We start from the raw sequence: 62,788 nt of genomic DNA, 5'->3' as shown, positions 1-62,788 counted from the left end.
TAGGTAACTGATTGGATCCTATAAATTATGTCGTCTGTTCATCTATCTAGTTCTGTTTATCTATGTTGCTGATCTTACTAGAAAGCCAGATATAAAGGAACAATATTATCTGGGGTCAAGTCTTTTTTCATTGACAAACCCCAAAACCAGTGAAGTTGACACGTTGTGTAAATCGTAAATAAAAACAGAATACAATGATTTGCAAATCCTTTTCAACTTATATTCAATTGAATAGACTGCAAAGACAAGATACTTAACGTTCAAACTGGAAAACTTTGTTATTTTTTGCAAATATTAGCTCATTTGGAATTTGATGCCTTCAACATGTTTGAAAAAGCTGGCACAAGTAGCAAAAAAGACTGAGAAAGTTGAGGAATGCTCATCAAACACTTATTTGGAACAACCCACAGGTGAACAGGCTAATTGTGAACAAGTGGGTGCCATGATTGGGTATAAAAGCAGCTTCCATGAAATGCTCAGTCATTCACAAACACGGATGGGGCGAGGGTCACCACTTTGTGAACAAATGTGTGAGCAAATTGTCGAACAGTTTAAGAACAACATTTCTCAACCAGCTATTGCAAGGAATTTAGGGATTTCACCATCTAATATCGTAATATCATCAAAAGGTTCAGAGAATCTGGAGAAATCACTGCACGTAAGCGATGATATTATAGACCTTCGATCCCTCAGGTGGTACTGCATCAAAAAGTGACATCAATGTGTAAAGGACATCACCACATGGGCTCAGGAACACTTCAGAAAACCACCGTCAGTAACTCCAGTTGGTCGCTACATCTGCAAGTGCAAGTTAAAACTCTACTATGCAAAGCGAAAGCCATTTTTTTAACAAAACGCAGAAACGCTGCCGGCTTCGCTGGGCCCGAGCACATCTAAGATGGACTGATGCAAAATGGAAAAGTGTTCTGTGGTCTGACGAGTCCACATTTCAAATTGTTTTTGGAAATTGTGGACGTCGTGTCCTCCGGTCCAAAGAGGAAAATAACCATCTGGATTGTTTCTCAGTTCGAACATTAAATATCTTGTCTTTGCAGTCTATTCAATTGAATATAAGTTGACAAGGATTTGCAAATCATTGTTTTCTGTTTTTATTTACGAATTACACAACGTGCCAACATCACTGGTTTTGGGTTTTGTAAAAAAAATGCCACAAATCAGACCTAAAAAGGAAGTGTGCTTTGTTGTTTGCTTACCAATGATGATGTGCAGTGCTGAAGTGATAGGGTCGATCACTCCCACAGTGGCGTAACACACACAGTCTGTGGAGCCTATGGGAACGATACACTGCTGTCAACAACACAATTGCTACTTTGGAAAATACTGCCAGGGTGAGTTACCACCTGCAGGGATGATACCAATGTGAAGCGGACATGGCTGCAATGTAACACCGGGATTGTTCTCGCTGAGGCCAGCCTCTTGCTGCGTTCGTCCAATCAAACCGTGGAGCACCTCGCTGAACATGCCGTCCCCGCCGACACACACCACACTTAAAAACACACGCACAGGGGCAGGGAGGAAATTTGGATTTCAGAAGTCACGGGAGCACAATTAGTATACGTATATAGGGCGAGGCTTTAAGTGTTTTTATTTTTTTTATTTTGCCTTGTTTTATTTGTGTGAAACAATTTAAATACTATTTGACTCAAACCTAAATATATTTGGATGCATGTTTTGGATTATTAAGAATACATAACAAACTAATTATTTATTTTGTAGCAATACAACAAAATTAACATGGGAAGTGAACGTTATCTACCTGCAACTTAAAAAACTATTTCCAACAGAGACAGAGATTTAGCCTACGTTTTTTATATTCACATCATAGTCACGCACTCTAACCAATTGGCCAACATAGTCAATCAATCAATGATTATTTATATAGCCCTAAATCACAAGTGTCTCAAAGGGCTGCACAAGCTACAACGACATCCTCGGTACAGAGCCCACATAAGGGCAAGGAAAAACTGAAAAAAATACTGAAAACTGAAAAAAATAGTCTGATGAGATCTAAAATGCCCTAAAATATATCTGGGGTAGGTATGTCTGGGAAAGCAATTAGTTTGTTATTAAATTTCATATAAAGCACCCTGTAATTTATTAAGCTTTTCTTGCTTCTCTATGGTGTCTGACTGGAAAAAAAAACAACAACAAAAATAACACCCTTGTAACCTGCTCTCTTCCTGGTCCAATATAATGTACTGTACACTACACCTGTAATATTACAAAAGCAATGTTTGAAAAAGTTTATGACCCCATTTACCAGTTTAACAGCAATACAACAAACACTTTTAAATAATTTCTATCACAAATATATCTCCATCTATTGTGAATGATCCCAACTTGCTCTTATCTCGTATCTGACTGCTGATTAGTCAGCTGCTGCATGCTGTCAATCATTGTCATGTTTGTAAGAAGGCAGCTAGAAAGCCAATCAATAAGCTTGTGGGCGGTCAAAAGGGACAAGCTTCAGTTTGAGCGGCGTTTTTTCACCTGGTACAAGTGGCTTGTCTCTATTCAATAGTGTTGCATTATTTTTGGAAATTAAAAACTGCAGGGGAAATGTCCCTCTATTCCCCCCTACCAAATTATGTCCATGCATAGAGGTTCTCTTAGGCGATAGAGCTCTTTTCTGGCGAATAAATGAGGTCTCTTACCCGTCAAAGCCTGTCAGGTCCTTCTTCAGCAAGTGGTCTCTAGCCTGGTTTGCCTGCTCAGTAACTAAATAACACATGAAAGGAAGCATGACACAAAACGGTAGCTACACAATCAACTGTGTATTTCCAACCTATAGCATGACAGCTGATGCCAGCCAGCTCAAAAAGAGGAGCGACCAGAGACTGATAGATGTCTCTTCCTTGCTTCTTCCCTCCGAACGGGTTAATAAACACCAATAATCTGCTAGGACGCAAAGGACCTACAAAGGAGACAGATTTAAATATATACTGTAGTGACCTATTGTTATATCCGCTAAGTAACTTTGCATCCTTACTGTGAGTTCTGAGAGCAGCTTTCAGATGTTTGGTCCACTGGTCTCTGAGGACACGACTAGGACAGGTAAACTGGGTCCGCCCCAGTCTCCATAGCAACCCATGAGAGCTCCCACTTCTGATACGATTCACATAGAAAACTGGAGAAAAATCAAAGATGGTTATTGAAATTATGGACATGGACATTATAAATGTAATGCTATTTATAAATTATGTATTGCGCATAAAATAAAGACAAGCGCAATATCTAATTAAAAACAAAAATACGTTTCCCAGGAAGTGGGTCAAGTAAACATGTTGTTTGTTTTGTCCCATTTACACATCACATGAGTTCCTCTAATGTTATTTCATCAAAAAGAGAGACTATTTTTGGAGGGCAATATCCATCGTATATACATTCGTATTTGTGTTAATAGAACCCAGTTGTAGCTGTGACGCGTTGTCTTTAATCTCCTTTCTAATGAGTTCAATTTGCTTATTAAAGAAATTCATAAAGTCATATGCCGAGTGGGTGGAGCTACTGGGAGGAGTCCCTGGTTGGGTTAGCAATGCTACTGTACTAAACAAATATTTAGGATCGTTTTTATTTAGGCGGATGAGATTGGAGTAGTAATTAGCTTTAACTAAGGTAAGCATGCATTTATAGGTTATTAAACTATCACTCCATGCTTGATGGAAAACTTAAAAGTTTAGCCATTTGCGTTCCAGCTTTCTACATGATAGTTTAAGAGCTCTCGTTTCTTCCGTAAACCATGGGGTATGCCTTCTAGGGGCACTTTTTTAGCTTTAGCCGTGCTATACTATCAATGGTGTCGCGCAGGGCATCGTTAAAGTTGTTAGCAAGGTTATTGATAGAGCCCACATAATTTGGGAATGGCGCCATTACCGAAGGCAGTCAAGAGTCATAGTTGTGACAGCATTAAGGTTGCGGCGGCTAAAGCAGTGGTTATTAGTAGCTTGTTGACAATGAGTCAGAACTTCGAATTTTATAAGGTAATGATCGGACATTACTTAAGTCTACGGGAGTATCATAACTTTGGAGGTGGTGACACCCCGAACATGGACTAGATCTATAACATTACCGTTGCAATGAGTGGGTTCATTTATTATTTGTGTAAGATTATTGTAGTCTGGAGCGCCACGCACGGAGGGTCTGATGGGGTATTCATATGGATTTTAAAATCCCTCATTATAATTATATCATCTGCGTGTGTCACTCAATCAGCAACAAACTCTGAAAATTCACTGATAAAGTCCAAATAGAGCCCAGGGGGGTGGTAGATAACAGCCAGGTAGAGAGGTAGCGGTGTGACAGACCTCATAGTAAGCACCTCAAATGATTTATATTTATTACTTAGGTTATGGGTAAGGTTAAGGTTTTCATTGTATATTAGTGCAACCCCTCCACCCCTTTTAAGGGGACGGGCAATATGTGCATTTGTATAGTTAGGAGGAGATGTCTCATCTGGTTTGAGCCAGGTTTCGCTGAGACCAATGATGTTAACATTGTTGTCTCTAATGACCTCATTAACTAATAACGTTTTGGGACACAATTATCTGATGTTTAAAAAGTCAATTTTATAGGTTGTTTTGAGGAATTTTTGTTAATGGTATCCGTATTACGTTTATTTTGTGTAGTGCGCCTTAAATAATTTTGCTCATATCTAGGATTTGATATAATGGGGATCTTCAGATTGTTTGCTTGGTGCTGCAATAGATTGAACGGGTCATAATTTGCCAACTCAGTAGGATGCATGTTCACCTCTGGCACAGTCACTACAGAAAAAACATTATATGAGTTGTGCATTATTCTATGTGTGCAGGAATTTTCCAGCCTGGCGCTGGTTAGTTCTAGCTTAACCGACTCCTCACCCAGACTAACAGACACTGTAATTTCAATTTATTTATGGTGAGTGCTATTGACAGTATAACAATATCAACACAATATTTAAACAAGTTCCCTATTCTCTTGTTTTACATACAATTGTTTTAGCAAAACAAAGTCAATAGTAAACAATAAATAAACAGGTTTTTTTCAAGGTAGCTTAGCGGTTAGCAGAGAGGAAGGAGCATCTCCATAAGGAAACAAATAAAGGTAAAGTATCAATCAATATCAATATCCTTTATTAAACCAGGTAAAAACTAATTGAGATTCAAATCTATTTTCCAAGAGTGGCCTGGCCAAAAGGGCAGCAAAAACAAAATTACAGAAATACATATTAAACAACAGAAAACAGCAGAAGTTACACACCACAATTACAAATACATTACTTCCATATATTGAAATAAAAACAATGTATACTATGTTTCAGTAAAAATAACTTAAAAACAAGTACAATGTCCAATAGAAACAGTTTCTTGATCCTTTAAAATGGCCTGAAATTTCCCCAAAGTGAACAGCTCAGGTAAACCTCAGATCCTTCTGTAAGTTATTCCATGACCATGGAGCAGCATATCTGAAAGCTTTTTTTCCAAGATTTGTGTTGGCTCTAGAAACAAACATTTTAAGTATGTCCTGCAACCTTAAGCTGTAGCAACTGGAATCTCTAGACATAAAATAACTCAAATAAGGGGGAACCAGACCAAGAAGTGATTTATATATAAAACACAACCATCGAGAAAATCTGCATACTGATAAAGATAGAAAGTGTGCTTTGGCATATAAAATGCAATGGTGGACAAGATTGCCACAGCCAGTAACAAAAAAAAGTCACAGTGATATACTGTATTCAGTTCCAAATAAGAATCGGGTGCATTCAAAAAAGCAAGTCTCTATAATATAGCAAAGACATAAAAGTGGTCAGAATCAAGCGTTTCCTAACTTGCAGGGAAAAACAGGATTTGTTCCTAAAGAAAAATCCCAATTTAATTTTAAGTTTAGCCACAAGTTTTTCAATGGGATATTTAAAAGACAAGTTATCATCAATGACAATTCCCAAGTACTTAAATGTTGTGACCATTTCAAGTTCAATCTTATGAGCAGTTAACATTTTTGGGGTGCTCAATCATAGTTGTTTACCATTTGAAAATAACACCACTTTAGACGTTTGTGCATTTAGCACTAGTCTCAGTTGAATATGCTGGGATTGAACAACATCAAAAGCTGACTGCAGGAGCTTAAAGGTTCGCACAACAGCAGGGGATGAACAATATATGACCGCGTGATATGCATAAAACGGAATGCCGCATCTGACACATTATCACAGAGATTATTTACATAAATGGAAAACAACAACCGACCCATTATGGAACCCTGCTTTACACCAAATACGAAGAAGATCCAGCAAACTGAACGCACTGGATTCTATTGGACAGGTAATTACAAAACCACTTTGCAGCATGCTGAGATAGTCCAATCCAGTGCAGTCTGCCAGAATGATGGTTGACTAAATAATAGCGGCACAATCTTTTTTGCAATCCATATGCTTCGATAATATCATTCACAACTTTGATAGCAGCGGGTATGGTGCTATGTCTCTTTCTAAAACCTGATTGATGGTCAGAAAGCAGATCACTGGTGTCTAAGAATTATTTAAGTTGTTTACTAACAAACTTTTCAAGAACTTTAGCTAGGACGCACAACTTAGAGATGGGTCTATAGGTAACAGCTGGGGAATCTCCTCCTTTCAATACCACTAAAACAGGCTGATTTCCAAATGTTAGGAATCTCATTACTGGACAAAAAAATTTAAAAATATAGGTAAGAGGTTCTGCAATAAAATCAACAGCTGACTTTAAAAAGAAGGGCTCACATTTTACAGGACCTGCATATTTACCAGAAACCACTTGTTTTAAAGCTCTCTTGACCTCCAACACATCCAGAGGAGTAAAACTAAATATATTATTTTTGGAAGTGTGAAGGAATGGTGACATGCAAACCTTCTGAACATTCAGCTGATTTGGATGTGGAGATAAGGAGTCAAATAAAGAACCAGAAAAAAAAAAAGTTCATTAAAACAATTAAGTATGGCTGATTTGTCAGTTAGACTACATGAGTCTTTCACAATGTAAGTTGGCAGATGTTTTTGTGACTTTACAGAATTTCTAGGGATCATTTAAGCTACTGGAGGTTTGCAAAAGAAAAAACTCAGACTTTAACTTCCTGACAAGAGAAGTAACGCGATTTCTGAGCTGCCTAAAAAGCATTCAGTCAGCCTGGGATTTCGTATTTCTAGCCTTGGCCCAGGCAGCATCCCTTTCTTTTAGTAAACTGGACAGTTCAGAGAGAACCAATGATTATTTGTACTTTTCACTCTAAATTTACATAGAGGAGCATATTTGTTTATAATATTGATAAATGCATATTTCCAAGCCAACTCAACATTACTAAAAAGAGTGATCTGGACCAATCAAAGTGCCATAAATCATGAAAAAAAATCTTGCTCACAAAAATGCTTAAAATCACATAGTATTATTTTCATCTACCATATTTTTCATACTATAAAGGCACACTTAAAATCTTTTCATTTTCTCAAAAATCGACAGTGTGTCTTATTGCGCCTAATGTAAGTATTAATCCTGGCTGTGCTTACTGTCCTCGAGGCGACTTTATTTGGTACATGGTGTAATGATAAGTGTGACCAGTAGATGGCAGTCACACATAAGAGATATCTGTGGACTGCAGGTGGACGGACACCTGTTCAATAAATGACCCTAGCAAGTACCCGTAAGCAAGCAACACCAAAACTTAGATGTTTCATTCAGAACATAGAACATTACACACACTGCTCAAAAACCTGTCAAAATGTTTCAGTACGACTTTGGTAAGCTACGAAGTCGCACCACCGCTTGATAGAACGCGTAGCATTACGGCTACCGTAGTCAAACGTACTGTGCTTCAACATACGGGTATTATTATGGTGTGTGTATAAGGACCCCAAAATGGCACCTATTAGGAGACATTATCTGGCGTTTTGTTACCCAATATTATGCAAAACCCACTTTTCTTTCGAAAATTTGCGTGCGTCCGCCAATGTAGTTCGTGCCGTAGTCAATCAGAAATCAGAAATACTTTATTAATCGCCAAGGGGAAATTTAGATTTTCAGCACAGTCCCATTCAAGAACAGACAAACATTACAGGGAGTCAGAACAGTTCTCTTCTTTTTCTCGATCCCCTTGTTGTGAGGAATTCATCCTACTCTGTTGCCATTTCTAATATAAAGTGATGACAGTTCTAACTTATTTATATCTGTCAGTAGACTTGCTATGCAAGCACTAAAAACTACCGGCACAACAACGGGGAGATGACGTTGTTGAAGAGGAGCTACATAGATGGCCCACAAAACGGCGCATTCTGAAGAGACAGTTAGAAAGAGGCTTTAAGATGGTCTTTACAACATAATCCATGCAACATTTTGACCAAAGAACCACCATTACATGTTATGTAGACCACAAGGAAGTGCTTTAAATGTAGAAAAAAATCATAATATGACCCCTTTAACACGCTTTATAATCCAGTGTGCCTTTTGTAGGAAAATAGACCTGAATAAACCCGCTCATCGGCACTGGGCTTTATAATCCGGTGTGCCCTATGGTCCGAAAAAAAAACCGGTAATTTTGGCAAACTCAAAAAACGGGTTATAAAAAGAGACTGTGAAGCAAATTTGACAAAAAAATTACACCAAACAATGCCCAATACAAATTATGTAGACCACAGGGTAGTGTTTTAAATGTATATTAAAATCATTATAAGTCCCCGTTAAAAAAAAAAAGAAAACCATGGTAACAGTGATAGCGTTAAAATAGGTCCACAGGAAGTGAAGTGATTTTTGTGCATGCGTGGACCAATTATGTCTTCTGGTCACAATCATGTAGCGGCAGCAGATGTCACTGCTTTTTTTATTGAGTACGGCTGCAAAATAAGCCACAAAGTGGCAATAAAAAGTTGCAATTGCCAGCACTTTATTAAAAAAGGTGAGAAACAATACGGAAGTCAAGAAATAACTTGTTGCAAAGTAAGAAGGTGCGTCCGTGTGCAAGCTGTGATACAAAATCTAATAAACAGTGTTGAGAACTCACCAGTGAAGTCTTTATCTGTGTCCTCTGCAGACTTGTGGGGCAGGATAGTAACTCGTCCATCCTCCACACCAATGATGTCTGCCACGGACACTGAAACTGAAACCATTAAGAATGCAAACTTGATCCCAAGAGAAAACTCCTCTGATAGTCTCTTTTTCTGTTGTATTAAACATGTTTCACAAGGACATTGATCTACTTTCTTACAGGTGCCCAGAAGAAACATTTAAAAGATTTATTGCAATGACTGGATGGAAACATGAAGTTTACCCAGCAGGCACAAGACATGAAAACACTGTTGACAACTTGTTGAATTAGGTCCGGACATTGAGCAACTCAAACTAAACGTTGAAACAACGTTTAGTCAATGTTGGGTTCTGACGTTGATATGACCATTAAATTTTGGTCATTTCCCAACCAATATCCTACAACACAAATACAACGTTGAAACGACATGCTTTTTGATTACGTTTATTCAATGTCAGGTTGTGACAGTGATTTGACCATTGAAATTTGGTCATTTTACCAACCAACAACGTGGATCCAACGTTTGAAAACCTCCAGGCAACTTCAACCCTTGACTAACACCCTTCCCCTCTTCACATCCCACCTCCCCGGATTGTAAATAATCAAATGTAAATAATAAAATGTATATACTTGTTCGTATGCTTTCTGAACTCACTATGTTAACTGCTCGCTGTACATATCCTACGAAGTCAGACCTACACTGTTTCAATGTCCATTTCTCAGATGATGCAATTGTTGATGACTGAAGTGCTGATATCAACCAAACCTAACCCCCCATCCACATCTCACCCCCCGCATTGTAAATAATGTAAATAATTAAATGTATATACTCTGATGATTAACTTGTGTGATGACTGTATTATGATGATAGTATATATTTGTACCATGAATTGATTTACGTGGCCCCCGACTTAAACAAGTTGAAAAACTTATTCAGATGTTACCATTTAGTGGTCAATTGTACGGAATATGTACTGTACTGTGCAATCTACTAATAAAAGTATCAATCAATCAATCAATCAATCAATCAATCAAAACGTTGTCTCAATTTACATATACAACTATTTTGCAACATTCCGAAAGGGACAAGCGGTAGAAAATGGATGGATGTTTCAAAGTCAGTTTTAAAGGATATGCATGTATAATAAATCATCAACCTGCTTAGTGGCCTTATGGTTAGAGTGTCCGCCCTGAGATAGGTAGGTCATGACTTCAAACCCCAGCTGAGTCATACCAAAGACTATAAAAATGGGACCCATTATCTCCCTGCTTGGCACTCAGCATCAAGGGTTGGAATTGGGGATTAAATCACCAAAATTATTCCAGAGCGCGGCCACTGCTGCTGCTCACTACTCCCCTCACCTCCCAGGGGGTGAATAAGGGGATGGGTCAAATGCAGAGGACACATTTCACCACACCTAGTGTGTGTGTGACAATCATTGGTACTTTAACTTTATTAATGTTATTGTGCCTGCTGGGTAATGTTGCGATCACTTCATAAAACAAAGCTTCTTCCCGCAGGCGTGTGTGACAGCAACACAAACACACACACCACCTGTGTTTTCACTAAAGCTGTGTTTCACGTTCATGCTGTTCAACTTGTTCTGCATGTTTTCTGTCATCAGGTCTTAAGATGAATTACTGCAACATTGCATGTACGTGATACGTGATAAGTCAGGTGTTGCTCATTTTTGCTGAACGTTCTTTACTTTTAGCTGCTCTTGATGAGGAAATGTGGTTTATAGGCAGGTTATTTAGGTTGGTTTAGTGTGTTTTTTAGTATTTTTTTAGCTAGTTGAATTTGACTGCACGTATTTTGGAGTATAATAAATCACCTGCATAAAGTGCTGTTACAGGTAGTGAAAGGGTGACGTACCGGTACTTGTTTTCTTATCGCGATTCTTCTTATCTATCTCGGTCCAGTTGAATTTCCAGCCAGTCAGCACGGCACGGTGTCGTTTATTGCCGACCCACAAGCTTGACTCCAGCTTCAACGCTGGATCCATCTGGACAACAAAAAATGTACACTTTTCATGAAGCGTTTTTTTTCTGACGGTCCTCAAACACAACGCGGACTCACACTTCTTTATCAACTTACATCTTTTTGGGAATTCCTCTCATCCAGCCATCATCCAGCACTTATCTCAGACGTATCATCTTCCTCTGGCTGAAAATGGAGACAAGATGCATGAAATGTTGAAGACACCGCCCCGAACACAGGTGTTTCTAAAAAAAAAAAAAAAAAAAGGCTCCTCCCCCTCAAAAAGTGCTCCAAAAATGTACGCCGAACTGACCGGAAATGTTTAGATGATCTGATTTATTACCCCACAACCAATAACCAAATACCTTTTAGATAGGGTAAGATTGAGTTATTTTCAGTTGGATAAGTAATTGTAATAATAGTATTTTCAGGTGTGGTCGTGGTTATTACAATAATTATTATTGTAATGAGTTAGGCTGGGCAATAAGCATATTTTACGAGATGTAAATTATTCCTGATGTGGCTTTTCAAAATACACCCACGACTTCGCTGCAACTGTGTTTTGTGTGTACCGTCACAACTTTTATTCTGAAGGCTGACCGGAAAATAGCTACATTATTGCGGAACTCAGCCTCCTCTCCTCCTCTGCTAGCAAAGCGACGACGCCTGTTAGCAGACCGGCTCTTTTCGGCCAAAGTGTAATTATTATGAATTGTTTGACTACTGTACTCTAATTAACTGCCATTTGTACAATCTACACACGACAAAAAAAATTACAAAATGAATATACGAAACGCTAGGGTAAGTACTTTGAGATCCTACCGGCAGCCATGCTGTCTGTGTAAAACGTTAGCTCGGCTAGCTGTGTAAAATGTAGCTGCTAACTGCATTGTCGTGGTTCTTCTTTCATAATAAACATTTATTTCCTCCATTGCAGCCGGAAGATCTTATGAATATGCAGCACTGTAACCTTCTGTGTCTGCCGGAAAACTACCAAATGAAATACTACTTCTATCATGGATTGTCCTGGCCCCAGGTTAGCCACATTATTACAGCAAATTGGTCCTGGTTGCATTTAAAAATGACGTTGTACCTCGACACTCTTGTTCTTCATTCCAGCTCTCCTACATCGCAGAGGATGAAAATGGCAAAATAGTGGGTTACGTTCTGGCAAAAATGTAAGAAGCTTTGGCTGTGTTACTTCACCCCCTAGCCAAATAACCATGAAGTCTTTGTGGACACCTTTTAGGGAGGAGGACCCAGATGATGTCCCTCATGGACACATTACATCCTTGGTAAGTCTTCGAAAAGCCAGATGCAAAAGCTTTTGTTTTAAGTAGATTGTGTTGGCCAGGTGAATAATGCATATTACAGACAATAACCATTTATGTTGGGTGTCTTGCAGGCAGTCAAGCGCTCCCATAGACGTCTGGGTCTGGCTCAAAAGCTGATGGACCAGGCCAGTCGTGCCATGATAGAAAATTTCAATGCCAAATATGTCTCCCTTCATGTCCGCAAAAGGTACACTTCTCAATTACGATGACTTTGACTTAATCTGGAGTGTTTTCCTCACCACACCCTTCTTCTCACTGCAGCAATCGGGCAGCCCTGCATCTGTATTCGAACACACTCAAGTTCCAGTAAGTCCCTTTTATCAACATCATTGTTCTGCACACTCAAAGCCAACAAAGACAAATACCCTCAAATCATTCAAGTTTTTCTTATCCTTTGTGATGTTTAGATTCTGTAAGCATTTTTTTAAATTGTGAGTTTTTAATTGGATTTTGACTTTCAGATCTGGATATTTCCTCAATAAGTGGACCCAGGTCCAATACTGGATTATTCAAAGAAGCGCCTGTAGTTGAAACACCAGGGTTTACCCTACATTTAATTGATTGTGGCACAGAACCATGGGAAGAAATAAAAAAAAATATATATATACCGTATTTTTCGGACTATAAGTCGCTCCGGAGTATACGTCGCACCGGCCGAAAATGCACAATAAAGAAGGAAAAAAACACATATACGTCGCACTGTAGTATAAATCGCATTTTTGGGGGAAATTTATTTGATAAAATCCAACACCAATATTTGATAAAATCCAACACCAAGAATAGACATTTGAAAGGCAATTTAAAATAAATAAAGAATAGTGAACAACGCCATATGACGCACAAATAACCAACTGAGAACGTGCCCGGTATGTTAATGCAACACATCATGGCAAGAGTCATTCAAATAACTATAACATATAGAACATGCTATACGTTTACCAAACAATCTGTCACTCCCGATCGCTAAATCCGATGAAATCTTCCTCCCCGGTGTCGCCTCTGGTATGCGCCGTTTCCTTTCTTTCTGCTGCTCGATCGCTGTTCTCTGCTGCATATTTCACTATGTCCGGCTTGTAATCTGCAATATATGATTTCCTTTTCGGTGCCATTTTAGTTCAGCCCCTCTCAGTTTTTATAAGTTACCGCCAATGTTGAAATAACCAATTTTAATAGCTACGGATGTAGCAGCAGTTAGCATCCCATGACCCACAATGCACTTCTGCCATGACCCGCCCCCGCCGAATTCTTATTGGTTGACGTGTGTGACGATTGCTGATGTGTGTGTGACGATTGCGGACATTTGCTTCGTCTCTTGCGCGAATGAGATGAATATTATTTGATATTTTACGGTAATGTATTAATAATTTCACACACAAATCGCTCCGGAGTATATGTCGCACCCCTGGCCAAACTATGAAAAAAACTGCGATTTATAATCCGAAAAATACGGTATATATAATTTACAGTTGATACATGAGATGGTATTAGCTGAGCTCACTTTCTTTTGTATCTCCAAACCAAACATGCATTTAATATTTCTACATGCAAGAAAATTCTTGGTGTATGTTTGGTTAATTGAAAATGTTGCACCACTACACTAAGGAACAGTTTGTTAGAAAAAAAAAAAAAAATGTACAGATTAAATAATCGAAAAATTGATTGATTCAAGAAATGATCGTCCTACTTGCTTACGGTTGGTCAAAGTCTTTCGGTGCATCACTAGTCAATTTGAACGTATACTAAGTACCCCATCTTGACAGAAAAAAAAGAAATGTAGAATTTTTTTTTAAGAAAAACTGAAATATGACATTGTCCTAAGTAGTATAGTCACAAGTCGTCGTGGGAATGATGGGACAAGTTTTTCCACGCCTGGATTTGGGGATTCTCTGCCATTCTTTCTTGCAGATCCTCTCCAGTTTTGTCAGGTTGGATGATGAACGCTGATGTACAGGTCCTTCCAGAGATGTTCAGTTGGGTTTAAGTCAGGAATGTTCAGAGTTGTTCCAAAGCCACTCCTGTTTTTTCAGCTGTGTGCTTAGGGTCATTGTTTTGTTGGAAGGTGAACCTTCGGCCCAATCTGAGGTCCCAATCACTCTGGAAGAGGTTTTCTTCCAGTATATTGTTTTACTTGGCCACAATCATCTTTCCTTCAATTGCAACCAGTCCTGTCCCTGCAGCTGAGAAACACCCCCATAGCAAATTTTGTCCAATAACTTTAGAATTTTAACTTTAGAATTAGACTTTAAATGTCATTTTTTTAGGATATACATTGCAAATGCTTCTCAAAAATGAATGCATTAGGTCAACATGTTATTTTTAAAAAAAATTATGCGCATTTTTCTTTCTATTTTAAAAAACTTTAGGAGGCCATGTTCCAATTGCTGTTTTAATTCAATTGTATTTTTGAAAAGACAAATTAATTCAAAGAAAAATTGTAGGAATAGTATTATCAAATTATTTTTAAATTTTATTTGCATTTTGTTAATGCGGACAGAAGCGGTTAAGACTGCCTACTAGGGCACAATATTGGAGTGACTTAATAAATAACACTGTTGTGTTCTTTGGCTTGAAAACATTTTCCTCTTACGATTCTGAGTTCCGTGGCTGCTATATGCAGTACAAAACGGTACAATAAAAAGATATTGGTTACATTTGAGATGTTATTTCTTTGATGTACAGGATCAGTGAAGTAGAACCAAAATACTATGCAGATGGTGAGGACGCCTATGCCATGAAGAGAGACTTGGCCCACATGGCAGATGAGGTACATGATTGTCTTCAACACACAGTGGCCATCACTTGGTAAGATCTCCACGTGATGCCTGACTGGTTAGCTAACACAACTGCATTTTGATTGTCTCAATTGGGTTTGTCCCGCAGTTGAGAAAGCCAGGTGTGCGAGTGCCGGGTCAGGAAGCACCGTCTGGTTCCGGCAACCAAGAAAGGGGAAGCGAGAGAGACAGTGGAGGAGAAAGCAAAGAGCTGAGTGAAGTGAGCGAGGCTACAGAGAGCACAGACGTCAAAGATTCTTCCTCTGACTCACAGTGACCGTCAATGATTTTTATTTAAATACAGAAGAAAGAAAACAAAAACAATTCAACCTGGACCGCCGCTTTTTTATTAAGATTTTACAGTGACATCACAACTGTCAGCATTCACTGCTGTGGTAATCAATAACACAATATGATACAAACATGAAATTTAAAGGAAGATTTCTTTGATTGCTGTAGCATTTTGGTCTCCTGATGTAAAAGATTAATGCAATTAAATCGTACTGATACTTCGTGTCACTTAATTAGGGAGTTACTTAGTGTAGGCAAAGTACCTGATAGAGTACACATGTATACTCGTGCAACCACAATAATACACATACAGTACCTCACAAAAATAGGTATTTCCGCAAACATTTTATTACAGGACAATACTACAATAATTAAACATGTATATGTTCTTTAGAATTGGCAATGTACATCAACAATTGTCATACAAGTCAAGCATGTTGGTGGCAGCATCATGGCCTGCGGCTGCACGAGTGCTGCCAGCAGTGGGGAGCTGCAGCCCATTAAGGGAAACGTGTATTTAACATCAATCAATCAATGTTTATTTATATAGCCCTAAATCACAAGTGTCTCAAAGGGCTGCACAAGCCACGACATCCTCGGTACAGAGCCCACATGTACAATACTAGGACATTGGGAAGAAAAGCCTGATCCTTTCATTAGGGAAACTGTTTTTCCAACATGACAATGAGCACTAAGACACCTCCACGATGAGTGTTCTCATTAAAAAAAAGAGAAAAAAAAAGGTAAGGTTGCTGTAAGGTCAAACCACAGTGTATCTATGTGTATTCATAAGGTCAAACCACAGTATACCTATGTGTATTCATAAGGTCAAACCACAGTATACGTATGTGTATTCACTTGCCAAGAACTGCATTTAGACAATGACTGGGGATGTAACGGTATTCTAGATACTGCGGTATTGCAGTTTCAAAGTCTTCACAATAATGACGTGTTACAGTAACGAAAACTTGGGGAGAGTGTAGTTATTTTCTGGCGCTGTAATTGGCCCGAGCGTGTCAATGTGAGTGTGAATTCTCGTTTGTCTATATTGGCCCAGCGATGAGGTGGCGACTTGTCCAGGGTGTACCCTGCCTTCTGCCAGTGTGCAGCTGGCAGAAAAAGGATGGATGGATTTAGGCTGCGTCTGAAATAAACTACATCGCCCAGAATTCTCTATGCCGCGCAGGACTGGCAAGGTTCCGTAAGCAGGAAGTAAAGTGTTCATAGTAGATAAAAGGAATTGCTTTTGTTGGACACAGGGACACAGCCAGCTGGACGACACAAGGCACGGAGGGAAATCACCCAAATAAACTACACCGAGTAAACTGAAAAGATACGGTACTTGATACATTCTCAATCCACATATACCATAATATCGTAACGGGGTTTTAAGACCGTGATATTTTGATACTGTTACATCCCTAACAATGACTGTGTGTTGAGTCATTTTCAGAGGACTTTAATGCTACACAAGCTGTACACGAACTACTCAAAGGTGTGTATGTTTACATTGTAATTTCTATTGGGAAGTTATTCTGTATTAAGAATGGTTGATGAAATGTGATAAGCAGGAGCATAGCACCCAATTTTTTTGTCCCCCAAACCAGACTCCTGACGGGGCCCCCTCATTTCACCCTCGACCAAATGTCACCGCCTCAGCCACACACACTTAATGTTTACATGCAGTAAAACAAAAAAAAATTACGCCACAGATTTGGTTGATACTAGCTTTTTTAGGTTTAGATTTTTTACTTTTGAAAAATGGGATTAACATGAAACAACTCGATAACTCCCTCCCCCAAATAATTGTTTTAAAAAAAAAAAAAATTGTTAACATATTTAATATAAAGTCATATAATCATAAGAGCAGCAGAAACAGACAGTACTTCATTGACTGTCTAGTTCCCAATGCTTATTATAGTTTTGTGCTCTCAACACTTCCAAAACACCACACTCCCCTGAATGCCAGGCAAAGGCCTCTTTTTATACTAAAGGCCCCTCCCCAGCACGAAAACACAAAATATTTTAACCAAAATGTATAACACTCATAATCCATGCCAATCAGAATTTACGTAAAGGGGGAAAAAAATTTGCAAAACTAATTCTGAAATGTACAATGACAAAACGTCATCCTGTAAACTAATATATATATATTTATTTAGATTTTTTGATTTTTATAAACCTTTATTTATAATATGCAAACATTTACATACAAGCAAAGAAATAATAATAATCAAAACAAGTACAGAAACAGTACAAAACAGCGACAGGGGGTTGTAAACTCAATAAAACAACTAAAATAAAATGCTAAATTTATATATGTAACAGAGTGTAAAGCCATAGGCTCACACAAGATCCGTAAATCTAAATTTGGAGAACAGCATATTTTCACAGCTTTTTGGTTGTTAGAGGTACAAAGCGTTTTAAAGTAAAGTTAAAATTATTTTTTAAAGGCACAAAAACAGGTTGAGTATTTAGAACCTTACATTTATGAATATAAAACTTAGCCAATAGTATAATGAGGTTGCAAAGGTGTGAATCCAAATAGCACATCTTTAAAACGAAACACAAATTTGTCATGAATATTGTCCAAAATGAAATGACAGATGCCTTGCCATAGTGATCGAGTGCTTTCACAAGTCCAAAACAGGTGGTAAACAGTCTCTGGATGCATGTTACATAAGGTGCAGGTAACATCAATGTCCATCTTGTATTTAACCATCACAGTCTTTACAGGGTAATAACGATGAATGATTTTGAAATAAATCTCCTTGACTTTGTTCGTAAGTAAATACCTGTAAGGAAGAGACCACGTTTTGACCCAGCAGAGTCATTCACCACATTATTCCAGAGCGCAATTACATAGGAGACAGACACACAATCATTTTGGAATAAGCTGTGTATCTTTCTGATTAAAACAAAGTTTCCTTACAGTCGTGTCAAGTGGATCATTCACAATTGTTACAGCAGAAAGAGGAAATGAATAACCTATAGCACCTGTTGGAATGGCATCAAATACAATGGCAAATTGTTTTGGTTGAGACATTATTGGTAATTAAAAAGTTTACCTTCCTTATTGAAAAGCTGACTCACTAAAATAACACCATTATTGAACCAATTGTTGAGGAAAAGAGATTTATTTTTGTAACCTGTGTCTTTATTGTTCCAAATGAAATATTTCGTAGGTGAGAAAGTGTGCTTATAGAGAAGAGACCATGCCAAAAGGGCTTGTTTGTGGAAGTTTGAAAGAGAAACAGGAATCCTATCAATATTGTAGTAACACAATAGCAAACATTTTAGGCCTCCGAGATTAGAAAATACTTGATGAGAAATGAAGTTCCAAATTGAGGTAGGATCTTTCAAATATTGTCTTATCCAATTAATCTTGAAGGTGTTGTTGTTTAGTGTAGTGAAATCCAGAAAGTTTAGACCATCCTGACTATAACTGTTCAATGAACAGTGTTCATTTTAACATCCATCCATTTACTACCACTTGTCCCTTTTGGGATAGCGGGGATGCTGGAGTCTATCTGAGCTGCATTCGGGCGGAAGGTGGGGTAAAACAAGTCCCCACCTCATCGCAGGGCCAACACAGGTAGACAGACAACATTCACACTCACATTCACACCATCCATCCATCCATTTTCTACCGCTTATTCCCTTTGGGGTCGCGGGGGGTGCTGGAGCCTATCTCAGCTACAATCGGGCGGAAGGCGGGGTACACCCTGAACAAGTCGCCACCTCATCGCAGGGCCAACACAGATAGACAGACAACATTCACACTCACATTCACACACTATACTTATACTTTTTGTTTCGTTTTTTTTACATTGCCTCATAGAGTGGTCTTAGGCCATATTGTATATTGCATATTGTGTATATTGTGTTGTTTCTGTATATTGTGTGGTTTCTTCTTATTTTTTAAATGCAAAGCACCTCAGGGAAGCAACCTAAATTTCGTTGGACCTGTACCTGTACATGCACAATGACAAATAAAGATCATTCATTCATTCACTAAGGCCAATTTAGTGTTGCCAATCAACCTATCCCCAGGTCATACTTGCCAACCTTGAGACCTCCGATTTCGGGAGGTGGGGGTTGGGGGGGTGGGGCGGGCCGTGGTTGGGGGCGTGGTTAAGAGGGGAGGAGTATATTGACAGCTAGAATTCACCAAGTCAAGTATTTCATACATATATATATATATATATATATATTTATATATATATATTTATAGATATCTACATCCTGAAAATATGCAAACAAAACTGTGTTTAGATAATTGATACTTCAAACTTGCATAAATAAATATTAAGGAATATAACATAACTTGGCTTCTGAGAGTTTCAAAATGTAATGAATAAAATGCTAAAGTTGTTGATAAACAAGCAATTATTTTAATAATTAAATATGGTCATTTTAAATGAATTATTATGATAATTTAAAATCAATTATTTCAAATATGTTTCTTTTAATGTATAATTCTATGGCTGGATGTAATAAGGAGTCACAAAAAAATACAAATAAAAATACAATTAATTTTGATGTTTTTAGCAAAATATAGTAAAAATGTATTTAGTTTTTTGTTTTTTTTAATTAATAAATATATTTATTTTTAGGTAAAATTAACATAATAATACAATTTATCTCTAGTCTGGATGATTTAGTTCTTGTCACCCTGTTGTCCTCCTGTCATGAAAAAAGGCTGTCCTCACTCAGGTCCGCATGGAGCTGGAGGGGGCGTGGCTTCCAGCTCCGGCTGAAAATCGGGAGATTTTCGGGAGAATATTTGTCCCAGGAGGTTTTGGGGAGAGGCGCTGAATTTCGGGAGTCTCCCGGAAAATTCGGGAGGGTTGGCAAGTATGCCCCAGGTGCATGTCTTTGGAGGTGGGAGGAAGCCGGAGTACCCGGAGGGAACCCACGCAGTCACGGGGAGAACATGCAAACTCCACACAGAAAGATCCCGGGCCTGGGATTGAACTCAGGACCTTCGTATTGTGAGGCACACGCACTAACCCCTGTACCACCGTCCTGCCGTTCATTATAACCCATCCATCCATCCATTTTGTACCGCTTATTCCCTTCGGGGTGGCGGGGGGCGCTGGAGCCTATCTCAGCTACAATCAGGCGGAAGGCGGTGTACACCCTGGACAAGTCGCCACCTCATCGCAGGGCCAACACAGATAGACAGACAACATTCACACACTAGGGCCAATTTAGTGTTGCCAATCAGCCTTTCCCCAGGTGCATGTCTTTGGAGCCGATTTCTTAAAATAATTAATTTCATTTTTCCAAATAAAGTCAACAAGTATTTTGTCAATAGTCTTACATATTTTTTGATTTACATCTAAAGAAATAGCTGCATTTGTAAGCACGTAGATACCTTCTGCTTTGGAGAGTAATGTTCTGCTTTTTAAGGTTAACCTCTGCAGCCATTGGTTAAATATTTTCTTGTTTTTTTTTCTACAATTGGAGTAAAGTTCAAGACCGATCTAGAACTCTGATTTTTAGTAATAAGTTTTCCTAGGTAATTAATACTCTCCTTAAAAACTAATGTTTCCTGAACAGTAGTTGCCAATCACGTTGACGTCACTGATATGCGCCCGACAATGACGCCTAAAATGTGCGCGATGACGTCAGATCAGTTTGACTCTGGCAACCGCGAAAGTTACCAGGTAAGTTAAGAATACGTTTATGTTTAACCAGAAATGTGAATTATGGAAGATGGGCCCAGGCAGCGGCATCGAGTGTGTACCCTCGATACTGCACCACGTTAAAGGAAAGCTGCGCGGTCATCGAAGGTGACTATAATGCAGTGTCACCCGCAGTTCGTGACGGAGGCACTTCCGTCACATTCTCTTGAATATCATTAGAAATATGTCAAGTAGAGGTTAGCTGTACTTGAAACAGTACACAACTTACATGTTTTCTATCACCTCATCCTTGTTACTAAATGCTGGGGCTGTTTGTGGAATGTTCGAAGTTTGCAATTATCCCAAGTAGAACGAACCATTTTGTATTTTTGATAGGGGTGTTGTGGGTAGTTTTAGACCTTTCTTAATTTGATTCAATCAACATTATTAGTGTACTTTTATGACTAATATTTTATCAACACGTATATACATTATTTAAAAATAATTCTAAATGCTAAGAATTTAGTTTGCTGCTATCCAAGTTGAATGAACCATTTTGTATTTTTGATAGGGGTGTTGTGGGTAGTTTTAGACCTTAATTTGGTTCAATCAACATTATTAGCGCACTTTCATGACTATAATATTTTATCAACACGTATATACATTATTTAAAAATAATTCTAAATGCTAAGAATTTAGTTTGCTGCTATCCAAGTTGAATGAACCATTTAGTATTTTTGATAGGGGTGTTGTGGGTAGTTTTAGACCATTCTTAATTTGATTCAATCAACATTATTAGTGTACTTTCATGACTATAATATTTTATCAACACGTATATACATTATTTAAAAATAATTCTAAATGCTAAGAATGTAGTTTGCTTCTATCCAAGATGAATGAACCATTTTGTATTTTTGATAGGGGTGTTGTGGGTAGTTTTACACCTTTCTTAATTTGATTCAATCAACATTATTAGTGTACTTTCATGACTATAATATTTTATCAACATGTACATACATTATTTAAAAATAATTCTAAATGCTAAGAATGTAGTTTGCTTCTATCCAAGATGAATGAACCATTTTGTATTTTTGATAGGAATGTTATGGGTAGTTTTAGACCTTCTTAATTTGATTCAATCAACATTATTAGTGTACTTTTATGACTATAATATTTTATCAACACGTATATACATTATTTAAAAATACTTTTGAATTCTAAATGCTAAGAATTTCACCTCCTCAACGCCCCTGATTATGAGTCAACTCACACTGAGATACTATAGCTGAGAACAACGCTTGTCATGTCTAACTCTGGCGCCCTCTAGTGGCAAAATGTAAAAGACATGCAGAGGCACTTTCTCGTGACATTTGCAAGTCTTCACCAAATAGACATATACACTAAAAAAACGATAATTGAAGAATTTGACAGCAATTGAAATCCGATGTCTCTCCCTGTGATATGTTTATTCTTTCCGATTTTGCAAGAAAATCAAGTTTCTCATTTAGAGGAAGGAAGTGTGTCAGTGAGAAGAAAAAAAGAAAGAGCAAACTCATGACACTGCTGACATTTCCAAAGATTGGCTGTCAGAAATGAAACAACTACTGCATGCCGTAAAAAAGAAAGACTTTGTGTACAGTATGCGTGAGAGGCCAAACACAGCTCTCTTTTGAAAGCATGACTTTAGGGTTGTTGTTGTTTTGTTTTTTTAAGCTGCATCATGAGATGCCATGGAAGTCAGGGGGGTTGCAGTCACAATAAACACATCATAAAGCATGATCTCACAATGCAAAGTGGCTTTGTGCATAGCAGTTAGCATGATAAGGTACCTGCAGCAGCTGCTTTCACTTGCAAGCTGCAGAGATGGCCACTAATCAGTGCAAGCAGCTGTGCGTGTGTGTAATTGGACTGTAATGGTTGTGTGCAAGTTCATTCAGTTGGGCTTATGAAAGGCAGAGAAAATACTTGCTTCCCCCCCACCCCCAAAAAGGTTCTATGTTGGCACACGGGCGGCCACCCCTTGAGTGCATGCAATTGTAAATAGGAAAGAGGAGGAGGGGGAGTGAGTGAATGAGAGTGAGAAAGTCAGAGATGAGTTCCACTCCACCCACATCCACCGTGTCCAATGTGAGGGGGAGGTGAGACACTTCTAGATCTTACTGGGCTGTGCGGTGTGCTCACTGGCATTATTGACTTGTTGCACTCACAGAACAGAGTAGTCAAGCCGGCTCCTCATCAGGTAGGACGCTCACACCCCTTTTTTTTTTTTCTCTTTTTTTTTTTTTTTTTTAAACCTTCGGCCTCCTCGTTAACTGTTTTGTAAAAGTTCCTTCTTCTTGCTAACTATGGCTCTCATGTTCTTATTGGTGTCATGTCCAGCCCGCAGGGCCACATTTGTTCATTTTACTTAAGAAGGTGTAGTCACACTAGTGTAGTCAAAACGGCACAAGGTGGTGATTCACTGCTGATCACACCAACAAAGAATGGAGCGACTTCTACTGGAAATGGTGACATAAGATGGAAAACTGAGAAATGCTTTTGTTGTTTGTCCACATTTAAGCAGTAGAGGATGTTAAGGAGATACTTTTGAGAATGGAGAAGTGCTGTGTGGTCCAGCAAGCAAACCCCACTCTTCCCCTTTTACGACAATGGCTACAAAACTATCTTCCTTCATGTGACTGTTCTCATCTTTCTCTAGGGACTTAGTTGGTGTTCCGTCACATGCTTGAAATTTGCATTTGCTGCTACACTCATGGTTGCCATTTCACACTGTACAAAGGGCAACGACCTATATTGTACAGTAGTACCTTAACTAATTGGTTCTGTGACAAAGCTCTAACCTTAACACTTGTATCTCAAATCAACATCGCCCATTGAAATACATTGAAATCAATTTAGGCCCCTTCTACACTAAGGCCATGTCTACACTAAGTCGTTTAACCCTTTAAACAAATAATTATTTAGCCCAAGCCCCCTTTCAGCCTGTCCTCCTCGGACAAATTTTTACACGGGTAAGTCAGCCGTGTAATTCTTGAATCTCCTGCACTTAGCTTTGTATGGACTCATTGATCGTTTACAAAGTGAGTTCGGAGTGGAAGTGACGCCAGAAAGACCACGCTCACACAGGAAGTGCCGTCAGAAAGAAAACGCCACAGCCAGCTTCATAATAAAGCGGTTTCGTAGCTTGGCGCTAACAACTGGAAATATGGAGGCGAGTCATTCAGACATACCTGTGTTTCTCCTTCTTCTACATGTACAGACACTTGTGGAAATCACACATGAATACATTAAGAGAAACAATTGCAGCTATTTGGGATACAACACTTTTCAGACGGCAAAAGAACTTTCCAATGTCCAGGTCAGCTGTGATACTACTTAGCAAAAAACTTTGTCCATTTGTCGAAGGAGAGACAATGAGAATGCGAGCTCCCGTGGATGTGATTAAAAAAAAAGGTAGCGTGTGCTTTGTATTACCTGGCCGTCGAGGAAAACAGCGACTGCATTTGGACTGGCAAAGCAGACTGTATCAGTTATTGTCCGCCATGTATGTCGCGGACTCAACGTCTCGGTCCAGAGTATATACAGTCACCAAAAAGGAATGGACAATGAAGGTAAAGGCAAAAGAGTGAGGAGTGTCCTGACCAGATATCTGCATCCCTAGATTGATTAATGTTAAATGTTCTTTATCACATTGTTTACGTGTCCAATAAAGATTTGATTAATTTATGATGGCTCAGGTGTGATTCACTACAATAGGGCCCCACAGCACACTGGATTCCAGTTAATTGAAATACCACAACACTGGATATTGTTCAGATAAGTTAAAGTTAAGAACCTGCACACAAAGCAACACTGGAGGTGACTATGACGTGCACATTTTCCGCACTAGATCGCGATGCTAGAGGGGGTCTTAAACGGTGGCATTGTTGTGTGTGGACACAGATAAGGTTAGGTGTGATTTACCCTGGATAACCTTATCCGGCTTAGTGTAAACGGGGCCTAAGGTTATCCAGGGTAAATCCCACCTAACCTTATCCTTGTCCACACACACAATGGTCGCTTAAGACCCCCTCCCCACCTCCGTCAGCCGGCGCAACGCGACCTAATACGCATGCGCGGAAAATACGCATGTCATAGTCACCTCCAGTGTTGCTTTGTGTGCAAGTTATTAAATTTAACTTATCTGAACAATATCCAGTGTTGTGGTATTTCAATTAACTGGAATCCAGTGTGCTGTTGGGCCCTATTGTAGTGAATCACACCTGAGCAATCTTAAATTAATCAAATCTTTATTGGACACGTGATAAGTACACAATGTGACAAAGAACATTTTACAACAATCAATCTCGGGATCTAGATATCACTATTTTGCCTTCACCTTCATTGTCCATTCGTTTTTGGGGACTTTATATACTCTGAACCTAGACGTTGAGTCCGCGACATACATGGCGGACAATAACTAATACAGTCTGCTTTGCCAGTCCAAATGCATTCGCTGTTTTCCGTAGTCTTCCCTCGACAGCCAGGTAATACAACGCACACGCTACCTTTTTTATCACATCCACGGAAGCCCGCATTCTCGTTGACTCTCCTTCGACAAATGGACAAAGTTTTTTGCTAAATAGAATCACAGCTGACTTCGATATTTGAAAGTACTCTTGCCGTCTGAGAAGTGTTGTATCCGAAATAGCTGCAATCGCTTTCTCTTAAGGTATTCATGAGTGATTTCCACAAATGTCTGTATAGGCGGAAAGAGAAATGGATGACTCACCTTCATATTTCCAGTGGTTAGCTCCGAGCTACGAAACCGCTTTATCATGAAGCAGGTTGTGGAGCGTTCTTTCTGACGTCACTTCCTGTGTAGGCCGCGGTCTCTCTGACGTCACTTCCTCTCCAAACTCAGTTTGTAAACGATCAATGAATCCATACAAAACTAAGAGCCGGAGATTCAAGAAATACACGGCGCACTTACCTGTGTAAAAAATTATCCAAGGAGGGGGGACCTTAAACGATAGTTTAGTGTGGCTGAAAAGGGGCGTAGGCTAAATAATTATTTAGGCTACGCTTAGTGTAGACATAGCCTTAGTCTGTGCTTGTTCCCTCCCAAAACAGCACAATTTCACAATGAAACAAGCCTTTTAAAAAGAAAACAACTTTTAGATATGTTATCAAAAGAATACAATATAATGTGCTCTACTACAGTAGTTTAACAAAGTAATTCGGGCTGCATAATTTTGAGAAAAAGCCTAATTGTATTTTTTCTCTCCTAAATTGCGATTCGATTTGCGACTTTTATATTTTATACATAAAACTGCTAAAATAACTAGTGAAGGACGTGTTACGTTTAGACTGTCAATAAACATATCCTTGTCTCAAAGTGCCACCCATTAGAACAGTATGCAATAATCTACTTTCAAAAGTATTTGGCTTTATGCAGGCAGACTCAGAGATTTTGTCTATTGCTGGGATTTTACTGACATCTCATCCGGGCCATAGAATATATGTGTGAGCAAAATCTAAAACAGTTAAGCTTTTACCAAAGGCAGAAATCATAAATGAGTCTTTCAGCACACACAATGTTGATATCTACAGGTAAAAGCCAGTAAATTAGAATATTTTGAAAAACTTGATTTATTTCAGTAATTGCATTCAAAAGGTGTAACTTGTACATTATATTTATTCATTGCACACAGACTGATGCATTCAAATGTTTATTTCATTTAATTTTGATGATTTGAAGTGGCAACAAATGAAAATCCAAAATTCCGTGTGTCACAAAATTAGAATATTACTTAAGGCTAATACAAAAAAGGGATTTTTAGAAATGTTGGCCAACTGAAAAGTATGAAAATGAAAAATATGAGCATGTACAATACTCAATACTTGGTTGGAGCTCCTTTTGCCTCAATTACTGCGTTAATGCGGCGTGGCATGGAGTCGATGAGTTTCTGGCACTGCTCAGGTGTTATGAGAGCCCAGGTTGCTCTGATAGTGGCCTTCAACTCTTCTGCGTTTTTGGGTCTGGCATTCTGCATCTTCCTTTTCACAATACCCCACAGATTTTCTATGGGGCTAAGGTCAGGGGAGTTGGCGGGCCAATTTAGAACAGAAATACCATGGTCCGTAAACCAGGCACGGGTAGATTTTGCGCTGTGTGCAGGCGCCAAGTCCTGTTGGAACTTGAAATCTCCATCTCCATAGAGCAGGTCAGCAGCAGGAAGCATGAAGTGCTCTAAAACTTGCTGGTAGACGGCTGCGTTGACCCTGGATCTCAGGAAACAGAGTGGACCGACACCAGCAGATGACATGGCACCCCAAACCATCACTGATGGTGGAAACTTTACACTAGACTTCAGGCAACGTGGATCCTGTGCCTCTCCTGTCTTCCTCCAGACTCTGGGACCTCGATTTCCAAAGGAAATGCAAAATTTGCATGATTGGGTGATGGTTTGGGGTGCCATGTCATCTGCTGGTGCTATCAGAGCAACCTGGGCTCTCATAACACCTGAGCAGTGCCAGAAACTCATCGACTCCATGCCACGCCGCATTAACGCAGTAATTGAGGCAAAAGGAGCTCCAACCAAGTATTGAGTATTGTACATGCTCATATTTTTCATTTTCATACTTTTCAGTTGGCCAACATTTCTAAAAATCCCTTTTTTGTATTAGCCTTAAGTAATATTCTAATTTTGTGACACACGGAATTTTGGATTTTCATTTGTTGCCACTTCAAATCATCAAAATTAAATGAAATAAACATTTGAATGTATCAGTCTGTGTGCAATGAATAAATATAATGTACAAGTTACACCTTTTGAATGCAATTACTGAAATAAATCAAGTTTTTCAATATATTCTAATTTACTGGCTTTTACCTGTATAGTTATATTTTGATAGGTGAGAGATGTGAATGATTGTCTATCTGTGCCCAGTGAATGGCCATGCTAATTTGAGTTAACCTGTCAATACGCTAGTCCATTGTAAATTAGCATTAAGCTAGCGGAATTAGAGCGCAACCTCCTTCCTGCATAATTGCATTGCTTTTTTTCCGTTTATTCCAAATTATATTATTATGTATGTGCACCTCATTTGTATATATAATGTACTATTTTTAGTGTGGTTAGTTTTAAAGTGACTTCATTGTGAAGAATATCAACAAAACACCTAAAGTTATTTAAAAAAATAAAAAAATCTAACTCAAAATACTGGTGACATATTTCTTTCTTTCTTTCTTTAGTTTATTTCGAACATGAACACACTTACAGCATTATACATCACACAATTTCATATCATTTCATTTTACATCATGCCCGAAAAGGAGTAGGAAGAAGCAAAGCTTATTTAATCCTACCCCGTTCCCACTTCAGAGCGTTTACAAATATATAGAATCATTTACTGACCTTTTTATATAATAAAATAACATCTATGAATTAGTATACACAACAGTTTTGTAATATTTGATTAATTAATTCAGTCATTATTAACATACTGAGATGAAGAATATCTTATTTTCAATAAGGTTGGAAGTATTTTTTTCATAATTTTGTACTTTGTAAGCACTATTATTTTGAACAACCTCTTGAACTGGATCATACGAGTACAATTTTTAACTTCTTTACTTAATCCATTCCATAATTTAATTCCACATACTGATATGCTAAAAGTTCTAAGTGTTGTTTGAGAAGCTAAATTGCAACATTCAGGCTGGGCAGAATAAAGTGTAGCCTGTGTTACCTTTTACAATAAGCAACAATTGAAACTGCATTGAACAAAGAGAGCACAGTCTACCAAGTCAAATAGTTTGTGCTAAAGCTGATTGTGATTCTGTTTCTGATGGTATGAGAAAAAATGTTAACATTAATAGTATTATTAACTAATAACACTGTTTTTAAATTCATTTAAAACATTTGTTTAGCCTTTTTAAAGTAAATATATGCATCCTGGCAAATCAAAATCGCCATGTCACATATATGATGTCATATTCACCGCGGAATTAACAATGGCTGCAGAGTCTCTCAAGAGGCATACGAGTCTTTCTTGGAAGAGAGACGCTTAAAACGGGAAGCAGTTTGTCGCATGCGACAGGAATGGCCGTAGTAGTATAGACCACGCCCCCACCGCCACGTATATAGTGGTAATCTACGGGAAACCCTGATATATACACTATATTGCCAAAAATATTTGGGCATCCATCCAAATGATCAGAATCAGGTGCAAATCAAGCACTTAAGCACGGAGACTGTTTCTACAAACATTTGTGAAAGAATGGGCCCCTCTCAGCAGCTCAGTCATTTCCAGCGTGGAACTGTCATAGGATGCCACCTGTGCAACAAATCCAGTCATGAAATGTTCTCGCTCCTAAATATTCCAAAGTCAACTGTCAGCTTTATTATAAGAAAATGGAAGAGTTTGGGAACAACAGCAACTCAGCCACGAAGTGGTAGGCCACGTAAACTGACAGAGGGGTCAGCGGATGCTGAAGCACATTGTGCAGAAAGTCGACGACCTCTTTGCACTGTCAGTTGCTACAGAGCTCCAAACTTAATGTGACCTTCCAATTAGCCCACGTATAGTATGGTGTACCCCGCCTTCCGCCCAAATGCAGCTGAGATAGGCTGCAGCGACCCTCCCGCGACCCTGAAAGGGACAAGCGGTAGAAAATGGATGGATAGTACGCAGAGAGCTTCATGGAATGGGTTTCCATGGCCGAGCAGCTGCATCTAATCCAAACATCACCAAGTCCAATGCAAAGCGTCGGACGCAGTGGTGTAAAGCACATCGCCACTGGACTCTAGAGCAGTGGAGACGCTTTTCCATCTTGCAATCTGATGGAAGAGTCTGGGTTTGGAGGTTGCCAGGAGAACGTACATTTCGGACTGCATTGTGCCGAGTGTGAAATTTGGTGGAGGAGGAATTATGGTGTGGGGTTGTTTTTCAGGAGTTGGGCTTGGCCCCTTAGTTCCAGTGAAAGGAACTTTGAATGCTCCAGTATACCAAAACATTTTGGACAATTCCACGCTCCCAACCTTGTGGGAACAGTTTGGGGCGGGCCACTTCCTCCTCCAACATGACTGTGCACCAGTGCACAAAGCAAGGTCCATAAAGACATGGATGGCAGACTCTGCTGTGGATGAACTTTGCTAGCCTGGGTCTACAAAATGTGCAGATATTAAGAGGACAGTGGTGGCTTTTAGGGAGAGAAAGTTAAACTGGAGCAGCAGCGCCAAGTAAGTGTGACGTCATACTCGCTGCAGCTCGCCTCTTTCGTTGGGGACATCAAGGGACAGAAGTAGAGTCTCTAAACATGAGTACATTTTATAATAGTACCAGAAAAAGATGCTAGATTTATTGCTTGTTGTTTCTAATAAAGGTATTGAAAGTCTCTAGTAGTAGGGTTGTACTGTATACCGGTATTATTATAGTACAACGATACTAATGAATCATATTTGGTACTATACCGCCTCTAAAAAGTACCGGTCCCCTGTCTTTGTCACAACCTGACATTGCTGGTTTACAAGCAGAGGAGCATGTTCGGCCGCACACAAACACGGAGTACTTACAAGCAGACACGGAGTGTAGACAGAAAAGGGAGAACGGACGCATGTCGGCTTAAAAACTAACAATAAAGGTGAAGTTATAACACTGAAACGCCCTCAGGAAGAGGTGCTTTAAGACATAGCTAGCTAGCTAGCAGCTAATGTCCATCCGCAGTCTGCAGTGTTTTAGCTACTTCTAAATCACTAATCCTTGCCTCCATGGCGACAAATAAAATAAGTTTCTTACAAGTATCATCGCTGCAGGACGAGGAATAGCTAAACATGTTTCACTACACACCGCAGCTTACCGGCATCAAAATGTAAACAAACGCCATTGGTTGATCTACACCTGACATCCACTGTAATGATACCAAGTAAAATAGTGTATTTACTTGATATTACTATGATTACATCGATATTTTTTGGCATAACATCTTCTTTAGTTTTTTTTAAATTTATATTATGTTTATAAACTCAGGAAATATGTCCCTGGACAAATGAGGACTTTGAATATGACGAATGTATAATCCTGTAACGACTTGGTATCGGATTGATACCCAAATTTGTGGTATCATCCAAAACTAATGTAAAGTATCAAAAAACAGAATAATACATGATTATTACATTTTAACAGTGTACATAGAACATGTTAAAAGAGAAAGTAAGCAGATATTAACTATTAGGAGCCTTTGTTTGTGTACTTACTACTAAAAGACACGTTGTCTTGTATGTTCACCATTTTATTTAAGGACAATTGCATTAGGAAACATATGTTTAATGTACCCTCAGATTTTTTGTTAAAAAGAAAAGACAGCAAAAAAAAAACACCTCAGCCTCTTGCGGTTACGTTATCGCACTAATTAAAATCTTGATGTCGATTGGATGTCAATTAATCTCAGCCCAAGAAGTACCGGTAAATTAAATGATAAATGGGTTATACTTGTATAGCGCTTTTCTACCTTCAAGGTACTCAAAGCGCTTTGACAGTATTACCACATTCACCCATTCACACACACATTTACACACTGATGGCGGGAGCTGCCATGCAAGGCGCTAACCAGCAGCCATCAGGAGCAAGGGGTGAAGTGTCTTGCCCAAGGACACAACGGATGTGACTAGGATGGTAGAAGGTGGGGATTGAACCCCAGTAACCAGCAACACTCCGATTGCTGGCACGGCCACTCTACCAACTTCGCCACGCCGTAATCTAATATTAATGTGAGGCATTTACTAAGAGTGTCCTATTCAGTTTTTTCACTTCCAATACTTAACTGATATTGGAGCCTTCAGCATTGGCCAATACCGATATTGATCCTATTCAATATCGGCAGGAATTGTACACACTTTTATTATTTTATAGTGTGGAATATTAAAATAATGCTTGATCAAGTGAAATTAATCAGAACAATGGTAGTTATGATTATGGGTGTTATTAACAGTGTTGGGTTAATTACTAAAAACCAGTAACTAGTTACAGTTACTAGTTACTTTGTTTCAAAAGTAACTCAGTAATGTGTTACTGTGAAAAGTAACTATTTAGTTACTTCTTTTAAAAAAAAATAAAAAAAATAAAGTCTCCCATTAATGGCCCTTTAGCCTTCATTTCAGTACTGTTATTGCACTGGAGAATAATACAATGTGTTAATCAACTTGACATGCATTTGCTCTGCTAAGCAATGTGGTCTACATACAACACACAAAGACAAAGATTTGTTTCAAAGGGCCAATTTGTTTCAGACCAGAACAATTTGACAAAACTATTTTAAATAGCTGCAACATAACATACATAAGTAACAAACAGCATAATAACAACATAGCTGTAAACCAAGGAAGGCACACACTATACACAAAGCCTAACCAGGCGTTTTTTTCTCTCAAGGAATTCTGAAATAAAATCATGTCTGAAGCCAGAACACTACGCATTTCCCCAGTTTTAGTTTAGAGAAAAGGAAAGATTGCCCTGGCCCACTAGGATTCCTCTTTGTTTGTTGAACTTTATAGTCTATACATTTAGAGTGATGTGATAATCAAACACTCTGGAAGTCTAGAATGAACGAGTATATAAGAGAATTGACAGACGGCGTGTATCTTCAGTGCTGAATGATGAGCAGAGGCAGAGTTTGGAGTGTCTTCTTTAGCTCGCTTTCCATTTTTATGTACTCACTGTCCACTGTGTCCAGGTAGGTGGAAAATGTTTTCCGTGCCATTTGCTGTTTGATGCCCTATATCATGCTAATTAGCTGCCTGAAAGCGGGTGACTCCACTGTAGAAATAGCCTGCATGTCTTCTAGCACATACGCTGCAATGGCTCTATCAATGTTGTCCTGACAAGCAGTCCTTTCGTTAAAATCCAGCCGCTGTTGCTTAGATGGTGTTGGAGGTGAAGTGTGTCTCTCTTTACTAGCTTCGTCGAAGCATGTTGCTTTTGTAGGTGTTTCAGCAGATTTGAATTGCTGTTTTGGGCAGTAGATGGGATTGTTGATCCAAGAAACAACTTACATTGAACTAAAATGTTATTTTCTTTGTGCTCAATAAAACAAAAGTAGTGAGAATATCTCCATGTTAAGAAATTAGACTTCGGCTCCGCCATGACGCTTTTGGAGAGTGTGGAGCATGGTTTAATTTTCAATCCCGGAACGCCTCTACAAACCATCCATGTCTTATAAATGGGGGCAAAATTGACACAAAAGCATATCCTATACGTATTACTTAGACCACAAGGAAGGATTAAAATCATCATAGATCCCCTTTAAAAAAAGAAAGGGGGTCGTCTTATATTAGTCTCAATTCAGTATGGAAAACTGCCATGAAAGGGGATCATGCTCTGCTTCAAATTGTCGTAGGACATGTTTGAATTCATCTTTTCCTCAATGAACCTCAGTTCTTCAATGTCAGGAGCACTCATGCACCCTCAGGTTGGAGACAAGTACAGTTGCACTAAAAGAGGTTTACTACCTTCTGTAGAAAACATCCACACAAAACTTTGCACCATGTGGTTGACCTTATTTTTAGGCGAGCTGAGGTGCTGCCAGATCTATTTTTTCCCTTTGTGCTACTCTGCAGCATGACCGAAACACATGCTAAATGGCTTTCTAATGTTGTTGTGTGCCGTTCAAGAGAAGGCAGGCCAACTGCATTGACGTGGGGGAAAAGAGGATTTTAATATTGTCTACTTAAGATTACAATATCCTGCTTGCATAAAACAATTTTTTTGTTAAACAGAATTCCACCCGGTTGGAGCAACCATGGCTTCCCATGTGAGGCTCAGGAAGGACAAGGTTGGCGTGGTGGACTACGACACTCAAATTAAAGGTAAACACATGTTCATATGTGTATGATCAGGGCATTCCATCATCACAATTCTTCAAAGATTGAGGATCTGACCAATCTAAGTCTGAGCATGAACTGATGAAGCCTGCTCGGATGAGCGGCCAAACGTCTTCAAAGACAAACTGAACAGTCTAGTTGCGATTCATTGAGTGCCCTCAGAATACAATTACCTGGATGAATGAGAACATCCATTGACTCTTGTTTTTGTGCTTTGCGTTGGCACTCATTGTCCTTATTTTAGAGGTGCGGTGTCAGCTTGTGGACCAACTGAAAGTGCTGGACTTGCAGCTGGAGCAGAAGAGCCAGCAGCTGCAAGATCTAGCAGACTACCTGCGGCGGCGGGGAGAGATTGAAAGCGAGTATTCCCGGTCTTTAGAAAAACTGGCTGAAAGGTTCACCAACAGGATTAAGAGGTGATTTAGGGTGATATGCATGTGCTTGCATGTCGGCGTTTCACGAACAAAACTTGTCTTCTTCTTAGGAAGGAGCCCGGCACTCACTCTGTGGCTCAGGTCTGGTTGGCTTTACTGTCCCACACTCGCCAAGAGAGTAAGGACCACAACGGGCTCAGTGAGAGCTGCAGCAGCTTTCTCGTCCAACCCCTCACACACTGCCTGGAGTACACCCAGCGACTTGCCAAGAAGGTAATGAAGCAAGCATCAAACCACAAAGTATCTGCAACCACATTTCTAACTGTTATTTCGACCTCCTGACATAAACATGAACTCCGCTTGACGTACGCAGAGCAAAGAGATCTGCACTCAGCTTCAAGACGGACTACTCAAGGTTACCACAGAGCTTCAGACCGTAAGTGACAAACCCAACCGGTTTTCTGACTAAATAAACGGGCGCAATGACTCATGTGCCTCTGCCTGGGCAGGCATGGCGGACATACTACCAGTACCACGCTGACTACGTGTGCGCAGAGGGGAAGTTGAAGGACGCTGAGAAACAGGAGGAAAAGCAGAAACAGAACGCCAAAAAACTGGAAAGGCTGATTGAGAAGGTAACACTCTACATGTTTCTGGATGGGTTTGAATGAAGGCTCACACAGATGTTTGTTTTACGTGCTTACAGAGGCAAGGAAAAGTCCAGGATATTTACCTGAAGTGCAGCAAGGCTAGGAATGATTACCTGCTAAACATTGCTGCAGCCAACACTTCCATGAACAAGTACTACCTCCAAGACCTCTCTACTCTCATTGATGTGAGTTATTAAGAGACACACCTACCACTGGAGGCTATGTGTGGCCCTAAACAAGATTTTGTTTGTGGCCCTGTTTTGGTGTTTAATATTACTTCCCATCTTAACTTCGTAGTTAAGTGTAATTGCAGCCCACAGACCAAGGGCGGATTATAGTTGAATACATTTTGGCAATCCCACTCGAAAGAACACGTTACTTTATGAAATTCCAGAAGGAATTGCGTGTGAATGCCCCAATCATTGCTGAAGCTGAAATTAAAAGCTGAATGACTGCAGAGTTAAATTAGAAAAACGTTTCAATAAACAGTTGGAATAATTTGAAAATTGAGAAACTGAAGCTTAACTGAAATGCGAGTGGAATGTAGAATGAATGGTGGAAACGTTTTAACTGTGAAATTATTTGAATCTTAAAGATCAGAAACTGTAATGAAACATACTATGAATATAGAAATGATGGTATGTCGTAATAGTTTGAATGAAACTGTTTGACTCAAAGATGTAAAATTGCCAAAAAAAATTGTTTTTTTGGTCCTTTCCGGGATTCAAACCCACATTACTCAGGTTATAAGCATGGGTATTATCCTCTCAGCCAGACTGCCTAGCTGGTAAAGTATTGTTCAACTTTGAATGTTAAAGGGAGTGATTTAGCCGTTCAAAATGACATTGAATTGCCAAGAATTCTTTGCTGCAACGATACAACCTTTTCAGCTAATTTTGGAGATATATCAACATTTTTACAATAAAATGTTAGAAATTGTTAGAATATTGAAGAATATTGTGAACCGTTGAATTGATTGATTACCCAGAATTCTTTGCTGCAACAGTACAATGTTTTCAGCTAATTTTTGGGATGAATAACATATTTTTACATAAAATATGTTGCCTGATTGTATAGTATACTTGCAAACAAGCTAACATTTAGAGAAAAAAAAAGTCAAAACCATAACTTAGACTGATAAAGAGGTCCTAGTCACAAATGACAAATTGTGCTCAAATCTGAGTCATCCAGTATGACATGATCTGTCATTGTTGGATTTAATTATTATTCCAATGAATGTTACACAATCATAATGAAGAATTTATAGTACCTTAATAAACTAACATTAACATTTTGCAAATAGGCCCTTAAGAGAATTATTCACCTTCACCGAAGGATTACTGAAGTGAAGTGAATTATATTTATATAGCGCTTTTCTCTAGTGACTCAAAGCACTTCTACATAGTGAAACCCAATATCTAAGTTACATTTTCAAACCAGTGTTGGGTGGCACTGGGAGCAGGTGGGTAAAGTGTCTTGCCCAAGGACACAACGGCAGTGACTAGGTTGGCAGAACTGGGGATCGAACCTGGAATCCTCAAGTTGCTGGCACGGCCACTCTACCAACCGAGCTATACCGCCCCAATGTTTAATCTTAATGCAATAGGTCAAAATGACATCATAACCCAGATAGCACTTCTACGAAAGTAGTGCTTTTTTGCTCATTTCAGACTAAATGTTTTTTTACTCCAAAAAGATATATTTTCTGATAATGTGAAACTTTTTCTTGTATTCAATGTTATTTTCAGGGGAAAAGAAAAAGGCAACCGTAAGTGAGAATTAAAGTTAAAGTACCAATGATTGTCACACACACACGAGGTGTGGCGAAATTATTCTCTGCATTCGACCCATCACCCTTGATCACCCTCTGGGAGGTGAGGGGAGCAGTGAGCAGCAGCAGTGGCCGCGCCCGGGAATCATTTTTGGTGATTTAACCCCCAATTCCAACCCTTGATGCTAAGTGTCAAGCAGGGAGGTAATGGGTCCCATTTTTATAGTCTTTGGTATGACTCGGCCGGGGTTTCAACTCCTAACCTGTTGAGTACCAATCGTCCATCCATTCATTCATTTTATTGTCCAATATTTTGGAAAATCATGAATACCGTAAAAGCTGGGAATTTTTTGGCTGTAATAGAGCGACAGCTTTTTTGTCCTGACTAAGACGCACCTTTTAATGGTGGAACAGTTGAAATTAGTTAAAAGACGTGGGAGAAGAAGCAGAAAAAAAAGGGGGGCGGGGGAGATACTGTAAAATTAAGAAGTACATTTGAGCCGGTAATTTTATGAAAGATTTGTTGAAAGGGCACACGTTGAACATTTTGACGTTCAAACGGCATCAATCCGATGTGGGACGGACGACCGAAGAAGAAGAAGAATAAATAGATGAAAAATGGTGCGGAATAACATAAGTGTGAATGCCTATTGGTGCGGGATAACATACGTGTGAATGCTTATTGGCATTCACACAATAAATAGATGAAAAGTGGTGCGGAAAAGCATATGAGGGAATGCCTTTGGCCTTCACCCAATAAAGGGGCAAACACAAAAATTACAGCACAACAAACGCACAAAGAGCAACTTTCTATAAGCAAGTGGAAGTGTCTCCTGGGTAACTCAACAGTGTCCAAATGCGTACAATTTTTACACAATACAAAGGTCCTGAGTAGTCTTGGGTTCAATCCCGGGCTCGGGATCTTTCTGTGTGGAGTTTGCATGTTCTCCCCGTGACTGCGTGGGTTCCCTCCGGGTACTCCGGCTTCTTCCCACCTCCAAAGACATGCACCTGGGGATAGGTTGATTGGCAACACTAAATTGGCCCTAGTGTGTGAATGTGAGTGTGAATGTTGTCTGTCTATCTGTGTTGGCCCTGCGATGAGGTGGCGACTTGTCCAGGGTGTACCCCGCCTTCCGCCCGATTGTAGCTGAGATAAGCTCCAGCGCCCCCCGCGACCCAAAAAGGGAATAAGCGGTAGAAAATGGATGGATGGATGGATTTACAAAAAGGCCTACTATAGCTCAGGATTAATTTCGCTGCTGGTAGAAGTAGTTAACAAATTTAGTTGTGTGGTTAAAATGGGATTTGGAAGTGAATGCAAGGTGCAGCCCAGACTCAGAGGCCCCCAGTTATATTGAGTTTGAGACATTCTAGTGATATGTGGTTATTTAAGTATTGTTAAATCCCAATTAAGAATATGGAAGCAATGATGAACAGAAAAGGTTTTGTGTTGTGCCCCTGTCTCACTTGCCCAAAATGCAAACTGGCCTCAGGGTCCATTCATTGACGTTTAAAGTGTTTGGATTATACACAGCATAACTATCTTGTGTGTTTTAACAATGTCTGCTTCTCCCGCAGTGTACCGATGTCGGCTACCACCTGTCTCTGGGCAGAGTAATGCAAGCCTATCTGTCCAGTCGGCGCCAGTTCCAGCAGAACCTGAGCTCAGGCCTGCAGAAGCTGCAGGGCTCGGTGTCAGGATTGGACCAGTGTCAGGACAGAGACACTCTGCTGCAGGATCACCACAACACCTTTTGCATGCCCCTTCGCTTCACCTACCAGCCGCACGATGGCGACCAGGTGGGTGTCCTATAGCAGCATGGACAAGTCTGTCTTTTCTGTGGAGGTTTAATGATTGCATTGTTTGGTTCTGTAGATTATGGTATCAGTATTTCAACTTGCATACAATTACAACATGTCTAAAAAGGAGCACAAAGAAGCATAGCTTATTTAATCCTACACCTTTTCCATTTCATAGCAATTGCCAATACATTCACTTGTTCACTTTCTGTGCTCACTCTGTAACACAAACAAATACTTTGAAGTTGTTTGTGCCTTTATTTTGAGGTCACAAAGGCAGATTTTGAGCACAGAAAAACGTACTTTGTTAGCACATACATGCTTGCAAAATAAAAAAAGATGAAGAAATTAAACTCGTTGAAAAATTAAATAGTTTGAGCAAATATAAATGTATTTTGTGTTTAAAGTATCTAAAGGTTTGCTACTATCCATATTAACATGCAATAATTACAGTACTGCTGTCCGCACAGGCAGGCCGCTGTGCTCTTACGTCCTGTGTTGTCTCTCTCGCAGCCTCTCCACTCCGCACATTCAGTTTTTGTTTTTGTTTTGCAAGTTTTGACATGCCGTTACATTTGTGCCAAAAAAAGCATCCAATCAGAGAAGTGGACTAATAAATATACATTATGATTGACTGTTTGGTCTCCAATTTGATCACTTGTTACATTGCAGACACAAAAATAACTCTTTACCACATTGTTTGTAAAACGTTTCCCAATATGTTCAGGTTCAAATAACCAAATAAATTAAACAACTTAGCTGTGGGGTCGTGTTGCATAAAGTTGATGTTGTTCCTCATACCAAGTTGTTGTTGTTCCTCATTTAGGACTCCATTAGCCGTGAACTAATGCTTCTGGGATAATAGGTTGTAATCACTGATGTGACTTTTGAACTAAAGTAAACGAAGTGGTGGGCCACCAAACCAACATGGTGACTGTGCAGCAAACAGAGTGAGAACAGAGTACGCAAGGGGCCTAGATCTTACCACTAAAAGCAGATACCAGGAAAAAATACAACTATGACATGGAATCTACCCCTATACGTTATCAAAGATTTGTCCAGTGATTTCAAGGATTATCTGTTGGTCGGGTTCCCGGGGCCTATATCTTCCTGCAAAAAGAAAATACAAGCAAAAAAAATCCAACTATGCAATAGATTAGATCCCTATACTTTATCCCCAAAAAAAGATTTCTCGATAAGGGATTATTCGTCGGTGGAGTTCCCAAACATATCAAACTATCGTGTGCTCCAGACATCATTCTATGTGACAAAACTGATGGAAACTTGTAAAAGCATGGAGGTCTACAACTTCTTTGTGTGTGGTTGGGTCATGGAAATTGGTATCAAGACTCTCCCGGATAAATATAAATTGTTTTTGCTCTGGTAAGATTGCATTTCATGATTTAACTTTGTGTCCATTGCCATGTTTGTTGCCTGCACTTGCTGTTGCCTGCGCCGTTTACGAGTATGTGTGTTTTTCCCCATCTTTATAAAAATATAACTATAGATGTCAACATTGTAGCGCTGAAAGCTTCTTTTATGATTGTTGCTTTCGGTAAAAGCGTAATTCTTTTAGGTTTTGCTCACATTTATTTTATTTAGACTTGCCGAGTTGGTGCTATAAGGAACACTCGTAGCAGTAGCACTCGTAACACTAATCGTAAAACGTATATGAAACAAACCTTTAACAGAGTGATCACTGCAAAATTGTGCATTCTTCGGCTCTGATCCCTTGTACTGGAGTGCGTTGTACTTTTTTGTCGTTTTTCATTAAATCTTGCATTTTTTTGCCATTCTTGATTACATCTCCAGGAACTCTGAAGAAGCGTTAATCCTTTTCGCTATTTAAACGGTTCGTACAGCTGAAAACAACACAAGCATAGGGCATTTGTCTTCTCGTAAGGATAAATCGCGAAAAATAGTGCCCATTGAGAACAGACGCTGGCTTGACCACCACGCGCATTCAATAAACCAGAGATGACGTCATTTTGAATCCAAGCAATTATATCGCTTGTTACCTTATCCTGGAAGCATTGATTCCACGCTAATGGGATCCTGTATGAGGACCAACAACAACTTGGTGCAGCACAACCACAGAGGTAAGCTGTTTTATTTATTTGGTTATTTGAACCTTTGTTGGTAATGTTTTATAAACATTATTTGTATAGATTTGTCCGCAAAGTAAAAAGTGATTTAATTGAAGACCAAACAGCCAATCAGAGCATACATTTGTCCACTTCTCTGATTTGTTGCCTTTTTAGCACAAACATAACGTTGTGTCAAAACTTGTGTGAGCGCAGAGGGAAAAAAAACTGAATGCGCAGATCGGAGAGGTTGCGGGAACGAGGAAGCCAGGACTTAAGGGAGCACAGTGGTCTGCCTGTGAAGAAAATTCTAATTACTGCACGTATGAATAATGGAAAACATGCAGACACATTACTCAAGCACAAAATACATTTATACAGTATTTGCTCAATTGAATTTATTTTTTTTTCTCCCAAAAATAGCATGTAAAAAAAAAAAAAAGTTCTCTGCTCAAAACCTGCCCTTGCAACCTCAAAATTAAAGCAAAACTATATCTCCATATTACACAAGTAAATAAATAAAAACATTTTAAGTTGTATACTTGAGATGCTCAGTTTAGTTTATTTGATAATTTCTTATGCATTAAAATTTGATTTCAATGTCTACTCCGTCTATTTGTCGAACCATCACCTTAGTATATTAATTTATTTTATTTATATTCGCTTCTGTGTGTTTTCATGAAAAAAATTCAGTCGTATGGTCTGTAAATACTAACTTTAAGTCCTTTGTTACTTTACAAGTTTTGTTTTTATAGAGATTAAACCATTTTTGGTCCTAGTACCGGTATTGATCCCTGGGGTTCGCCACAAGATATATTTAACGCTGTAGAGGGGTGTTCGCCGAGCTTTACATATTGCTTCCAGTTGGTTAAGTAGCTTCTTGCTCAGTTCAAAACCAACCCTCTGATGCCATACCTAATGAACATATTAAGGTTAATTGTGTAAAATGCTTTTGTTAGATCCATAAAGACTGCAGCTACACACTGTTTACCATCTATTGCATTTGTAATTTCTACCATTATTTCGATGAATTAAAGGTTTCTGAGATTAGCGCAGAGAATGAGATGAGGTGTGAGCTGGAGACCAGGTTCAAACAGATCCAAACCAGGCTGAGAGCCGTCACAGAGGAAACCCAGGAGGTAACGTGTCATCCCATTTGTCCATTGTGGTCGAGACTTATAAATAAAGTTTGTGGTTTTACCAAGCAGACTGTTTTACTCAACAAAATAAACCTGTCTTCTGTCACAGGTTAATAAGAGCATGTCAGCAGCCCAGTCCTCCCTGCTGGAGACAATCGGTGACATAGATTTGGAGCCGAGCAGCGGCACATCGCAGGAGGAGAACACTGAGAACCAGTCAGTTCGTCCCAATGTGGCCCGCCGTAAGGCCAACCAGCAGGAAATAGAAAATCTCTACTTTACTGTGAGTTTCGACCACACTGACAGCCTGTAGACAAGGTTTTTGTTGTGGTTTCGATCATTGGCAATGATGGTCAAAACCGCAGCAACCGTTGATGAAAACAGACGACTGCCGCTTTGTTTAACAGAGAGTAAAAGAGTTCCTTGTTGGAAGCTCTTTGGTATCCAAGCTGCAAGCCAAACATGACCTGCTTAAAGTGGCTGTGGAGAAAGGTATTGCTTCTGCATTTTCTTGTGAACTAAACAAGACCGACATTGTGGTTTTTTTAACTATGACCTACTTCTAATATGTTTTCTATTCCCCCTTATCCTAGAGGAAGTCTCAAATAGGCATCAACCGAGGTAATAACCACTCACAAGACACTTTATTAGGTACACCTAAGAGCTGCCTTTACGAGTATTTTAATGCAGGATTATTTTGACCCTGTCATGGAGGTTTCAATTCAAATATTGTGGTTTCAGTGGTTTAGAACGGTAATGCAACATCCTGCGAGGATTTTTTTGTTGCCTGTGGCTAAATAAGGTCACCAAACTGAATAAAAGTAAGTTAAAATGTAAACAGTGGTGTCTCACATGTTTTTTTTTTTAATTTTGATTTAAAATACAAAAAAGAAAATTGAAAAACAAAGTGTTTTTCTTTTGGCTCTGAAAAGAAAAATGAATATCCACAGTAAACAAAAATGGAAAAACAGACAGTTTTTCGTAGTCTGGCACCGGAAGTTTTATTTTATTTTTTTTTAAGTAACCTGTGGGCCTGGGTAAAATGTCTTTGGAGCCCTACACAGAAAATATCTTAGACATGGCACAACGAGGTCTGATGTCTGCATATACAAATATTTATATGCACATATGATACGAAAGTGGAGGCAAATAGGGATTACGGTAGATCGCGCATCATCGTACAGATTTTCTTACATGATAGTCTGTGGTCCTGTCTTTAAAATCGCTATACTTCCCGTTTCGATGTCGGAAAATGAAAACATCAATTTTGGTCTGCTTTTCAGTTTCTGTTGACATGTTTGTAGATATTTCTGTAAAAGTTTTGGAACTCTGTGCCATGTCTTAAATGTTTTCTTGACATATTTGGCAGCATCTCAGGCACATGGTACAATATCTCCACTTTTTAAACGTAATTAGGATTCCTCCAAGGACGCTCCATTCATAACAACATAAGACTGTCATTGACATTATTGAATACAGGGATTTAATTACACATGATGGTCTTCTGCTCTTCTCTGACTTTTATAAAATGCTTGACTCACTGGAATATGACTTTCTTTTTCTTGTGCTGGAACACACTGCAAGTTTCGGGAGATAATTAGAGGACTTAATGGTAATGATAATAGTTGTGTGTAGGAGTTTCAGGCACAACTCCAAGTTTCCTAATCAAGGTGGGAATTCCTCAAGAATGTCCCTGGCGGCACGGAAATAGTCAATTAGCAGATAAAACAACTCGTTTTCGAAAAAATGAAGAACACATTCCAACTAACTATTATTGAAAAGATTTAAGAATTCTCTAATATATCAGGACTTTTCCTAGACCTGTCTAATATACTGTATATTTCTTAGTTTTTAAAGCTTTAAAGTCACTAACCTAAAATGTAAAACACCAGTGTATGAGTAATACACTTGTGTTGTAAATATAGTGTTTATATACTACAAAGAAATTATGGAATAACCAAACTCAGAGGATGTTCATTCAGTTGCTTAATTTTGTAGAAAAAAAACAGATGGCAGACATGAAACAGAACTGAAGTCATTTCAAATGGCAAATTTCTGGCTATAAGAAACATAAAAAAATCAAGAAAATAAATTGTGGTAGTCAGTAACAGTTTCATTTTTAGATCAGAGTGAAAAACTATTGCTCTGCTGTATGAAAAATAAAATATATTGATCTGTTGTATCTTTCAACAGACACAACGGGAAGTCCACGCGTGTTCGTAAAATTCCCTCTGGTGGGAATTTGTTGCACAACCAAAAACTTTTCAATGGTGACATGTTGTCTTTCACACAGGTAATAATGACACTTGGCATTTTTATAGAATATGACAGATATGTCCAGTGCCGTTGCAGTTTGATTGTTTTGTGTTTTTCCATGTCCTGTAGGCATCAGGTCAGCAGATTCCAGCTGTTGTGGAAAGTTGCATTCGTTTCATCAACATTAATGGTAAGGAGGGACACAACAATAGAATGTGAGCATGTGTTCATGGAAAAACTGTTATGTTTTTCTCAGGTCTTCACCATGAAGGCATATTTAGGGTGTCAGGCTCTCAGACAGAGGTCAACAACTTGAGGGATGCATTTGAGCGAGGTAGAAAATGAATGGATGGATGATCTCTTTTTGCGTCTGTATAGGCACAAGTATGTTTTTTGTTGATTAAGTTTATTTGGTGTGCAGGAGAGGACCCTCTGGCTGAGCACAAATACGACTTGGACTCTGTTGCTGGAGTGCTCAAGCTGTATTTTAGGAATTTGAAGAACCCTCTTTTCCCAATAGACAGCATCAGTCAGCTACTGGAGTACGCACGTAAGTATGCTTATGTTTTTGTGATTGTCAAATAGGTTTATTCTCATTCTTTTTGTCTCTCAGAGACAAAAAACGAGACGGAGAGAGCTGACAAACTAAAAACGGTCATCTCTTCCTATCCTGAGCCGGTCATCATTGTCATGAGATACCTCTTTGCTTTTCTTCACCAGTAAGTACTAGGTTTCCATTTAGTGCATTTCATTTACAATGCCGTAGTACCTCAACTTATGGGCTTAATTTGTTCTGTGATGGGACTCCTACTTTAAAACACTTGTATTTCATATCAACGTTTCCCATTGAAATTAATTGAAATCAATTTAATCAATGCCCCCAAAACAGCACAATTTTAACATGTAACATGCCTTTTGAAAAGAAAAACTTTGAGATCAGAAATATTGTATCCATCCATCCATCTTCTTCCGCTTATCCGAGGTCGGGTCGCGGGCGCAGCAGCCTAAGCAGGGAAGCCCAGACTTCCCTCTCCCCAGCCACTTCGTCCAGCTCTTCCTGTGGGACCCCGAGGCGTTCCCAGGCCAGCCGGGAGACATAGTCTTCCCAACGTGTCCTGGGTCTTCCCCGCGGCCTCCTACCGGTCGGACGTGCCCTAAACACCTCCCTAGGGAGGCGTTCGGGTGGCATCCTGACCAGATCATCACCAAATCATCACCAAATCAGCATCAATCCAACAATTATCGATACTAGAAAAAGCTAAACATTGGATTTAAGAACGGCAGACTTTATAATAAGTTTAGCGTGTTTACTGATAAGAATGTCAAACGTTACTCAAGTCTGTCTGCCTGTCTCTGGCGTCATCGCCACCATGCCAGAAACTTGAGGATTGCAGGTTCGCTTCCCGCCTCTTGCCATCCAAATCACTGCCGTTGTGTCCTTGGGCAGGACACTTCACCCTTGCCCCCAGTGCCGCTCACACTGGTGAATGAATGATGGGTGGTGGTCGGAGGGGCCGTAGGCGAAAACTGGCAGCCACGCTTATGTCAGTCTACCCCAGGGCAGCTGTGGCTACAAATCTAGCTTACCACCAACAGGTGTGATTGTGGAGTGAATGAATGATGGGTTCTCACTTTGAGTGTCTAGAAACACGCTATATACATCTAATCTATTGTCTATTATTATTAATATTCTTGAGTGTCCAATAAAATGCTTTAGTTTACTTTGTTTATGCATTATAGCTAATTTGAAGATTTTCTTTTTTCATTCTTGCCCAGCGTGTCTCAATATAGCGATGAGAACATGATGCAGCCGTACAACCTCGCCGTCTGTTTTGGCCCCAGTCTGGTCCAAGGGGCCAACGACGAGGACGTGGTCACCCTGCAACCTCAGATCAACGCCCTGGTAAAGAGCTTTATCCTTCAACACGAGAGCATCTTCCCTAGCCAGAGCGAGGTCAAAGGTCCCGTGTATGAGAAGTGCATGACGCAGGAGCAAGATGACTGGTAAGACACGAGCTGTTGACAGACCAAAATGGTTGTCACACTTTCTGATTGGGTATTTTTTCCTCAGTGATGCCATAGCTGAGGAAGGTGAAGGGGAGGCAGAGTTGTCTCATGGTAAAGTCATTGAGTTTATCTGTAAGGTTCTTTAAACATTAGATTGATGTCTAAATATGATGTGCAACAGAAATGGAAGCGGGACTGTTGGTAAATCGCAGCAACTCGGCCACAGGACCGAAAAGGACAGATGGTTCCAAATCCAGTAAGTGCGGCCTTGGCGAACACCGTAGGTCAGCATCAGGACCAGCAGCAGGGGTTAGCATCCCTTCAGGTGCAAAGATAGTCCTCCACATACCCACTGGGCCTCAGGGGCGTCCGAGAAGGATCCACTCTCCTGGATATGCACGCAAAGAGTAAGTGACAATCACTCTCAAAAGTCAACTGTTTGTGTATGGACCTTTTTTTAATGCATCTTTTTTTTGTCCTCCTACAGACAGTTGCACTCCTCCCCAGAAGATGCAGTTCAAGTAGACAAGGTTTGTGCTTGTTCAGTCTTTGAAAATAAAGTTGCCCTATGAATGGGTTGAATATGGATTTAGTAAGTCCTATGCAGCTGAACACAAAGTACATATATCCCTTCTCATCATGCTTTATTTAACACCAGGAGGTCTGTCGCCAGATGAACTCAGTCTTCAAAGAGCTTGTCTCCAAGCACACGCTGCAGGAGACCTCTACCTCCTCCTCTTCCACAGACACCGCCTCCTCTCCCTCTGGCCAGGGGGCTCAGAAGAAATGCGGTCGTGAAGGACACTAGGTGAGAGAATGAGGGAGCCATACAGGACATTTAAGGGTGCATCTGCTCTTTAGGCACACAACTGTTTGAGGGAAAACTGGGAAATGTGTTGCTTTTTTCTGCTTGTTTGTACAACACAAGAGTTTCAGGACAACATGAAACTTGTGGAATACTTGAAATTGCAATTTGTCTCTCTTATCGCTTGCTACATCTGTACAGCTGTTAAGGGTTCTGGTTTTAGACAGCTCATGTTACTTATTCAAATGTTTACCACAATAAATTGCAAGTGTTGAAACTGTGAAAATGAATTGTAAGAAATATGTATATACTTATTTGTACAAATTTACACCCGCTGATTTGTTTGTATATTTTAGAAAACATGCCAAATAAATGTTTGTTCTGCCACAACCTTTTGGGGATGAAGTGATTGACCCTCACATACACTAAGAACTTTTTGTGGGTGAAACCTTAAAGTACCAAATGTATTTAATATTTCATTAGCATTATGCAAAACGGACAATGTACCCTTGTCTGAAATTATTTCAACAGTTGAATAATAGAAGATGATTTAAACAGTATATAAATTAGGAATATTTCCTACAGTGATACCATATGTGTGATTCAATTTATAAATTACACCAAGAATAGTAATAGAGCTGAAATACTGTAAACGGATGTATGCTATCATCTGGTGGACAGATGCTGTTATCTTCTATATTCACATTTTTTACACTGTCTTTAAGGGGACCTGCAATTTTGGGGTGCAGTTTTGCCTATCGTTCACAATCCTGACGAGAGACAAATCAACCCTTTTTTTTTTCTTTTTTTTTCTGTCTCAGTATAATTTGTAAAATGTGTCTCGTTCTTGTTGGCTGGCAATGCAGATAATGGGAGCAATCCATCCATCCATCCATCCATCCATTTTCTACCGCTTATTCCCTTTGGGGTCGCGGGGGGGGGCGCTCCATTCTGCCTCTAAATCAGTGTCCGGTCAGGGTAAACTTTGTCACGTTAAATTGTATCTTTGGCATTGTGTTACAATATTTATTTATAAGGCATACAAGATAATCACATAAAAACACAGACATTAATACAAACATTAATAACGCAGGGCTAAAAACAGGAAATACAGTATACACAGGGACATAGAGATTTTATACAATATAAAGTATACCAGAAAAGTGCTGGGTGTTGTGTTAATTGCGCTATTGCAATTTTTGTTTGCATTGTTCAACAGCTTGATAGAAGCTGGAACAAATAATTTGAGATGGTTTGTTGTGCACTTTGGTATATGATGTATTATTTCTGATAGGAGAAGTTCGTATTCTGAGGGCAGTGGGTGAGTGGAATCTGAATAGATTTGTTTGTGTCATAACTGACTGGTTATATGATTAATGTACTCATGTTTCATACCATGAATCTTCATTGCTGTTTTGTGCATGTTAGCCAATCGGGTTTTCAATTGTACGGTTAGGTTGCCAAACAACGCTGTAATTCCGCTTCTCATTAGGCTCTCTAAAATAGCTTTGTAGAATATTTGCATGATCTGATTGCTAACACCGTGCAGCATCTGTCGTCTCAAAAAATATAGTCTCAGTTGCAGTTTGTTGCACGAGTTAGCAATATGCAACATTTTTGTAAGAGCGAACACTGAGGAACTGTTTTCCTAGCGTAGTAAGACATCGATAAGCGAGATAAGCTAGCTTTTGCGTCAACAGCTGAATCGCTTCTGAGTTTGTAATGCACAACATAATGCAATAGGAGGACCATCTGTATTGACTGAAAACATGAACAATCATTTTACAGTATCTGTAAAATATTGGCCCACATTTAAAAATGACCAATTTAATTTTTGGTCATTTTAAGCATTATGGCGGCGCAACAATTTAAGTTGCATCACAACATTCGCCATGTCCTTCAACAACTACTTATCATAGCAAACTTCATGAGATACTTCAAAGACTACTTACAGACAAATGATGATCCAGAACCTTATGTTTTGTAGACTGAATATAAGGAGAATGAGCTACAAGTTTCAGAAGCTGAGTGATAAGCAGTATTTCTAAGTACTAAACAAGAAATACAAACTACTAACATAATAAAAAAATCACTTACTGTACAATGTCTACTCTCACTAAGATACCGAATAATGGGATGTTTATATCTTCCCATTTAAATGAAGAATTAATCATAATCCTCACGCAGAAAAAAGGCGGGTGTCTTTCTCGCCATCTCTGGGTCGAAGTTGAATGTCAAAGGTGATCAACTTCTTGGTTTATGGCAACTCTCTGCTATACAAGGGAGAGGCATGATTTATAATCCGCATTGAACTTTGTGATAGTGGCGCCACTAAAAGTAGTTCCTCTGCGTTAGCTCTTATAATAACAATATTGCTCACACTTGGTTGATTCTCAGGTCAGGAAATGTAAATAGAGTTTGTCGGCGGTTTTTAGAGGGCTTTATGGGCGCAATAGATTAGCTTGATTGTTAGCCACCTCGTACTTGCCGTCATAGGCGCCGATCTACATTTCTGCCAGTGGTTGCTCGGTGTGTGTGTGTATTAAAAAAAAATAGACGTTCAGCGAAGTTAATATCCCATATGATTTATTATTTTGTAAAACAGACCAAACTCGCCACAAAATTAACGACAACAAGATTGATTTTTCAAAAATTATTTTAAAGATTGAAAGTTGTCATCAATCCCACGTGGGTGCTCGGCATTGTCAGTGGGTGCTCGGGCCCCAAGCACCCACGGGATCGGCCCCTATGCTTGCCGTATACTAAAAATTAGAATGTACAAAAAAAAGAAATACATGTTTTCTTGTCTTATATAGAGGGATTGCGAAAGATAGGCAAAGTCTAAAAAAAAGTGCAGTTTCCCTTTAAGACAGTGTGATCTTTCTGCTCCTCTCAGAATTTGTATATTTTGTATTTTGTTTGTAGTTTTTTTTATAAGTGATTAAAAAAAGAATAAGTATGATAACCACGCTACACAGAGCAGTAATTATAAAACAAACATTACTGAGACAGTCTTTCAGAACCGTAGCATTGTGATCATAAAAATATATATTTGCCACTTGCCAGACATCACAATGAAAACGTTGAAAAACTTAATCAGGTGTTACCATTTAGTGGTCAATTGTACGGAATATGTACTGTACGGTGCAATCTACTAGTAAAAGTTTCAATCAATCAAAAAGCCAGTTATTCCTGCCAATAGAAAGAAACACCAAGGTAAATTCTAATTGTGAGATTTAAAAATCGAAATTGTGAAAATACTTTTTTTGTTGTCTCATAATTATGACTTTCTCATACATTTGACATGTTATTTTTCCCCATGCAGTGGCGGAAACTGGATTCCATACATAACCGATCATAAAAAATAAATACAATGGTAAAGTAAACAAAAATGTATAATATGTCAATGGATACAACTGGGGAGTAAGAAGAAGAAACAAACAAGAAAAAATGAAAAAGCGTTTGTATATTTTATTGTTTAAACTTCCGGTTTTAACATGTTGACGCGCCGTCAGGGGCATCTTCTGCAAGGCCACGTCATTATAGCGCATGCGCAGTGACAACGCCACGGTGAGCTGATGTGGACTTCCTTTGCCTTGCTAGCAGTCAGCCAACCAGGAGCAGTAATTCATAGGAGCTGCACTTGAACAGATATAAAGTCTCAAAACCAAGATGTTCCGGATAGCTGCCTTTATCTTCCTGTTGGTGGTTGCCTGCTCGGGTAGGTTTAAAGAATGTATTCAGCGTAAACGCTTTGTTTGTAAAGTTCTAGCTTCTACCTGCTATTTAAGCTAGTTATTTGCTACTAGCTAATTAAAGCCACACATGAACCTACACTGCACATCTTGGATATTTGACTGGCCAAACGTGTGTAAATGTTATTTACTGTACTCATTATATTTACTCTGTAACTGTGGCGACAGGAGAGAGCTGCACGGACCCGACTATCACCCCGTCGGCCTACACCACCTCGGACGCCGTTATCTCTGCAGAGTCTGTGTTCATCGTGGAGCTCAGCCTGGTGTGTGCCAACGGAGCTCAGGTAACAACTGTGTCCACATGTGGAACACATTCTTAATGAAAGTTATTGTTGTTCATTACTGTGCTCCTCTGCAGAGTGTCACACTGTATGCCGATGTCAGTGGAAGACAGTTCCCTGTGACCAGAGGCCAGGATGTTGGCAAATACCAGGTACTGTATAGTGCAGTGGTCCCCAACAACCGGTCCGGGGACCGGTACCGGTCCTGACGCATTTGCTACCGGGCCGCAGAGAAACATTAAATAATTTATAAACGACAGCATTTTCTCCGACTCAACTTTCGCCTGTCCCACTAGACCAGGGTTCGGCAACCTTTACCACACAAAGAGCCATTTTGACCCGTTTCACAAATTAAAGAAAACAGTTGGAGCCTCAAAACTCTTTTGAAATTTAAAATGAAATAACACTGCATACAAAGTTTTTTTTTTGCTTTTGTGCTATGTATAAACCAGGGGTCTCAGACACGCGGCCCACACCTTAATATGAAAATGTAATGTTAGTGCGGCCTGCGAGTTTTATATGAATGGCGCTTGCCAGCGTCATACTTGCCAACCCTCCCGAATTTTCCGGGAGACTCCCGAATTTCAGGGCAACTATTCTCTCGAATGTCTGCTGATCAGCCCTTTGAGACACTTGTGATTTAGGGCTATATAAATAAACATTGATTGATTGATTGATTTTCACCCTAACAACAAAAAAAAGGGCGTGCCGTGATGGCACTGCCTTTAGCGCCCTCTACAACCTGTACATACAGCGTGCCGGCCCAGTTAAATGTCATATGAGGCTCCTGCAGACACACATGAGTGACTGCAAGGCATACTTGGTCAACAGCCATACAGGTCACACTGAGGGTGGCCGTATAAACAAGTTTAACACTCTTACTAATATGCGCCACACTGTGAACCCACACCAAACAAGAATGACAAACACATTTTGGGAGAACATCCGCACCGTAACACAACATATACACAACAGAACAAATACCCAGAATCCCATGCATCCCTAACTCTTCCGGGCTACATTATTCACCCCCTCTACAGCCTTCGAAGCAGAACCTCCAGGTTCTGTAACAGCTTCTTCCCTCAGGCCGTAAGACTCTTGAACGCATCATAATTAAATTATCCCCTCAACTCCCCCCAAAATGGATTAACTCGCTGGAATAAAAAAGACAATATAACATACATCCATAAACGTGGACACATGTGGAAAAGTGCAATATATTTATCTGTACAGTGCATATATTTATTTATATATGCACCTTATTGCTTTTTTATCCTGCACTACCATGAGTTTATGTAACGAAATTTCGTTCTTATCTGTGCGGTAAAGTTCAAATTTGAATGACAATAAAAAGGAAGTCTAAGTCTAATGTAGCCCGGAAGAGTTAGGGATGCATGGGATTCTGGGTATTTGTTCTGTTGTGTTACGGTGCGGATGTTCTCCCAAAATGTGTTTGTCATTCTTGTTTGGTGTGGGTTCACAGTGTGGCGCATATTAGTAAGAGTATTAAAGTTGTTTATACGGCCACCCTCAGTGTGACCTGTATGGCTGTTGACCAAGTATGCCTTGCAGTCACTTACGTGTATAGGCAGAGGCCGCATACAACCTGTGACTGGGCGGGCACACAGATAGTATGGTGAAAAAGCGGACGCGACGACAGGTTGTAGAGGACGCTAAAGGCAGTGCCATCACGGCACGCCTTCAATATTGTTGTCTGGGTGAAAATCGGAGAATGTTCGCCCCGGGAGGTTTCCGGGAGAGGCACTGAAATCCGAAAGTCTCCCTGAAAAATCGGGAGGGTCGGCAAGTATGCAGCTGAGCCGCATCAGAGTGATCAAAGAGCCGCATGCGGCTCCGGAGCCGCGGGTTGCATCTGCATCTCATTGCAGAGAAACAAGCCCAGGGCTCCCACTAATTCAGCGTTATAGTGAGTTATATTTTTCATGCACTTATTTTTGCTGTATTTTTATCTGGCACAAGTGGAAAGCCGGTCCCTGAAAATAATGCCTACATTAAACCGGTCCGTGGTGTAAAAAAGGTTGGGGACCGCTGGTATAGTGTATAACAGGGCTGGGCGATAAATTGATATATTTTTAAACAAGACATGAGTGTGAATGTGGAATTAGTGTCAAAGCGCTTTGAGTTCCTTTAAAATGGTAGAAAAGCGCTATACAAGTATAACCCATGAGCTAAGAAAATATTTTAAAATCGATATAATTTATTTCACGTTAAAATGACCAAACACCGCTTTATTTGTTGTGTTCCTTGATTCACCCCGCTTCCCACTCCCTCTCAACACACCCTACCCTTCCTCCTTCCAAGACATGCTTGCATGTATAAGGACATCCATGATTGGTTGGTTGTTCACTATGATGAGTCACGATTGGTTGACATCAGGGCAAAACATTAGGCACAGGCCAATCAGAGGCAACACAGGACGGGTCATGGAACCAGGAAGGGAAATCACAACAGACATCCCAAATGACGAGGACAGAGTCGGAGAAGAGAAGAGGGTATTTCAAGCGGGAAATTTATATATTTAAAAAAATAGTGGAAGATGGCCGAGGGATTCTCTTCTTTAGATTTTTCTTTTAGCGATCTAGACGATGTCCAGGAAACCCACAAAGCTTCTACTTGGCCACATTTCGACAAATGTATGCGTCTGAATAAAAGATTTATTTGAGTTGTTTACCATATTAGCCCAAATCAAAACTGTTCTCCAGTTGCCAAGCCGGGCATATTTCGCACGAGAAATGCTGCCAAAACTGTATGCCGAAGTGAGGAAGACCATAACCACACAATTAAGTAAAGTCACTTACTTGGCGCTGACCAGAACCGTACGCGTGTGACAGTCCATTACATTGTCGACTGGGAATTAAAAAGTGCAAATTTATTTTTTATCTGAATTTGATACATTTTGTATTATTTGCACAGCTATGTTATTTATTTTACATAGAATATTTTTATTTATGTTATGTAATTCTGTGCTACTTAAACAGTTTATTTTTTGTGCTGTTAATACCCATCTTGACTAACTGGGTTAATAAAAGTGCCACTGACTGTTTACAGTACAGTTCTCATTCACTTCAATTTCGGTGAATCTCGCTCAAAAATGAATATCTTTATATGTATACTTTCACCAGAAAAAATATCGAGATATATATCGAATATCGAGTTTAAGTAAATATATATCGATATATAGTTTTTCGTCCATATCGCCCAGCCCTATTGTATGATGTAGTTTTCAGGTTGAATTCTGACGCAGACCTCATGAATTTGTGCAACGTATACCTGATTTTGCGCTTTTGTTGGCAAAAGTAGCTTATCACATTAAACCGTCAACGTAATATGGAGGTAAAAATGTAGGCAAATTATTGCCAATCAATACAGTATTATTGCCATTATTTTTTTGAGACCAAATTAACCACAGATGTAATAATACATAATGCCAGTATACCGTATTTTCCGCACTATAAGGCGCACCGGATTATTAGCCGCACCTTCTATGAATTACATATTTCATAATTTTGTCCACCAATAAGCCGCCCCGGACTATAAGCCGCGCCTACGCTGCGCTAAAGTGAATGTCAAAAAAACGCTGCGCTAAAGTGAATGTCAAAAAAACAGTCAGATAGTTCAGTCAAACTTTAATAATATATTGAAAACCAGCGTTCTAACAACTCTGTCCCAAAATGTACGCAAATGTGCAATCACAAACATAGTAAAATTCAAAATGGTGTAGAGCAATAAATAGCAACATAATGTTGCTCGAACGTTAATGTCACAACACACAAAATAAACATAGCGCTCACCTTCTGAAGTTATTCTTCATTCGTAAATCCTTCGAATTCTTCGTCTTCGGTGTCCGAATTGAAAAGTTGCGCAAGCGTGGGATCCAAAAATGGCCGGCTCCGCCTCGTCGAAGTCATCGGATTCAGTGTCGCTGTTGTTGTGCAGCAGTTCTGTGAATCCTGCCTTCCGGAAAGCTCGGACCACAGTTGTGACCGAAACTATCTGCCCAGGCATTTACGATCCACTGGCAGATGTTGGCGTATGTCGACCGGCGCTATCTGCCCGTCTTAGTGAAGGTGTGTTCGCCTTCGGAGCTGTGTGAAAAAAGCCACCCGGCCTCTTCGCGTAAACTTCCCTTAACCACTCGCTCATCTTTTCTTCATCCATCCATCCCTTCGAGTTAGCTTTTATGATGACGCCGGCTGGAAAGGTCTCTTTTGGCAAGGTCTTCCTTTTGAATATCATCATGGGTGGAAGTTAGCATGGCAAGCTAGAACCACAGTGAAGGATGACTTCTCATTCCCTGTGGTGCGAATATTCACCGTACGTGCTCCCGTTCCACAGTGCGGTTCACAGGAATATCAGCTGTGAAATACGGTAGTAATCCGTGTGCGGATGGAGAGATTGCGTCTTTTTATGAACCGGATCGCTTAGTAGGAGCCATTTTGTGGTCTTTACAGATGTAAACAGGAAATGAAACGTACGGTGATATCCGCGCGTTTTTTCTTCTTCTTCCGGGGGCGGGTGAAGCGCTTCCTGTTCTATGGGGGCGGGTGCTTTCCTTGGCGGTTGCTTGCGTAGAAGAAGAAGCGTTTCCTGTTCTACCGGGAAAAAAGATGGCGGCTGTTTACCGAAGTTGCGAGACCGAAACTTTATGAAAATGAATCGTAATAAAGCGCACCGGGTTATAAGGCGCACTGTCAGCTTTTGAGAAAAATTGTGGTTTTTAGGTGCGCCTTATAGTGCGGAAAATACGGTACATTTTCAAATGCAATAAACTTAGTTTAACATTGTAAGAATGTAACTATTTAAATCTCTTGGGTAAATAAAACAAACAAATTATACAAATAAAATATACTCTCTGTAAGCTAAATTTTCAAAATCACAACCAAAAGCATAAAATAGGTTATGTCTCTGTTAAGGAGGGGCTGGGGGACCCTCAAATATACACAACCCGAACAATAAATAAAATGGCTAAATAAAGTTTTTGTGACCAAAATGATCATGGTTATCATTATTATTGTGGTATTGTTTAATGTGGTTAAAAAGTAATTGTACACACACTAAAATGTTTTAACCAAGGTGTATTTTTTATTTTGTTTTAACTACAATAAATAGCCACACAATATACTTTCTTGGCACAGGAAACATCAAATATTGTTCTGGCTTCATTAGAGCCATATTGTTTTTATCTGTGTGTTTAAATATATGTATCTTCTTCGATTTGTAAAAGGTAAATAGAGTGATCAGTTGTTTCACTTCCGGTTTATGTGATCTCACTCAAGTTCACTTCCTGTTATACGGAGTCCATGTCTGTCTGTTTCAACTTGACACTGGAGTTTATATCGCTAACTGTGCAAAAACATCACAGCCGTTATGTTTATTGTGATACCTTTTGTTACCGGTAGTTGTTTAAACAATTTAGATTGAGGTATGACATTTCTTAATGGGTGTAGATGTTGTTTTCATGCTAGCATTTAAGCTAGCAAGATAACTCTAGTCCTTCCATAATGTTGTCGACGTGGGGTTATCATTCACGGTTTTTCGATCATTTTAATTTGATACAGTAATATTAATCATTTAGTAGTTTTGCAGTGGTTATCATTACTACCGTTTATTTTTATATCCAACGCCCTCAGTTCCTGAAACCGATGTAAAAGAGTGACCACTCTTGTAACCCATAATAACGCAATCACATGGCGATTATTGAGGCTGGCAACCTACTTACTTTTCATTTAACAAAAGTTAGGTGGAAAAAAGATTATTGCTAAGCCTAATGTCCCTGTGTGGAAATATTTGGGCTTCACACCGAATTAACAAAATGAGCCCATCAACATGGACAAACAAGCCAGTATGCTGAATTTGTTAGAGAAAAGGATGACAACGAAAAACAAACCACCCAATCCGATATTTCCAACCGTTCAATATTTTACATGCATTATTATGATTACTGTATCTTAGTGTTTAAATTGTGCCCAAAATAATGCTGACAATATTGTTTATTGACAATAATGTGTGGAACAATATATCATTGAGCAAAGTGTGTTATCGGCCCAGGCCTCGTGTTTGACTTTTAAGTGTTTGTTCCTTTTCCCTTAGGTCTCCTGGAGTCTTCCTCACAAACAGGCCAGCTCTGGCACTTACCAAGTCAAGTTCTTTGATGAGGAGTCCTACAGTGCCCTGCGCAAGGTTAGTTCCATATTTTGCCACACAGCTAATTTTGCAATAACAGTTTAATTGAAAACTGAAAACACCCAAAGAAGTTTTGGAAAATCATCAAATCTTTGTCCGGCTGCTATAATTCAGTCAATCTTCCACCTAGTATACTTCATGACGGTGTCAGAGTAAGTGACAGAAGATAAATGGGTAGTCATTTTAATAATCATTTTATTTCCTCTGGTTTTCTCTACAATTCTGACAACTCTACTGAAGCTCCGCTAACTCCGGAAAGAACCGTTGAAAATACCCAGGTTTTTAACTTTACGCCCTTTACCACAACCGAGGTCACGAGGGCTCTAAAACAACTTAAACCTAGAAAGCCAGCTGGCTCAGATAAGTCGGAGCCGCTCTTTTTAAAGTTGGCAGCTGAAATTATAGCTGAACCACTGACTCACATTTTTAACCTTACTCTAATTTCAAATGAAATCCCTTTTGGATTGGAAATCTGCCCTTGTAATCCCCCTATTAAAAGGAAGTGACCCTAGTAATCTAAATAATTACAGACCGATCTCTAAACTCTCTGTTCTGGCAAAAGTGCTTGAATCCCTTATCAGTGAACAGATAAAAGACTTTTTGGACACCAATTTTATTCTGTCACCATTTCAGTCAGGTTTTCGTAGAAATCACAGTACTGTTACTGGTGCTATGAAGTTTATAAATGATGTAACTGAAGCTCTTGACAAGAAGCAGTGCTGTCTGTCCCTCTTTATTGACTTTTCAAAGGCATTTGATACTGTTGATCATGTCATTTTAATCAAACGTCTTTCAGCTATTGGTTTTTCTCAGCAAGCAGTTGGATGGTTTGCAAATGACCTCACAAGTAGAACTTAGGCTGTTCAGATAGAAGGTTCTTACTCGGACGTACTGCAGGTGAAAAAGGGTGTCTCTCAAGGTTCTGTGTTGGGCCCCTTATTATTCACTATTTACATAAATAATCTTGGACAGAATATTCCGAACTCAACTTTCCATTTCTATGCTGATGATACTGTCATATACTGCACAGCACTCACTCTTGCTGAGGCTTTTAAATATCTACAACATGCATTTGACAGAGTACAAGAACAACTTTGCTATCTTCAACTGGTTTTAAATGCAGAGAAAACAAAGTGTATGGTCTTTACCACATCAAAAACTGTAAGATCATCACTGTGTGAGAACATTTTAACAAGAAATGGGCAACAAATTATGTTAGTATCTGCTTTTAAATATTTAGGATTTTTAATTGATGACCACTTGAGTTTTAAGGAGCACATTCAGTATGTTGTAAAAAAACTGAAACTTTTACTGGGATTTTATTATAGAAACAAGTCTTGCTTTTCTTTTACTGTGAAACAGAAATTGGTGGAAACAACCTTTTTACCTGTTATTGACTATGGAGATGTGTTGTACATGAATGCTACTGCTGGTTGTCTCCACAAGCTGGATAGTGTGTACCACGGGGCACTGAGATTCATCACCAACTGCGCTCCCCTTACTCACCATTGTGTGTTATACGTACTCAATGGTTAACTGGACATCTTTATGTGCTCGACGCCTCAATCATTGGTATGTTTTCATCTACAAAACCATTCTGGGTATCACTCCATCTTATCTGTCTTGTCTTTTAACAAAGAAACAAGGAAGTCACAATCTTTGTTCAATGAATGTTCTGCAATTTGTCGTCCCCAAAGTAAGAACTGAACTGGGCAAGAAAGCATTTAGGTTTTCAGCACCGAAGGCTTGGAATAACCTACAATCGAACATTAAACTTCAAACCCTAGTTACGTTGAATGAGTTTAAAGCTTCTGTGAAAGGATTACAGTCTACCTTGTCTGTATGCACATGTGTCATGTGAGCAAGTTTTAATGTTGTAAATGTGATGTTTTATGTATTTGTTTACTGTTTTGAATGTAACCTTGCTGCTGCCCTCTTGGCCAGGTCTCCCTTGGAAAAGAGATCTTTGATCTCAATGGGATTTTACCTGGTTAAATAAAGGCTAATAATAAATAATAATAATAATTTTTGAATTATGTGTGTTTAGGCGCAGAGAAACAATGAAGACGTTAACGCCATTCAACCGCTATTCTCAGTCAACGTTGACCACAGGGTGAGTGCTTTCTCATGCTGCGACCATTTAACCTCAATCTTTATGACGAGGGATGGATAATGATACGATTTTTCGGGTTGTGATTCCACTTTTGATTCTGTTTAACGATTTGGTTCTTTATAATTTCTCTTATTGATTCTTATTTGGGGAAAAAAAGACACCAAAAAGGGGAAGTAGCATACATTTTGTTTATTTTAGAGGTGACATGACCTTATAAAAGCCTACGGTGAGGTATTAAAGGGGAACTGCACCTTTTTTTGGACTTTTGACTATCGTTCACAATCCTTATGAGAAAACTATTTTTTTAAATGGTTTTTTTTGCATACTAAAATATATAAATTGGCTCGTTCTTGGTGGCTAGCAGTGCCGCTAATGGGAGCAACACTTATTTGGAACATCCCACAGGTGAACAGGCTAATTAGAAACAAATGGGTGCCATGATTGGGTATAACAGCAGCTTCCATGAAATGCTCAAGTCATTCACAAACAAGAATGGGGCGAGGGTCACCACTTTGTGAACAAATACGCGAGCAAATGGTCGAACAGTTTAAGATCAACATTTCTCAATGAGCTATTGCAAGGAATTTAGGGATTGAAAAGGTTCTCAGAATCTGGAGAAATCACTGCATGTAAGCGGCAAGGCCGAAAACCAACATTGAATACCAGTGACCTTCGATCCCTCTGGTGGTACTGCATCAAAAAGTGACGTCAGTGTGTAAAAGATATCACCACATGGGCTCAGGAACACTTCAGAAAATCACTGTCAGTAACTACAGTTTGTCGCTACATCTGTAAGTGCAAATTAAAACTACTTTTCAAAGCGAAAGCCATTTATCAACAACACCCAAAGACGCTGCCGACTTTGCTGAGCCTGAGCTCATCCAAGATGGACTGATGCAAATTGTAAAAGTGTCCTGTGGTCTGACGAGTCCACATTTGAAATTGTTTTTGGAAACTGTGGATGTCGTGTCCTCCGGACCAAAGAGGAAAAGAACCATCCGGACTGTTATAAGCGCAAAGTTCAAAAGCCAGCATCTGTGATAGTATGGGGGTGTATTAGTACCCAAGGCATGAGTAACTTACACATCTGAGAAGGCACCATTAATGCTGAAAGGTACATACAGGTTTTGGAGCAACATATGTTGCCATCCAAGCAAGGTCTTTTTCATGGACGCTCCTGCGTATTTTAACAAGACAATGCAAAGCCACATTCTGCACGTGTTACAACAGCGTGGCTTCGTAGTAAAAGAATGCGGGTTCTAGACTGGCCTGCCTGTAGTCCAGACCTGTCTCCCATTGAAAATGTGTGGCGCAATATGAAGCGTCAAATACCACAATGTAGACTGTTGAACAACTTAAGCTGCACATCAAGCAAGAATAGGAAATAATTCCACGTGAAAAGCTTCAAATATTGGTCTTCTCAGTTCCCAAACGTGTGCTGAGAGTTGTTAAAAGGAAAGGCCATGTTACACAGTGGTAACAATGTCTTTGTACCAACTTTTTTGCAACTTGTTGCTGCCATAAAATTTTTAATTAATGATTAGCAAAAAAAATTACGTTTCTCAGTTCAAACATTAAATATATTGTCTTTGCAGTCTATTCAATTGAATATAAGATGAAAATGATTTGCAAATCATTGTATTGTTTTTATTAACGAATTACACAACTTGCCAACTTCACTGGTTTTGGGTTTTGTAAAACTTTGGTGGAGGCTTTTGAAATTGTTTTGGAGAGCTTTGAAGGCTCCAACAATGACTCCTATTAGCCGCATCTTGCAAGCGTTAATCCTCTTTAAAATCCTTAAAAAAAGACGTCTGTTCTTTTCTCTCAAGATTGTGAACGATAGGCAAAATTCCAAAAAAAAGTACATACGTACACGTAGCATAGAAAAAAAAAAAATAAAAATAAATATAAGAAATATTCTTATGTAGAATTTACAAAATAAACATGTGAAAATTACACAAGAATGTAACATTTTCAAAAATGTTAAGAATCTCCCTCGAAAATATGCAGGTGAAACTCCAAAAATCAGAATATCGTGCGAAGGTTTGTTTTGATTTACAAGATGAAACTAATATATGACAGACTCATAGCATGCAACTCAAAATATTTGAAGGCTTCTTCTGATATTATTTTGATGATTATGGCTTAGAGCTTTTAAAAACCTTAAAATCAAAATCTCAGGAAATGTGGGTTTTTCCCAAACTGACATATCTCGCTTTGCATGTCATGAGTTCATATCACATATTAGTTTCACATTTGAAGTTGAATTGCTGACATTAATGTACTCTTACACAATATTCCCATTGTTTTAGTTCCACCTGTATTATATGACTTGGTGAAAATCTGGTTGGAGGAAAACATACAACTTTTTTTCTGACTACAATTGAACGTTCACCGACCAAAAATCAGGAGCACTGTGGCAAATGTGTGCAAGCTTTAGTCAACAAACTTGGTCACTGCTTGGTGACATTTGTTCATCCTGGCCTGAGTCTACTCTTCCCTGCCGTGATAAAAGGAGAGAGGTACCGTAGACCTCTCTTTTGCCTCGAAACCACTCAAGATCAGTCTTTTGTCATGCTCATCTAAATGAGAAGGCGTTCATTTCAAATAAACAGACATTGACATTATAATTAGTACCTGTTGTATAAACACCAAATGATTGCTGCTGGGATGAGATTGGCGCATTTCAAAAACACAACATTCCGTTATAGTTGTTGCATGCTGTGTGTTCAAATGTCTCAGCATATTGCTTGTATGTCTTCCTCTTGATGAAATGGCAACCTTGCAAGTATTACAAGTACGGTAGTGCTGTTGTAATCTTGTCTTGTAAAATGTAGCCAAACTTAAGAGCGTTTCTACTGCCTGGGCACCATGTTGCTGCCTGATACGTTGCATAATGACGTCATTCCCGCCTGCAGGAACCTTAACGGAATTGCTTGAGAAACTGGGAAGAGATTCTAAGGATTTGTTACACCAGGAACCAGTACTAAATAAGTGGTTCTCGATTCCCATCCCTACTTATGCCTCATATGTACTTATCTTGTTGTGTCACTCCCTTCAGGGGGCGTGGAACGGTCCATGGGTGTCCACAGAGGTGGTAGCAGCTCTTCTCGGCATCCTGGTCTACTACTTGGCCTTTAGTGCCAAGAACACCATCCAAGCATAAACAGATCCACAGTTACTTTTTGACCCTCTGGATCATTAAAGACTGACTACTGGCGCAGCTCCACAACAACATTAATGGCACGTCTTGAAATAAGTTTTTCCCTGCTTTGGGATGAGGATTGGTTGACAAGTCTTTGTATGATGTTTTTTTTTTTTAATTCAGGGACATCAGGTTTGTATCTTCAGACATTTGTAATTGTTTTTTTCTAAACCTGGACCCCTTCATAAATAATGATACATGTATTTGGTGCTGCCTCATAAGGCCCAGGCACAGAGAGATCAAACCTTACACATGTAGCAGAACAATTTGATGGCAGTTCTTCAGAACCAATAAATGGCTTGTTTTTCCTTCCTGTCTAATGTATTGGTTTTTCCAGACCATTAGCACACTAGCATCGCCACAGATATCTTTGTTTCCAAAACAAGCTGCAGGATTTATTCATCTCATTGAGTT

General features: G+C 39.3%; 4 protein-coding genes across 10 annotated transcripts in view; 3 read left to right on the top strand and 1 right to left on the bottom strand.

The window, feature by feature from the left end:
* Positions 1–12,624, bottom strand: part of LOC133623525 (ceramide kinase) — a 22,053-nt gene extending 9,429 nt beyond the window's left edge. Inside the window, exons 1-9 of one of the 4 annotated variants that reach the window (XM_061986752.2) lie at positions 12,606–12,624; positions 11,150–11,218; positions 10,928–11,057; positions 9,028–9,123; positions 3,011–3,148; positions 2,807–2,935; positions 2,676–2,739; positions 1,362–1,507; positions 1,215–1,289 (exon numbers count right to left, since the gene is read on the bottom strand). In XM_061986752.2, the coding sequence (XP_061842736.1) occupies positions 1,215–1,289; positions 1,362–1,507; positions 2,676–2,739; positions 2,807–2,935; positions 3,011–3,148; positions 9,028–9,123; positions 10,928–11,057 (778 nt within the window). In that variant the 5' untranslated portion in view covers positions 11,150–11,218; positions 12,606–12,624. Of the gene's footprint in view, positions 1–1,214; positions 1,290–1,361; positions 1,508–2,675; positions 2,740–2,806; positions 2,936–3,010; positions 3,149–9,027; positions 9,124–10,927; positions 11,058–11,149; positions 11,278–12,125; positions 12,197–12,414; positions 12,541–12,605 lie in introns of those variants that run through there. The other 3 variants (XM_061986757.2, XM_061986743.2, XM_061986763.2) reach the window with 3 other exon arrangements.
* On the top strand, positions 11,640–15,646 carry naa10 (N-alpha-acetyltransferase 10, NatA catalytic subuni). 2 transcript variants are annotated; one of them, XM_061986769.2, is made up of 8 exons: positions 11,640–11,833; positions 11,970–12,068; positions 12,152–12,210; positions 12,282–12,327; positions 12,438–12,553; positions 12,628–12,672; positions 15,046–15,130; positions 15,247–15,646. In XM_061986769.2, the coding sequence occupies exons 1-8, from the start codon at positions 11,813–11,815 to the stop codon at positions 15,412–15,414; spliced, it is 639 nt and encodes a 212-aa protein (XP_061842753.2). In that variant the 5' UTR covers positions 11,640–11,812; the 3' UTR covers positions 15,415–15,646. The 2 variants fall into 2 exon arrangements, with proteins under 2 accessions (XP_061842753.2, XP_061842762.1); XM_061986778.2 differs by having other exon boundaries at positions 11,643–11,833; positions 15,046–15,168; positions 15,247–15,472.
* A 5,381-nt stretch (positions 15,647–21,027) lies between these two features.
* Positions 21,028–47,191, top strand: LOC133623504 (rho GTPase-activating protein 4-like). Of its 3 annotated transcripts, none has more exons than XM_061986727.2 (22): positions 21,028–21,100; positions 33,817–33,906; positions 34,166–34,337; positions 34,406–34,568; positions 34,669–34,731; positions 34,805–34,930; positions 35,002–35,130; positions 38,298–38,519; positions 41,641–41,742; positions 41,852–42,025; positions 42,150–42,234; positions 42,336–42,363; positions 43,936–44,035; positions 44,128–44,188; positions 44,255–44,332; positions 44,420–44,548; positions 44,612–44,717; positions 45,775–46,002; positions 46,070–46,116; positions 46,187–46,412; positions 46,493–46,535; positions 46,664–47,191. In XM_061986727.2, the coding sequence occupies exons 2-22, from the start codon at positions 33,840–33,842 to the stop codon at positions 46,811–46,813; spliced, it is 2,499 nt and encodes an 832-aa protein (XP_061842711.2). In that variant the 5' UTR covers positions 21,028–21,100; positions 33,817–33,839; the 3' UTR covers positions 46,814–47,191. The 3 variants fall into 3 exon arrangements, with proteins under 3 accessions (XP_061842711.2, XP_061842717.2, XP_061842703.2); XM_061986733.2 differs by having other exon boundaries at positions 21,098–21,226; XM_061986719.2 differs by lacking the exon at positions 21,028–21,100 and adding an exon at positions 23,090–23,297.
* A 3,172-nt stretch (positions 47,192–50,363) lies between these two features.
* On the top strand, positions 50,364–62,682 carry ssr4 (signal sequence receptor, delta). Its single transcript, XM_061986707.2, has 6 exons — positions 50,364–50,531; positions 50,734–50,852; positions 50,927–51,001; positions 56,961–57,050; positions 59,101–59,166; positions 62,231–62,682. Exons 1-6 carry the CDS (start codon positions 50,483–50,485, stop codon positions 62,333–62,335), a joined length of 504 nt encoding a protein of 167 aa, XP_061842691.1. The 5' UTR covers positions 50,364–50,482; the 3' UTR covers positions 62,336–62,682.
* The last annotated feature ends 106 nt before the right edge of the window (positions 62,683–62,788 follow it).

The sequence above is a fragment of the Nerophis lumbriciformis genome, linkage group LG01, assembly GCF_033978685.3.
Source record: "Nerophis lumbriciformis linkage group LG01, RoL_Nlum_v2.1, whole genome shotgun sequence".
NCBI classification, from domain to species: Eukaryota; Metazoa; Chordata; class Actinopteri; order Syngnathiformes; family Syngnathidae; genus Nerophis; species Nerophis lumbriciformis.
The sequence above is the reverse complement of the archived record's forward strand: the minus strand, read 5'-3'. Positions and strand labels throughout refer to the sequence as shown.

Excerpts from the sequence above, each read along its gene's own strand:
- naa10 (XM_061986769.2), top strand. The coding sequence starts at position 11,813 with ATGAATATACGAAACGCTAGG. Across the intron at positions 12,069-12,151 it reads ATGGATTGTCCTGGCCCCAG|CTCTCCTACATCGCAGAGGA; the intron begins GTTAGCCACATT and ends TCTTCATTCCAG. Across the intron at positions 15,131-15,246 it reads TGGCCCACATGGCAGATGAG|TTGAGAAAGCCAGGTGTGCG; the intron begins GTACATGATTGT and ends TTTGTCCCGCAG.
- ssr4 (XM_061986707.2), top strand. The coding sequence starts at position 50,483 with ATGTTCCGGATAGCTGCCTTTATCTTCCTGTTGGTGGTTGCCTGCTCG. Across the intron at positions 50,853-50,926 it reads TGTGTGCCAACGGAGCTCAG|AGTGTCACACTGTATGCCGA; the intron begins GTAACAACTGTG and ends GCTCCTCTGCAG. Across the intron at positions 59,167-62,230 it reads CAGTCAACGTTGACCACAGG|GGGGCGTGGAACGGTCCATG; the intron begins GTGAGTGCTTTC and ends CACTCCCTTCAG.
- LOC133623504 (XM_061986727.2), top strand. The coding sequence starts at position 33,840 with ATGGCTTCCCATGTGAGGCTCAGGAAGGACAAGGTTGGCGTGGTGGAC. Across the intron at positions 42,364-43,935 it reads TCAAATAGGCATCAACCGAG|ACACAACGGGAAGTCCACGC; the intron begins GTAATAACCACT and ends ATCTTTCAACAG. Across the intron at positions 44,718-45,774 it reads CTCTTTGCTTTTCTTCACCA|CGTGTCTCAATATAGCGATG; the intron begins GTAAGTACTAGG and ends ATTCTTGCCCAG.